The sequence below is a fragment of the Elgaria multicarinata genome, chromosome 5 (assembly GCF_023053635.1).
Source record: "Elgaria multicarinata webbii isolate HBS135686 ecotype San Diego chromosome 5, rElgMul1.1.pri, whole genome shotgun sequence".
NCBI classification, from domain to species: Eukaryota; Metazoa; Chordata; class Lepidosauria; order Squamata; family Anguidae; genus Elgaria; species Elgaria multicarinata.
The window spans coordinates 126044905-126116993 of NC_086175.1; the positions used below are offsets into that span (position 1 = coordinate 126044905).

The window sequence follows — 72089 nt, forward strand, 5'->3', positions numbered from 1 at the left end:
AAAAGCAATATGTTCCTTTGGATAATTTGCAATATGCAAGTGTGCACAGCTTGTAGCCCAACCAGCCAAATACAGGAGACTCCCGCCCCCTCCAAATACACCATGGGCTGTCAGATGTTTGATGGTGTCCCTGTTTTTGCTATCCTGGGCAGACACTGGAATGGGAGACGTCTCAAGTTCCTGATCAGTCACTACTGATCAGGCTGTGTAAGATGACATGGACTTCGAAACATTCTTCAAATCAGACATAGCAGAGCTATGCATCATTGGGTTATTTACTTCACTGTAAGTGTGCACAGCCCTGGTTCGGATAGGAACCATGGCACTCTAAGAGGGGGAGATTTAAGTTCCCCCATTTTTGTCCCAAAATTCTACCGCCACTGCTCAAGTGGAGGGGGGCGTTAAAAAAAGAAAAGAAAAACTTTCCCATTGAAATCAATAGCTTTGCTGTGCGTGATCTGAAGAACTTTCCGTTTGGCCCATAAACAGTATCTTATTTATTCCACATTGTGTAGGCCTGAGATAACCATGCTTTCCTGGAAGTCAACAGCCCTATTCAGGCATTCTGAAGCTGAATAGAGCAAATTGGAGAGGAAATTCTCCAACCCTGCCCCTCCACCATTTTTGCATTTGTGGCCCTCAACTCATGGAAGAGGAATATCTGAAGAGGAAAGACTCCTGTATCCAGGGAGACTTGCTACACAAGCCGCAACACTGGAAAACCAGGTTTCTGACCCGCCTAGAGAGACACAACGGATACAGGAGGTTCTCCCCTTTAGACCGTTGCCCTCCGCAAGTAGAGGGAGATGAACCTGGAGAGGAAGAGGGGTGGGGCTGCAGGGCTCCCTCCCCACACGTGTTTGCTGTATTCAGGTTCAGAACACCTGATTAGGGCTACAGACGTTGCTAAAAAGTTGAGCTGAAAGGGTGTTTTGATACTGGTCATTGTTGTCGTTGCTATTGTCGTTTTTACATATGGAAGAGAGGATTTGAGAAAGCTGTCCAGTGACTTCAGATCTTTTTGTTTTATTCCGGCGCTTTGTGTTGATGGCCACTGCATCTCTCTCAATCTTTGTCAACCTGTACATTTGTAAATAAATATGTTTTCACAGAGCACGGGCCTCCAATGTTTCCCTCCTTTTGTGAAATGGAATTGGGATGTTGTCTGGATTCGTCTCGGAAGACAAGAGATGTGAAGACCGCGGGGGGCGGGGGGAGAGACAGGAATATTGGGGGGGGGGGAGTCCGCTGTTTTTCCATTCATTTCCAAGGATGAAAAAGCAGGAAAAACCCAAGGTTTTTTTTCCACATGGCTTCAAAATTTCTGGAAATTGTACATCTCTAGTGAGGACTGGAACATGTTGGAAACGAGTTCCACAATTCTGTACTGAAAGTCTGCAATGTAAATTACTTGTGCATTATGGTAACGCATACACGCACCAAATTTGGCTCCTGTCTGCAGTGCATATTCCCCTAGCTTGTGCATGGGTGAGGACTTTAAGAGGTGCAGGGGACATTTTTGCTCCCCCCTCCTGTGGTGTTCCAAAATAGTGTTTGGAACGTCCAGAGGGTCAAAAAAAAATAGCTTGTTTTTATACTAATTTTAATCCCTTTGATGCTCTATAGAAGCTACAGAGCACTAAAACGAGCAAAATGACTCATTTTGTTTTTATTTTGTTTTTATTTTATTACAATTTGGGGGGGTGGCAGGGGCTGCAAGCAGCTTGCACAACTTTGCGGACGGTGATTTGGAGTAGAGAAACAGCAGCAGGCAGGTCAAGCAGAATCACTGCCACCCCCAGCCACCGCTTCACCTCTCTAAACCCCAGTGCTGAAGCTGCCCTTTCCCTGAAGGACAACAGCCATCAAGCCCTTGTGATATGTTTCCATGTAACGTAAACTCAGGCCCTGAGCTGTAGGACTCACCTGGCTTTGTCCCACCTAGATAGATAGATAGATAGATAGATAGATAGATAGATATAGATATATATATTATTTTTCAACAACAACAACAAAAAAGAACATAATACATAAACATAAAATTGCCTTAATATCATATATTCAAACTTAAACTATTAAATATATTCATACTCAACATAACAGTGCACCCCCCACCTCGGGATCTCATTCCTGTTTCCAAAAACTCATAGTTTCTTCTGTTGGTGGTTTCCCGCTTCCCTTAGAAAACACAAACGCTAGGAACTTTTTTCAGATTCCCTCAAAATCATTCGTTTTTACTATACCTCTTTTCATTTTAATATTGCATGTCAATTTATCATTTATAGCAATGTCCCACACTTCTTTATACCATCCTTCAATACAATAATCTCCTTGAGTCTTCCAGTTCCTAGCTGCGATTAACCTCGCAGCCGTCAGCAGATTCGTTATCAGTTCTTTAGCTTCTTTACTACATTTAAGATCTTCTGGCAGTGAGAGTAATGCAATCCTTGGTGTATCCTCTATTTTAATTCCCACAATCTGCTCAATCTCGAAGAGCACCATCTTCCACAACTTTTGCACATATTTACAATCCCACCACATATGTAAATACGTTCCTTTTTCACCACAACCCCTCCAACAATCTGCTGAATGCTGATTATTAATCTTATTTAATCTAACCGGAGTGAAATACCACCTCCATACAATTTTATAATAATTCTCCTTTATTCTTACTGACATATTTCTCAACACTCTCTGTCTCCATACTCCTTCCCAACTCTGCTGTCCTATCTGTATCTTTAAATCAGTCTCCCAAACCACTTTTCCTACACTATCCAACAATCCTTTCTCAGCTAATATATTGTCCCACCTTCAAGCGTGTAGTTGGCAGGGTGAGAAGGCACCACTGTGCAGGCGTGGATTGAGAGACCAGGAGGGAATCTACATGTCGTGCTGAAGGCGCTTGCATGCGCCCCCAGTACATCCCCAAAATGATGGTGTAGATTCCTGCCTACCTGCAGCCCAGAAGAGACGGAGGAGGAGGCGGCTGGGGAATCCGGCCGCGTCCTTGCCGCCGCCGCCTCCCCGCTGGCCTCCTGCTGCTCTCCGACCCGGGTCGCTCTTACCCCGGCAGCAGGAGGCCGGCGGCGGCGGCAAGGACGTGGCCGGATTCCAGAGCCACCTCCTCCTCCGTCTCTTCTGGGCTGCAGGTAGGCGAGAATCTACACCAGTGTTTTGAGGGCGGACTGGAGGCGCATGCAAGCGCCTTCAGTACGACGTGTAGATTCCCTCTTAGCTGTGGTGCCAATAAAAGTGATTAAAATCTTTAATAATTCTCGTCTGTGTCCAGAATGCTCGACGTTTCGGATTAAAAATAATCCTTCCTCAGGAGCTGACGCTGGAAACCTTATTCTTATATGTTAAATATTTTCTGGAGCCTTTTTCCTTTTTGAGCGTTCGGCTGAACTGCCTCTAATCAAAGAGTTCTGGCTCGTAGCTGCAAGGCTCCAGAAAATATTTAACATATAAGAATAAGGTTTCCAGCGTCAGCTCCTGAGGAAGGATTATTTTTAATCCAAAACGTCAAGCATTTTGGACACAGACGAGAATTATTAAAGATTTTAATCACTTTTATCGGCACCAGAGCTAGTCTCTCAATCCGCGCCTTTGTCCCACCTTTGCAGCTGAAGTGATAGACATATCAACAAATTGAATGCTGACCCAGCTATCAGACTCGGTAGGGTATGGTAGTGGCTAAATGACTAAGCTATGAATCTAGGAAGCCCTTGGTTCGAATTTTACTTCGTGGCATGAAGTCATTCGATGACTTTAGGCAAGCCACTCATTCCCTAGTACAAGAACCTTAAACCTGGCCTATTTGCTACTGGGCCAAGTTTAAGGTTCTTGACTAGTGTACAAAACCCTAAACAACTTGGGACCACGATACCTGAGAGAGAGCCTTCTCCCCTCCTGTACCAACCTGCCCAGTCACGGAGGTCATCTGAGGGCATAGACCTATTGGCCAATTGGAGTCCACCAGGAGAAGAGCCTTCAGTGTGGTGGCCCCCATCCTATGGAATTCCCTGCCCCTGGAGCTCAGGTAGGGGCCAACTTTGCATTCCTTTCCTTTGTATCCCATAACCCTGAAAACACTGTTGTTCCAGAAAGTCTTCCCTTAATGGCCAGCTGTGGTTTTATTTGCACTTTGTTTCTTTTAAAACTGTACTTTAAATGTGTTTTTATTCTGTTTTTTATTCTTTTATTCTATTTGTTCACCACCACCCCGAAAATCTTGAATGGGGAGTGGTATATAAATATAATAAATGAATAAATCTCAGCATTGGTACCCTCTCACCCCAATCTGAAATATGCAAGATATTTCATATTGGCTCGTGGCTAATAACTGGAGATGGGTTCGGTTTTGATAAAAATTTACCAAAATTTCCTAAGAGCTCCATGTTCAGGACAAAAGCAACTTGATATTTTTTTTTTTTTTTTTTTTAAAAGAATAACTATGAGAGAAACTGAAACACAGATTCATTCATCCAGGCCCAGTGCTTAGCTCATAAAATTATGGCTTTGAATCCCTGTTTATATTCAACTATGTTAGTGGTGAATTCGGTTTGCCACTTCCTCTTATTCTAACTGTCCCCTCTTCTCAGAGGCCTTAGCTAGACCAAAGGTTTAACCCGGGATCATCCTGGGGTCATCCCTGCCTGCTCCCGGGATATCCTGTGTGTCATTTACATGAACAGGGATGACCCCGGGATGATCCCAGGATACACCTTAGGTCTATCTAAGGCCTAAATGTTATATGACAGCCAGATATATTTATTTATTTATTAAATTTATATACCGCCCCATAGCCGAAGCTCTCTGGGTGGTTTACAAAAGTTAAAAACAGTGGAAATTTAAAAAAAAAAAGTATACAAAATTTAAAACCATCAAAAATATATAAAAACAACAGCCTAAAACAGTATCCATCATGGTATTCTCCATGCTGGGAACAGCTGCACCCATTGAATTTGACAGGAGTAGATGGGTGCAAATTTCATTTCAATCAATCTGCTGGAGAAAGCAAAACTGACCAGTTTGCCCATTCCTAATGCTGGGTAACTGTAAGGATTATAATTTAGATAATGCAGGTGAAGCACTTTGAGTGTTTGAAAACACTATGCCAAGTACTGTATTTTATTATTGCCCTACACCAGTGGTTCCCAAACTTTTTCAGGTCACTGCCCCCTTGGTTCCACAAACTCATGCCCAGTGCCCCCTACCCTACACTATAAAAATCATTATTCAGAATAGCGGTGTTCAACAACCCACTAAGGAAGATAATAACAATAAAATTCAAAACAGTAACAATTAATTGACTATTTATTCAAAATCCTAAGTACCCACTACAGGATTGCTGAGAGAGGGAGGGAAAAGAGAGTGAACGCCTCTGTTTTGCAGCCGGCGTGGCGGGGCACACCAAGCAGGGTATGTCTCTTCATTAGTGTTTTGGTGCTTTTGAAACTTTTCAATTCACCGTTAAAAGGACTTTTCTTAAACGGTATTAATACATGTGTGGACTCTTCCCCTATATGGCTTGGGACCAAACCACCTTCTCCCATAAAAATGTCCCTGGGTTTTAAGACCTTCTGGAGAGGCGCTTCTCGGAAAAGGCCACCTCGAACGCCCCCCTGCCGCCCCTTTGCCTCTTAGCGCCCCCTTGCCTCTTAGCACCTCCCTGTGCAATCCCACCGCCCCCAAGGGGGCAATACCGCCCACTTTGGGAACCACTGCCCTACGCTTTTAGGTGCACTGGCACCCGTTTAATTTCTAAAAATGCTGCTGCAGAAGCATGTCTGCATTCATTCATCCATACTTTATTAATTTTAAAAGGGGAAGCCTTTTGAGTAAGTGCAAAATTGCTCTGCAGATTGTGTGTTTCGGGTGGTGGAAGGTTTCACAGGTGATATCAAAGTAGCTAGTCACTGAATGCCATGAACAGCTTCCAGAATTCTCTCCCCCGCCCCCTGCAAATCAAGAGGAAAAATATATCTAGGTTAACTACAGTGGGGAAGATATAGAATAGGATGGAATGCAAAAAGATCACACGTTCTCAAAGGTGCCAATGGAAAATGTATGATGATTGAACCCAGTTTCTTATTGTTGTATACAGGTGTGTTGTACTAAAACTCCCATCATCCCCATTGGACGAGCTGGCTGAGGATGATGGAAATTCTGCTCCAACACATCTGGAAGGCACCAACTTGAGGAAGAGTGTTGTGCTCCGTTCTAGGGGTAGGCAACCTGGTGCCCTCCAGATGTTTTGGACTACAATTCCCATAAAACCTAACCAGCATGGCTGGTGGTCAAGGATGATCAGAGTTGTAGTTCAAAAATTCTGGAGGGCACCAACATGGGGGAGGCTGTTCTTGCCTTGCATACTGCTCTAAGTAGGTTACATTGCATAGGAACATAGGAAGCTGCTTTATGCTGAATCAGATCATTGGTCCGTCTAGCCGAGTATCGTTGATTCTGATTGGTAGTTGCTCTCCAGGGTTTCGGGCAGGATTCTTTCCAAGCTGTAGCTGGAGATGCCAGGGATCAAACCTGGGACCTCCTGCATGCAAACCAGTTGCTCTACCACTGAGCTAAAATCTTTCTGCCGCACCCACCGACACCCCCCCCCTTTGAAACCGAGTTAAAAACCTCAGTTATATGAAAATTATGCTCCCACACACAAAAACAGTAATTGTAGATCAGTGCCAGCACTTATTCCTTTCTCGGCAATTTTAAAGTGCACCATTCAAATTTCGCCACTGCAATTCTCGCCTTGGAATTAATTGCATGAAAGGATCCATTTGTCTCGAAAGAGGTCTGCAGCTGTCAGTCACAGTGTGCCTGGCTTGGGTCCCAGTCGTTCATTATTTTCATCGCCAGGTTAGGTTCCATCTCTGCCTTTAACGTAAACATATTTTGCAAATGGCCCCTGTGAATTTCTCTGTTATCGGAGAGCCCTCCTGTTTTTAACAGCGAGTTTGCGTTGCTGCATCGTCCATGTATTTGTCGGTGGTTTAGAGCGCAACCCTTTGCAAGGAAGGAAAAAGCCCCGTTGAGTTCAGTGGGGCTTTCTCCCAGATCAGGATGGATTATTTATTTATTTATTCCTATACCGTCCAATGGGCAGTTTACAAAAATCCATAGAACAATAAAATGCAACATAAAAATACATCATTAAAAATGACATATATAAAACAATTCAGACAGCTAAAACTAGTTTCAATAAAACACTAGACCTGCTTAGATGACCGGCATAAATGCCCCCGAGGGGATCCGCACGTCGCTCCCAAAGCGCTTCTATGCGACTCCAGTGCACCCCGAAAACGATAGTCTGACTTCCCTGTAAAAGAAACGACGAAGAGCCGCTGCTGCCGCCGGCGAGGAGAGCTCTCCGTCGGCGAGGAGAGCTCGGCAAAAGAAGGCGGGGTGAAGAGCGGAAGAAGCTCTCTACCCCGCCTTCTTTTGCCGAGCTCTCCTCGCCCGACGGAGAGCTCTCCTCGCCGGCAGCAGCAGCGGCGGCATGGACGGCTCTTCGTCGTTTCTTTTACAGGGAAGTCAGACTATCGTTTTCGGGGTGCACTGGAGTTGCATAGAAGCGCTCTGGGAGCGACGTGCAGATCCATCATATGCCACAAAATGGCACTAAATGCCTGGGAGCAGAGGGTAGCTTTAACCTGGCACCAAAAAGATGACAATGGCCTTAGCTAGACCTAAGGTTTATCCCGGGATCGTCCCGGGGTCATCCCTGCCTGCTCCTGGAATATCCTGTGTGTCATTTACATGAACAAGGATGATCCCGGGATAAACCTTAGGTCTAGCTAAGGCCAATGTTGGCAGCAGACGGGCCTGAGTGGAGAACTCATTCCACAGTTGGGGGTCCACCACTGAGGCAGCCCTTGTCACCTTGGCAAGGACTGTGGAAAGGACCACAGCCTTGGAATAAATGCGCTCCTATTAAAGTTAACCTTAAAATCAAAGTGATATTATTCAAAAACCAGAGCAATAAAACAACAACAGCAACAATATGAAGGAAAAGGGAAAGGAACCTCTCGTGCAAGCACTGAGTCATTACTGACTCTTGGAGGGACGCCAGCTTTCGCTGACGTTTTCTTGGCAGGCCTTATAGCGGGGTGGTTTGCCGTTGCCTTCCCCGGCCATGATTACCTTTCCCCCAGCTAGCTGGGTACTCATTTTACCGACCTCGGGAGGATGGAGGGCTTCCGCTGGGATCGAACTCAGGCCGTGGGGAGAGTTTCGGCTGCAGAAATTGCTGCTTTACTGCTCTGCGCCACACGAGGCTCATAACAATATGAAACCTGTGATGAAAACAGCAAAAGCCAAGAACTAAGAGACATTTGGCAATAGCAAGGTCTTAAAGCTAAAATTCTGTACACCGGGGATTGGGAACTGGAATTGGGGGAGGGACTAGAGGACCTCTACACCTCCCCACGAGCCCACCACAGCCTGGGTGACATCAAGAGCAGGGCGAAATGCCCTCACATTGCCCAGGGCCTGGCTGAAGTGCTGTGCTGCCCACAAGGAAAAGATTGCCTCCACCAAGGCCACCCCAGCCAAGGCAATGTCTGGAAGAGCATTCTTCAAGCTGCCACCTCAGTCCAGAAGTCTTCACCCAGTGGAGGCTGGTGGCTCCGAGGTCAGTGGGGCTGTGAAACTGCTCCGGGTTTCAGTCAGAACATGTTGAAACTCTAAAGGAGTTATCCAAGGTAGGGAAGCTTGCCCTTCACCCAGTCCTCTGGTTTGACGGCATGATCTTGAAATTAATTTGCTTCATTTCCCCTTTTCTGTACAATGGGTTGCTGCTGTGGATAACCGTGACCCCTTAGCTCCACCTATTTTATTTATATTTATTTATTTATTAAAACATTTATATTCTGCCCTATAACACAAGGATCTCAGGGTGGCATACAGATAAAATTATACATATAAAACAGAACAATAAATATACAATTCTAAAACAAATTAAACCATTAATATATTAAAACCAATATTTATTTATTTATTTATTTAAGGACTTTTATGCCGCCATTCAACCAAAAAAGGCTCTCACTGCGGCTTACAAAAGTATTTCTTGACAGTCCCTGCCCACAGGCTTACAATCTAAAAGACATGACACAAAAGGAAAGGGGATTGGGAGGGAGGAGGAGGAGGAGGAGGGGGAAAAGGAAAGCAAATTCAGGCACTACAATCTTAGTTGCAAAGTTCAGCAGTTACAGTTGACAGCAGGAGGGAGGGGGCTCTCAGCTGGAGCTGGACCCAGGCACGGTGGAGAGGTGCCTGGCTGCTGCTTCCTCCCTCACTGGTGGCCTCTCCAGAGACAGTAGGTAGCAGGAGGGAGGGGGCTCTCAGCTGGAGCTGGACCCAGGCATGGTGGAGAGGTGCCTGGCTGCTGCTTCCTCCCTCACTGGTGGCCTCTGCATGAAATATGAAATTTTAAAGCAGTAAAATCCAATTAAAACTACTGTGACCCCTTGGCTCTTCCTACCATTAGTTGCCCTGTGCTCTGCCCTACAAGTCCCAAAGGGCACCAGCTGCCCCTGATTGAGGGGGGGGGGTTAGACTCGATGGCCTTATAGGCCCCTTCCAACTCTACTATTCTATGATTCTATGATCATATCCACCCTCAGTTTTCTCTTATGCTGGCTAAGCGTGCTTAGTTCCTTTCACCTTTCCTGCCAGGACTTCTTTGCCTTCCCCGACCATCTTCCTTGTGGACTGGCATTGTCAATCCAAGCTGACATATCACCCCATTCATGGTGGACCTCAGTGGAAGCTGGTGGCTCTTATTTCAATGGGGCAGTGAATCCACTCTGGGTTTCAATCTAGGGTGATCCTATGGAAAGGAGGACAGGGCTCCTGTATCTTTAACATTTGTATAGAAAAGGGAATTTCAGCAGGTGTCCTTTGTATACATGCAGCACCTGGTGAAATTCCCTCTTCATTGCAACAGTTAAAGCTGCAGGACCCCTGCCCTCTTTTGTATCTGGTCATTCTACTATAGCTCCTGCAGCTTTAACTGTTGTGATGAAGAGGGAATTTCACCATGCATACAAACGACACTTGATGAAATTCCCTTTTCTATTCAACTGTTAAAGATACAGGAGCCCTGTCCTCCTTTCCATATGGTCACCCTATTTTCAATCAGAAGCAGTCACAACTCCAAAGGAGCTAGCAAAGGTTCTGAACCCGTTTTGGGGAGAGGGATCCTTCACAGTTCTGCCTGGTTCTGAGTTAAACCCATGCAGATTCACCGCCCCACGGACATCGAAGCCACCAGCCTCCACTGGCTTCACCTGCTCCGCACCTTTCCCCATTGGAAAGGTGTGGAGTGCATGACTATTGGAAGTTTCTTATTCTGCATCAGGCCGTTGGTCCATTTAGACCAGTATTGTCAACACTGACCAACGGTAGCTGTCCGGGGTTTGAGGCAGGAGTTTTTCCTGCCCTACCTGGAGATGCCTGGATCAAACCTGGGACTTCCATCATGCAAAGCACCCTCGCAAGTGGTTCAGCAAGGGGCGTGCTAAAGGGACTGTCTTATCTTGCGCTGATTCCCCTTAGCGCACTCAGGGCCGGTGCTACCATAGAGGCCACTCCGGCGGCCGCCTAGAGCGCCAAGCTAAGAGGGGCACCGCGCAGCACAGCACTCACACGCGTTGTTGGCTGTGAGCCGGCCCGGCCCAGCTGGAGGATTCAGCTGGGCCTGGGCGGGCGAGATGGTGCCCCACGACCGCCCAGCCGAAGTGAAGCCAGGGACGCTGGGATGGGGGGGCAGCTCCACATTCGGACTTCCACCCAGAAACCGCCCTCCCAGAGCCTGGAGGCCGCCACCGCCAGAAGAAGAAAAAGCACATGGCGAACTCGACCCTGGCTCAAGCCAGCCTCTGCCTTACTCCCGAGGAAAGGGCTGGACATCACGGCCTCTCTCCTCAAATAGGCCATGATGTCCAGGCAAGCAGGCCTCCCTCTACCTTCCCCCAGGAAAGCTAGGGACTTGTGGACTCCTCGCAAGGCAAACTCTCCTGCTTCCCGATCCTGCGCGCGTGGATCAACGGGACTTGCATCCGAGAAAGCGTTGCACCGGAAGGCACCAGTGCGGCCTGATCCGCCTATGCCTCCTTACTCAGAAGCCTTATTCCCCCGAGTAAACGTGCAGAGGGGATTGGGACGCCAGCCTGCATAGCGGGTTGCGTTCGCACGGAAGTGAATTCCAGACGGCTCGGTCCCAAATCGAAGTGAGACAGTCCCAGCTCTCCTCTCAGCGCACTCGTTCGGACTTCTGTACAATTTGGGGTGGTGGTGAGGGTAGCTCGCCATGCCTAGGGCGCAAAATAATCTGGCACCGGCCCTGAGCGCACTGCTTGTACTTCCATTCCAGAGAAGGAGCAGTGAAATCCCCTTTGTTATCAACAATCAATGTTCAGTGATAAAACTAAGGATTCTTCTTCCAGCTACCCTACAGGGGACCATCCCTGCTGGACACACAAATTTGGGACTTGCTTTAGAGTAGACATACAAAGGACTATGTTATGTGAATCATCATGTGGCAAGTGTACAGGGGTTGCCTATCAGATTTCTTCCAGGAAGCTGTTCCATAGAAGAAGTCCTAAAACAGTGATGGAGACGCTCCATTCAATGACGGGTTTTGCCTTACAAATAAAAGGTACATAGACATAATTCTCCCCAGATCTGGGGGAGGGCTGCTCCTACACCCACTTACCTCAGAGTAAGTTCTATGGAACTCAATGGGACTTAATTCTGAGTAGTAGGGATGTGCTCCGCTTCTCCTCAAACCGGAGAAGCAGGAGCAGAGCGGGGGGCTTCGCCTGCCCTTAAGGCGGAGGCGAAGAGGATTGGGGGGCCAGCAGAGCATGGCGAAGAGGATCGAGGTGAAGGCGGATCCTTCGCCTTGATCCGGAGCTCTGCCAGAAAGGTAAGTGGGGTTTACCAGGACCTGCCGCTGTCGCCCATGTGGCGACAGCGGCAGGGCCCAGTAACCCCCCCCCTCTCCCTTACCTGCGTCCGTCCGCGGTCCCTCGGCTTCTTCAATTGAGCCCGCGGTTCAACCAGGAAGTCTAGGCCACACTTGCGGCCCAGACTTCCTGGTTGAACAGCGGGCTCAATTGAAGAAGCCGAGGGACCGCGGACAGAGGCAGGTAAGGCCCCCCTCCCCCTTGGTCCCTTACTGGGCTCTGCCGCTGTTGCCGCACGGGCGGCGGCGACGGCAGAGCCCGGTAAACCCCCCCACCCTCCTCTCCCGGCCTTACCTGGCTCCACTCCCCTCCACTGCGGAGCTCCGATTTGGAGCCGGAGCTCCGCGGCGAAGAGGAGCAGAGTATGGGCAGAGCAGCCCGGAGCGGGCCAATCCAAAATTTTTGGATCGGCCTGCGGGGCAGAGCGGGGGGTCCGTGCACACCCCTACTGAGTAGGCATGTATGGGATTGCACTGCTGGAAGACCACTACTTAGCTTGCAATCCATTGGGCTGGGTCTTGTCCATTTATTCTTGCACATTGTTGGTTTTTTTAGAAATAAAAATTAATAATTTAATTATACATATAAAATATAAGGCTCTCCTGGACGCTCCTTTAGCAAGAAAGTTCACCGAGCTCCACAAAAATCAAGTTAAAATGGCCACTAGAGGGAGTCCTAGAAATGTAACAAAAACGTCCTGGTTCTTGGAGAAATTTACCGGTTCTCTATAGGAAAATCATTTGCATACCAGGACATACACTGTTGGTCTCAATGTATGCAATGTCCTTCAAATATCTGAAGGTGGCTTATAATGCCTCTTCTCCAAGATGCATGTCCAGGTGCTTCCATCTTTCTACATAGGACTTGGTCTCCAGACCCCCCGATCATCCTGTAAGCCTTCCTCCAGACAACTTCCAGCAACCTAGGAATATGGTATTTGTTCCCAGCATCGGGTACTCAAGTTATACGGCCTCTGAACATGGACCTATTTTAGGGTGACCATATGAAAAGGAGGACAGGGCTCCTGTATCTTTAACAGTTGCATAGAAAAGGGAATTTCAGCAGGTGTCGTTTGTATATATGGAGAATCTGGTGAAATTCCCTGTTCATCACCACAGTTAAAGCTGCAGGAGCTATACTAGTGTGACCAGATTTAAAAGAGGGCAGGGCTCCTGCAGCTTTAGCCATTGTGATGAAGAGGAAATTTCACCAGGTGTCCCATATATACAAACAACACCTGCTGAAATTTCCTTTTCTATGCAACTGTTAAAGATACAGGAGCCCTGTCCTCCTTTTCATATGGTCACCCTAACCTATTTATTCTTAATAGCCATTGATAGAGCAATCCTTGTCAATAGCCATACTATTGGGGTTCCTGGTATCGTGGATACATCATGTACCCATGTTCCCTGACACGAGCCCCATTCCCCCATTCCCCCCCCCCCCCATGGTGCTTGTGCTGCCTTTCCCTGTTCTAAAAGCCAGAAATGCCTCTCCCAAGACTTAGGGCTCATCTACACCAAGCAGGATATTCCACTACGAAAGTGGTATGAAAGCGGTATATAAGAGGTAGGAGCCACACGACTGCTTTATAGCAGTATTGAGGTGCACTGCAGCATCTTCACTACTGCTTTATAGCGGTACTAAAGTGCACTGACAACTGTTGGGGCCCATTGACACATCTACACCAAGCTGGATATTGCACTATGAAAGCGGTATATGGGCTGTGTCTATGGGCCCCAACAGTTATCAGAGCACTTCAATACCACTATAAAGCAGTAGTGTGACCACTGCCTTTTATATACCACTTCCATACCGCTTTCATAGTGGAATATCCTGCTTGGTGTAGATGAATCCTCGTTTACTGGCAGAAAGCGCTTTAAGCTCAAATATGCTGATGTTTTGCCTTAAGCTCTGCCCACCTCTGGAATGCACTCCCCCCCCCCCGCCGCTGAACACCTCCCCAAAATGAAATCCAGTCATCAGATTGAAAAAAGTTCTGCACCACTGCATCAAGGGAAGGTTGTTTTTGAACCCCAGAATAGAGCTAGTATTACTCCCCTATTACAGACAGGCAACTGAGGCTGAGATCGAAGGGATTGCTCATGATCACTCACTCTGTGCTACCTCCAGTATCAGAGGGAGGAAGCCTATATACACCAGTTGCTGGGGAACATAGGCAGGAGTATACTAATGCACCCGTGTCCTGCTTGTGGGTTCCTAGTTGACAGCTGCTTGGACACTGTGTGAACAGAGTGCCTGACCCAGAGTAGTTGTTTTTAAATGAATATTGTCTGTTTTTATGCTTTTAAATTATGTACATTTGTTTTTAATGTTCACTGTTTTTAATCTTTGTAAACCGCCCAGAGAGGTTCTGCTATGGAGGCGGTATATAAATGTAGATAATAATAATAATAATAATAATAATAATAATAATAATAATAATAATAATAATAATAATAATAGGACCCTTGGTCTGATCCAGCAGGGCTCTTTTGATGTTCTTATGAATTCAAGGCTAAAGGCTCACCTACACCAAGCAGGATATTCCACTATGAAAGCAGTATATAAAAGGCAGGATGTACACTACTGCTTTATAGTGGTACTGAAGTGCAATTACAACTGTTGGGGCCCATGACAAATCTATACCAAGCAGGATATAACACTATGAAAGTGGTATGAAAGCGTTATATGGGATGTGTCAATGGACCCCAACAGTTGGCAGTGCACTTCAATACCGCTATAAGGCAATAGTGTGGCTCCTGCCTTTTATATACCTCTTTCATAGTGGAATATCCTGTTTGGTGTAGATGAGTCTCCCAAAGTCAAAATCAGGTAGGATCCACACTACTGTGTTATAACAATATCAAAGTGCGCTGAGAACTGTTGGGGCCCATGACACATTCCATATTCCGTTTTCAAACCACTTTCATAACGTTATATCCTGCTTGGTGTAGGATCCTGGCCACTGATTCTCTTTTCTCTGGACCACATTGGAATGGTCATTTAAATATGGAATAAACATTTCTAGAATTACGAAGTGGGGAAAGCAAATACTCGGTTACTACTGGTATCTATTGTGTAAGACCATCTCTACTCACCTGTGTAGTGAAGACATTGATGGCCCATGCCTAGGTGAATTGACTGTAGGTACGTCACCTTTTCCTGTGGAAATCCAACAGGGAAAACATTTCCCTTTTTCCAGGAGAAAACTTCCTCTGTTGGGTTTTATCTGCCATGAAGCTGCAAAAAGCATAGCAACCCTGCTAGGAGAAAAAGATCATTTGCCCTTTTCAGTTGTTTCAAAAGTGGATGGCTTAATGCTGAAAAGATACTTTTTAATAGATCCCAGAAAGAAAGAGTCATAATTGCAGACAAACAAGGCAGCCATCAGGAAGTGGAGATTGAGAGAAAACTAATTACCATTTAAGGTGATTAAGGTTAACTGGGATATAAATACACTCAAAGACGGAGCTCTTTATCAAGAGGCGCCATTAAATGCTGAAGTGCCGGTAGAACAAGAGGACTTAAAAAGAGGGGATGGAGAGCGTGCGATAAGGGTAATGAGGGAAGCTTGTTAGAGCCAAGTGCTTTTTTCCTCCATTTTGTTCTTTTTAAAGCATTCCAGATCCCTTTATCTAACCAACAGAAGAACCCTGCTAAGAAGCCTTGGGCAGTGGGGCACAATGTGCCTGAACTAGAAAAAAAGTGAGTGAATGGTCCAAGCTGGAGCAGAAAAATCATCCCGGCCAATCTAAGAAATGTTGGACAACGTTTGTTACTGGATAGAAATCCCAACTTTAATTCCATCAGCACATGCATCAGGCTGCTACAGGTGCTTCCAGATGAGGATTTTATTGTGCAATCCTTCTGCCTTGTCCACTGAATATTATGGGGCTTCCAGATGATGGCATCTTGTAACCCTCTTGTGACTCTCCCATGTTTTCCCATCAGTTCTTCTATCTTTTTTTCATACAGCAGACAATAAAAGAAGGAGGAGGAGAAGGAGAAGGAGAACTCAGCCTTCTCCAACCTGATGTACTCTAAATGTGTTGGACTTCAACTCCTATCAGCCCCAGGCAGCATGGTCAATGGGCAGGAATGGTGGGAATTCTAGTCTAAGTAACCTGGAGGGCACTAAGTTGAGGAAGGTTAGGGTAGCTGCAAATGCCTTCCGTCCATTAGCATCAGAGAGCCCTTCTGTCTGGAGGTTCCCGAAGCTGTGATCCAAAGATGTTGTTATTTCCTTTTCAAAATGGCATGGCTGGCATGCAACTCCTTTGCTGATGGAGCTGCACTGGCTGCCTATTTGCTACTGGGCCAGGTTTATGGTTTTAGTACTAGTGTACAAAGCTCTAAACTACTTGGGACCAGAATCCCTGAGAGAGCGCCTTCTTCCTTACTAACCTGTCCAGTCACTGAGGTCATCTGAGGGCATGCTCCTGGTAGCTCCACATGGACCTATGGTCCAATTGGAATCCACCAGGTGAATAGCCTTCAGTGTGGTGCCCCCCTTCCTATGGAGGGGGGCACCACGTTGTGTTGCTTCCATTGCCTCCTGAAAATGTCATTGTTTCAAGAAGCTATTACCTCATCTGTATCTGGTCAAGAGGGCAGGGCTCCTGCAGCTTTAACTGATGTGATGAAGAGGGGATTTCACCAGGTTCTGCATGCATACAAATAACACCTGCTGAAATTCCTTTTTCTATGCAACTGTTAAAGTTACAGGACCCCTGTCCTCCTTTCCATATGGTCACCCTAGATTGAAACCCAGAGTAAATTCACTGCCCCATTGAAATAAAAGCCACCAGCCTCCACTGTGGTCCACCATGAATGGGGGGTTTTCAAGAACAAAATATATGTGGAGTCCGTGGGCTGCTAAGAATTTTCACTATAATTCTTCTCTATATCAAACTTATATTTAGTCTCTTTTCCATAATCTGAGGAAAGGCTTTGACAGCTACTGCTGTGCTTGTCCCTGATCAGTATATAAAATAAAATCCTGCCATGTTTTATCAAAGTCAAATGTTTTGACTTTGCTTTAGCTAATTTCAGTTGGTATGTCAATTTTTCTGCCATGGCTATTTGCCATAATTCCATATACTGTGATTTCGATCTTAATTCAATTTCCCAACTTTTGGCTATGAGTCTTTGGACAATGAAATCCTTCGATGTCACCTTTGTACAACGCTGGTGTCACAAGTATGGTCTGATGCATAATATTTGCCGTTTCTAAAAATGAAATGTTCCAAATTTTGACACAATAGGACATGTCTATCACATATGAATATATAACCCTTAATGGTTGCAGTTTCTCCAACGTTAGCGGGAGAGATGTGGGACTCTGGGCTTCCTGTGGGTCAGTCCTTCATGTAAAGAACCTTTTAAAGAGTTACTTTATGAATCAGAACTCTTGACACTTGTAACCCATCGAACGGCTGTGCTGATCCCCACTAATCCAAGTGGCAGACTGAGGATTATCAAGGCAAGCACCGAATGTAGGGGGGAAGGGAGAACGGGACGGCATTGTTTGCCATTTCAGATTTCAGCAGGAGAAAGTCCGAGATCTTTCAGTCAAAAGGTACAAGATTCTCTCTCCAATGGAAACCTGTGAGTTGCCTCAACAATGAGGACAATTTATGCTGACAAGATGTATTGTAAAACTGCAGGGGGTATTTGGTATAATTTTGGTTTTATGCTCAATCAATGTATAACCTAGGCCTCTTCCACACATAGCCTTCGGGACGCCCTGAAGGCGCCTTGGGGTTGTCCCGAAATCGATAATGTGTACCCTACCTTAATCGTTCCAAGAAGAGGTGGAGGAGGAGGAGGTGGCCGCGCATCGCCCCTCGCGGGGACGGGATGAAGAGTTGCCTTCCCCAGCGCCTTCGCTGGGGAATCAGCTGCCGCCCACCTACCTGCCGGCCTCCCGGTGGGCCCGGGTGGCTCTTTCGCCGGGAAAAGGAGGCCGGCGGGTAGGTGGGCGGCAGCTGATTCCCCGGCGAAGGCGCCGGGGAAGGCAACTCTTCATCCCGTCCCCGCGAGGGGCGATGCGCGGCCACCTCCTCCTCCTCCGCCTCTTCTTGGAACGATTAAGGTAGGGTTTACATTATCGATTTCGGGACTCCCCAAGGCGCCTTCAGGGCATCCCGAAGGCTATGTGTGGAAGAGGCCCTGACTTCCCCCCCCTAATACCTTTCCATACACAATATTTTAATGATTATCATTCTTGGTGTCTACTCACTGTGCTTTTGTTAGCCCAGAGAAAGCCATCAGTTTGCCTATAATTTGGCTTTCCTTGCTCACTGGAAGACAAAGACCAAAATCTCAAAAAAGAGGAGGGTTTTCTTTTATTTAAATTAAGCACTCTTCGCGGTTTCTCCTGAGCAGACTGTTTGTGAGGGCCAAAAACACGTCTTTCACATGCAACCAAGGTTAGGGTGACCACCTGAAAAGGAGGACAGGGCTCCTGCCCCTTTAACAGTTGTATAGAAAAGGGAATTTCAGCAGATGTCAGTTGTATGCATGCAGCACCTGGTGAAATTCCCTCTTCATCACAATAGTTAAAGCTGCAGGAGCTATACTAGAGTGACCAGATTTAAAAGAGGGCAGGGCACCTGCAGCTTTAACTGCTGTGATGAAGAGGAAATTTCACCAGGTTCCCCATATATACAAATGACACCTGCTGAAATTCCCTTTTCTATGCAACTGTTAAAGATACAGGAGCCCTGTCCTCCTTTCCATAGGGTCAGCCTAAACAAGTGGCCCTTCCACACGCCGTAGTGAAGGCGCATGCATGCGCCCCAACTACGGCCCCAAAACGATAGTGTGTACCAGCCTGAAGAGACGGAGGCGGAGGCGGCTGGGGAATCCGAGCGCGTCCTTGCCGCCGCTGCCGCCGCCCTCCTGCTGCCGGGGTAAGAGCGACCCGGGTCGGAGGGGGGAAAGCCCGCGAGGGAAGCGGCGCGCCTCCTCCTGCCGCCACGGCTGCCTCCTCCCCTTTCCTCGCCTCCCCCTGGCGGCTACCCAGAGTGCCGCCGTACCGACCAGGCAGGCGCGAGCCTCCTCCTCCTCCACCACCGTCACAGCCAGCCTTTGGGTCCCAGTCCGTGAGGAGAATGAGAACCGCGGCGGTTGAGAGCGACGGCCTAGCAGCTCTTCCGGAGCCCTGGCTGAGGCAGGGAGGAGGCGTCGGCAAGGACGCGCCTGGATTCCCCAGCCGCCTCCGCCTCCCCACCGGCCTCCTGCTGCCTGGGTAAGAGCGACCCGGGTCGGAGAGCTCGGCGGAAGCCGAGCTCTCCGACCCAGGTCGCTCTTACCCAGGCAGCAGGAGGCCGGCGGGGAGGCAGAGGCGGCAGACGCGCCCAGATTCCCCAGCCGCCGCCGCCTCCGTCTCTTCAGGCTGGTACACACTATCGTTTGGGGGCTGTAGTTGGGGCACATGCACGCGCTTTCACTACGGCATGTTGAAGGGCCCAAGGTCTACATTTTTTCTATTCCTAGCTAACAGGGCTGTCTTTGCATGGATTGGACTAGCCCTTACCGGACATCAACTGCTAGTGCATTATTTGAATGTCTGCTGATCTCCACTCCCTCATCCCATCTTAAGAATGACAGCGTGCAGGACTGCACCATGACGTCAGCAGTGAGTCAGCCTCCCCCTCCCATGCCACTTTGCCCTAATCTGTGTTTTTGTAACATCTTTCCTGATGAAGATATCTGGAGATCTCAAAAGTGTGCATAATTCTGGTGACCTTTTGGTTGGCCTAATAAAGGTACTACATTAATATGGATTCTGGTTTGTTTGTTTTCCTTGTGGCCAACATATTTACATTTGCTACTTTGGAGAGTGAAACACACACACACACTCTGTGTGTGTGTGTGTGTGTGTGTGTGTGTGTGTGTGTGTAAAACTCTCTCTCTCTCTCTTAACAAACTTTCAGTAAACGCTCAATTAAAGTTGGCTTTAGCTGTGTCTACAAACTCTCTCTCTCTCTCTCTCTCTCACACACACACACACACACACAGAGAGAGAGAGAGAGAATCTTTTCTTTAAATTCTCAATTGCAGTTAGTTTTAGTTGTCTCTGACATTCATGGCTTTTAATTAATTATCTGATTACCTTTTACATTTCATATCCTGCTTATTTAGGCTAGGACAACATGCCCATGCTTTACTGCTGATGCTATTTTAGAGCCTTTTTAAGCTGCCTTCGTCCTAGCCTAAAGAAGCAGGATATGAAATGTAAAAGGTAATCAGATAATAATTAATCCAATTGACACAAGTGGAGTCTTAAAGAATTAGATGGGCCTGGGACAAAGGCCTTCTGTCCCCTGTCCTGAATGGTTAACAATTGGGTTTCCTTCGACAAAAAACACTTCTTCCTTTGGCATCTTTTGCCAAGTGCAAGATTCCAGATGATTAGCAATGTTTTGTTCTTGTTCCCTGGTAAAGAAAATGAACAGGCTCCATTATTTGGTGGGCAGTGGAGGTGAGCGGCACAGCTTGAATGATTCGCTGACAAGAATCGGCACACTGTGTTCTTTCGCACTTGCAACAGGACCCCCCCCCCTCCCACTTCCCAAAGGTCCAATCCCTAGAAAGAAGGCAGCCCTTGGCTTTTGGAGACGGAACAAGATGCTTCTAGAAGGATCGTGAAGGAGCTCTGTGCTGAGTGATTCCTGAAGGCAGCCCTCCCCAACTTGGTGCCCTCCAGATGTGTTGGACTACAACTCCCAGCAGTCCCAACCTGCACTGCCAATAATTGGGGATTACAGGCATTGTAGTCCAAAACAACTGGAGAATGCCAGGTTTGGCCAAGCTCGTTTAGGAAATACTGCCATATCTTTCTGCATCTGTATCATCCTCGCAGTCATTGTAAGTATAGCGCCAAAAGGTTTTCAAATCCACATGTGTGCACCCAGTATGTTTCAAAAATGTGCTTAAGTGCAGGGGCATGTACTGAGAATGCATAAAGATGGGCCTACCTACAGGAGTTAGTGTGCGTTATTCTGCTGATTTGCCTAAGCCTTAATATGTGGGGGGGCACCTCTGTCCCTTGGTATTGACTTCTGGCATTCTTCTTGTTTGTGAGTCCCATTTCTCCCTCAATTCTGATGTTTTCTACATTTAAAAACAACAACAATGATGTCTTACCAGGGCTTTCTGCTTTCGTTTTCATTCTGGGATTGCAATTGGCTCAATTACACAGGCGGCCACAGGAAGCCATATGGTTTGAAATGAACACATCCTATCTCTGCATCCTCCATTCAACTCAATTAAACAGAGCCACCTAATGGTGGAATTATAGTGCTGCGCCAACTTTGCACAGGGCTGATTTTGTGGGGGAGGGGGAATTTAAAAAGCCGATTATCTCTGTGTAAGGGGGAAACGTAGGAGACATCCTGGATGTTGACGACAACATGTAATGGACCTGCAAACTTCCGTGAGTAGCCAATCATGAGTGTGCAATGAATCACTCATTTAGAGAAGCTGTCTGACTCTCAGTTTGGTCCTTGACTTTGTTCTCTGGGCTCTGTCTTATCTTGGGTACCTGAATAAGGCTCAGCCTTGCCATGATCTCAAGCAGTGTCTCCTCCATCATGAGCTCTCCCTGCCAAGGCTTGCCCAAGATATGTTCCTGCCTGAGACCAAGGCCAAAGTCATCCCCAGCCAGCCTAATTCTTTGTACAGAACCCAACTAGACTGGCAGTTGAATCTTACATCAACAGTGGCGATGGGACAATGTTCTCCATTACAACTGAGGATAACAGGGTTGTTTAGGGGGACACGTGGCACACAACTTGGCACTGCCTTCCACCCCTCTATTACCTGCCTCTTGAGGCAGCTGCCTCACTCAGCCCAATGGTAGAGCCAGCCATGCTCCCAGCAATTGAGATCTGCAATTGAAGGCCCTGCTTCACTTTCCCTCTCTCATGGATGTCAGATGAGCTATCGCAAGAAGCAGGGCCTTCTCTTGTGTGGCTTCAGTGCTTTCGAGTGCTCTCCCCTCCCCCAAGAGGTTCGTATGGCCCACTCTCCCAGCTACTTTTGGGGGGGGATAGAATATTGCTTTTTCAAATAACACTTTTTCCTAATCAAGGTTTTTGGGAAAGTATTTAATCTGGTACTTCTGGCATTTCTACTGAGCCTAATTCGTTCTTTTTTCAAATCCCCACATTCTTTGTCAAACCAAGGCCCTTTCTACACTTTAGGTGGTAGAGAGACGTGGGGGAGACGATCCCGGGATTTCCAGCTTCCGGGATGGTTGCCCTGCATCCAAACGGCCACACAACATCCCAGAAGTAAAGGGGGACATTGCACATGTCGCGCCTGCCATTTTTATTATTTTTTTAAAAAAATAGGACCTGGGAACAAAGCCCCAACCCCACTCCCCCCCGATGTCTGTGGGCTCCACCCATCCCAGTTCCTTCCCTCTGCTGACCCCCCACTACTCACAGGGAGGAGGGAAGAAGCCAAGACAGGTGCCCACACCACTTGCGGTCCTTGGGATCATCCCAGGATCACGGGAAACACCGGAATAACCGAGGTCTTGGTTATCCCAGGAAAATGGAGGTCTCATCCCTGCCTGCTCCCAGGATCCCCTGTATGTCATTTGGATGCACAGGGATGATCCTGGCGGGAAAGGCAGGTGCAGAAACGGCCCAACTCACATTTCAAGGTTTGGAAGCAACGAAAGTGTCAGACCTTACTTAGTGAGGTTTCCGGTCATGTATGATTGGTTCATAACCCTCCATAACTCACAAGTTTCCTTCCACAATTTTGTTTCAGCAAATGTGGGCCTTGCAACAAGTCTGCAACCTGGAGCTCGAGGATGAATATGAGCCAACAGTGCGATATGGCTGCAAGAAAGGCAAATGCTATTTTGGGCTGCATTAATAGAAGTATAGCTTCCAAATCGCGTGAGGTACTGGTTCCTCTCTATTCAGCCCTGGTTAGGCCTCATCTAGAGTATTGCGTCGAGTTCTGGGCTCCACAATTCAAGAAGGACGCAGACAAGCTGGAGCGTGTTCAGAGGAGGGCAACCAGGATGATCAGGGGTCTGGAAACAAAGCCCTATGAAGAGAGACTGAAAGAACTGGGCATGTTTAGCCTGGAGAAGAGAGGATTGAGGGGAGACATGATAGCACTCTTCAAATACTTAAAAGGTTGTCACACAGAGGAGGGCCAGGATCTCTTCTCGATCCTCCCAGAGTGCAGGACACAGAATAACGGCCTCAAGTTAAAGGAAGCCAGATTCCAGCTGGACATCAGGAAAAACTTCCTGACCGTTAGAGCAGTATGACAATAGAATCAGTTGCCTAGGGAGGTTGTGGGCTCTCCCACACTAGAGGCCTTCAAGAGGCAGCTGGACAACCATCTGTCAGGGATGCTTTAGGGTGGATTCCTGCATTGAGCAGGGGGTTGGACTCGATGGCCTTGTACGCCCCTTCCAACTCTGCTATTCTATGATTCAGACCATTTAATTTGTCTCTTGCCAGAAGAGACCAACCCAACAAGGTAAGTCCAGTTGCATGCCTACTTTAAAGGGATAGGTTTGTTGTTGAATTACATACCAATGATTTTTTAAAAGTGTTTTAAGTGGGCTTATTTTTGTACCCTGCTTTCTGAGATGGGTGGATTTTAAAAAATAAATAAATTAAAAGCAGTACAAACACTTGAAAAGTAAATAAATAACTGCTGTATGGGTCCAAAAGAACGACAGAAGTGGGAGGGGAATGAGTGCATGTTTGCCCAAATGCAAACCAGCAAAATAGCCAACCCATCTTTTCTCCATGGTTGGTTAGGAGCTCTACATACAGCACATCCTTCCTCCTTGATGCCAGGAATGGCCGGAGAATTTGCCTGACTCTCCCTTAAGGCTCAGCTGCATAATAGCCTCCCGTGGTGGGGCCTTCCCAGCTGCCTTGACTTGCTTTTTCCATTCCTTGAAAGCTTCCCTTCTCAAGAACAGTGTGTGTGTGTGTGTATGTGCATGAAGCTGGCTCTCCACCAAGCAGGGCTAACAAGTGGCGATACAGAGAAGAATTCTAAGTATGCATTGTATTTTCTCACAAGAAGCGTCCAAGCTGGAACATTTCAAGGCTGCCTCCAGAGTCTGTGAATTCATCATGGCAATGTAATAATGAGGCTGGGGTGGGTGAGGTGGGTGGAATCTCTGGTTCTTACAATTGGTGGTGTGTAGTTCTTCGCTGTGAGTTCCTCGGGAAAGCCTAGAGAAAGGGCCGGCATCAAGAGTAGGCATGGTAGGGCAACTGCCAAGGGCCCACAGCCCAGTAGAAGTCCCCAGTGCTTCACCACTGCCGCCTCTTTGTTAACCTGCCTCTCGTGCTGGCTCAGACAATGGTGGTACTGCCATAGCAGCTGGTGGCCATGGCTGTACGCAAAGAGTATTGCGTCCAGTTCTGGGCTCCACAATTCAAGAAGGACGCAGACAAGCTGGAGCGTGTTCAGAGGAGGGCAACCATGATGATCAGGGGTCTGGAAACAAAGCCCTATGAAGAGAGACTGAAAGAACTGGGCATGTTTAGCCTGGAGAAGAGAAGATTGAGGGGAGACATAATAGCACTCTTCAAAGACTTAAAAGGTTGTCACACAGAGGAGGGCCAGGATCTCTTCTCGATCCTCCCAGAGTGCAGGACACGGAATAACAGGCTCAAGTTAAAGGAAGCCAGATTCTGGCTGGACACCAGGAAAAACTTCCTGACTGTTAGAGCAGTGCGACAATGGAATCAGTTACCTAGGGAGGTTGTGGGCTCTCCCACACTAGAGGCCTTCAAGAGGCAGCTGGACAACCATCTGTCAGGGATGCTTTAAGGTGGATTCCTGCATTGAGCAGGGGGTTGGACTCAATGGCCTTGTAGGCCCCTTCCAACTCTGCTATTCTATGATTCTATGATTCTGTACACTCACCAAGGGAGGAAGCCCATCGAGAGTGTCTTGCCCAAGTGCCCTCAAAAACATGGAAGTGGCACTGACTAGAGAGCATGGCCTACTTTGTTCTTACTGGGGGTGGGGGGTGGGGGTCAACCTAAGTCTAGGCTGTATCATTTCAGATCAAAGAATGCAAGCAAATGTGATGAAATGCTCCACAATACCAAAAAATAAAATACTGCACATAGAACATCAGCATGTCAGGAAGTATCTAGATTTCTATATGCAGGGTTGTTGTTTTTTTTAAAAAAAATCTATAAAAAGGCCTTCCATTATGTGAATGCCTGCCTGCAGTCTGAAATGGTACAGCCCAAGCACAGGTTTGGTGAGAATTAGGCTTGTTTCTCTGGGTGCTTCCAGATGAGACTTTTCATCATGTAATCGTCCTGCCTCAACTGTAGAATTTTATGGAGCATGAAAATGCACATTTGGGAGGGGTTTGCGCGTTTTTGGAAGTGTGCATTTGCGCAAGTGACACAGGCACAAGTTCAGGTAATTGAGAAAATTCTGATTCCATCAACAAGCTGACAACAGAAGGAAAGATCCCTGATGATCCGTGAAACTCAGACAAAGCTTTTATATTGTACTAGCTGTACCCTGCCACGCGTTGCTGTGGCTCAGTCTGGTTAAATTGAAAAGAAAGAAAAGACAAAGCGGATGTTTCTAATATGTTTAATTTCACAATGCTTGTGGATATACAATATTTTTAGTTGTTCCATTGTCTGTGTAGATATAGAGATTGTCTGGTTTGCCCACTCTAGAACACGCAACATATAATTGTCCATGTGAGAAGCAATCTGTGTCTAGATCTAAACCGCACAATTCTAAAGATTGGCCCTGAGCTTTGTTGATGGTGATTGCAAACGCCAATCGAATTGGAAATTGCAGTCTCTTAAATTGAAATGGCATATCTGTTGGAATCATAGGAATGCGAGGAATGAGGACATCTTCACCTTTGAAAGGTCCTGTCAAGATTGTTCCTTCTATGACGTTGCTCAGTAATTTTTTTACTGCAAGCCGCGTGCCGTTGCAAAGTTTTGTGAGAGAACATGCAAATAGGAGAGGAGGCAGAGGCAGTGGATTGGCCTGCTGTTTGGTTTTTTAAAAAGGATGTTTTTACGGTGAGGAGGTTAGTGGAAACTCTTGGCAGTTACCTTTCTTCAGAACGTGTAACTGTCACAGATGTGACATCTATATTCACTCAGCCAATTGTGAGAGAACATGCAAATAGGAGAGGAGGCAGAGGCAGTGGATTGGCCTGCTGTTTGGTTTTTTAAAAATGATGTTTTTACAGTGAGGAGGTTAGTGGAAACTCCTGGCAGTTACCTTTCTTCAGAACGTGTAACTGTCACAGGTGTGACATCTATATTCACTCAGCCAATTGTGAGAGAACATGCAAATAGGAGAGGAGGCAGAGGCAGTGGATTGGCCTACTGGTTGGCGATGCCACAATGACCTATAAGAGCAAATAGGAGAGAACATGCAAATAGGAGAGAAGGCAGAGGCAGTGGTTGGCGATGTCACAATGACCTATAAGAGCAAATAGGAGAGAACATGCAAATAGGAGAGGAGGCAGAGGCAGTAGATTGGCCTACTGGTTGGCGATGTCACAATGATCAGCAGGACTGGTTTTTAGGAGGCCTATTTCTTCGATTTTAAGACAAACTTTTGACCCCATATAGAACATAGTTACATAACAACGCTCGCGTATTCGAATGCAACGTTGTGTCAAAATTTCAAAGCAATCGGTGAAGAACTTTCGGAGATATAACGTCTGTTTCGAACGAACATTTACATTTTTATTTATATAGATTTTATATTATGGTTTTATACTGTTATTTTATACTTTGAATTGTCTTAATTTTGTAAACCGCCCAGAGAGCTTCAGCTATTGGGCGGTATAGAAATGCAATAAATAAATAGGATGTAAGAAAAACCATACATTCCTATATCCAGAAGTAAGTCCCACTCAGTTCTGGATCTTACTGTACAAAATTATGGTGTGGAGGATGTGGATAGGGAGACATACTTCTCCCTCTCCCATAATACTAGAACCCAATGGGGTCATCCCATGAAGCTGATTGGTGGGAGATTCAGGACAGATAAAAGGAAGGACTTCTTCACACAGCATATAGTTAAACTATGGAATTCGCTACCACAAGGTGTAGTGACGGCCACCAATTTGGATGGCTTTAAACCAGGGATGGACAAATTCGTGGAGGAGAAGGCTATCAATGACTACTAGGCCTGATTGGCTATGTGCTACTACCATTATCAGAGGCAGTAAGCTGGGGAACATGGGTGGGAGGGTGCTGTTGCCCGATGTCCTGCTTTGTTGGTTCCTGGTCGACAGATAGTTGGCCACTGTGTGAACAGAGTGCTGGATTAAATGAGCCCTTGGTCTGATCCAGCAGGGCTCTTATTTATTTATTTATTTATTTATTTATTGCATTTATATCCCGCCTTTTTTCTTCCAGGGTGCCCAAGGCAACGTACATAAACCTCCTCCTCTCCATTTTATCCTCACAACAACAACCTTGTGAGGTAGGTTGGGCTGAGAGTGTGTGACTGGCCCAAAGTCACCCAGTGGGTTTCCATGGCCGAGGTGGGACTAGAACCCGGATCTCCCAACTCCCAGTCCAGCACTTTTAGCCGCTACACCACACTGGCTCTCTGTACACCACACTGGCTCTTCTTATGTTCTTATGTGACGCAGAGACAGTTTGGGGGACTTCACTGATGCTGTTTAGTGACTTGAGCTTGTTTGCTTGCCATCTGCTCAACCTCTACATTTTACAAAATAATGTCTTTTATACATGTCAGAGTACATGTGATGCTCTGGTTGTGTCACTCTTTCCCCTAACGGAGGAGCGGACGTGACCACTTTTCCCTCCCTCCTTCCGGATGAGCCCACTTGGCCCAATCCTTCATTCTGAGCCACACCAAAAAGCATTAAGAACAGCCCTGCTGGATCAGACTGAAGGCCGTTCTAGTCCATCCCTGTTACCACAGTGAGCAACCAGATGCCTCTAAGAAACTCATTAGCAGGACATGAGGACAATAGGACCCTCCCACTTCTCCAACAAGTGGTATAAAAAAAGCACACTGCATCTGATACTGGAGGTAATACATAGCCATCGGGAGCAGGAGCCTTTCATAGCCTTCTCCTCCATGATAGAAGATGTGCGAGCCGATAGCAACTTCTGGAGGGAGAAGGCAAGTGACTACCTAAAAGCACTGGCAACCATCACTTGCCCAATTCTTGATGCAGAGAGAGAGACAGAGAGAGAGAGGTTGCTTCCTGGTCAACAGCTGGTTGGCCACTGTGTCAACAAAGTGCTGGACTAGATGGACCCTTGATCTGATCCAGCATGGCTCTTCTTATGTTCTTATTTAAGGAAGGCTTCTTGAAATATAGGTGTTTTCAGAAGGCGCCCAAAACAACATCACGCTGGTGCCTGGCTGACCTGCAAAGGCAGAGAGTTCAACAGGAAGGAAGCCACCACACTAAAGGATCTTCTCCAGGTAGATTTCAATCAGGCTATAGGTCCATGAGGAACCACCACTATTATGGTGGTGTAGCCAGTGTGGTGTAGTGGCTAAGGTGTTGGACTGGGAGTTGGGAGATCCGAGTTCTAGTCCCCACTCAGCCATGGAAACCCACTGGGTGACTTTGGGCCAGTCACAGACTCTCAGCCCAACCTACCTCACAGGGTTGTTGTTGTGAGGATAATATGGAGAGGAGGAGGATTATGTACGCCGCCTTGGGTTCCTTGGAGGGGAAAAGGTGGGATATAAATGTAATAAATAAATAAATAGTAAACATCTCTGATATTCTCTCAGAGGGGGGAGTTGTACGTGTGCTTAGGTGTAGGAATTACCCAACACACAATCTTCAGCTTTCTACAAGAAGAAAAGGAAAAAGGAAAGGAAAGCAAACAAAGAAGCATCACAGCCGAGGTTGATAAAACTGTGCTGTATTTGAACGTCCTTACAAAATAAGTAGAATTACAATGACTGTTTCTATTTCTGGCAAACGCGTCTAAATATGTACAAGATCCTCTGCGTCAAAGTTCCATTAACGTTTTCGATTTGCGGCGATACATTCAAAAAACGGCGTGCTCCAGCAGACAGCCACCTGAGCCAGATGTCTGTAGCTAAGGGAGGCGGGTGTCGTGGGCCTTTCGTCAAATAGTGTTGTTGTTTTTGTCAAATATGCAAAGAGGGTTCTCCCCCCACCTATATTTCCTTTGAAAGCATCAGCGATTGCATGTGCCAGAGCGCAACAGAAAGAAACGGCCCTGGCAGAGTGGGGGGGGGGGGTGGAGTTTGCTCCATTATGTGTGTGAAAGCTACCCCTGGAATTTGAACGTATCAGGAAGCGGTGGTGGTGGTGGTGTTCCAACCGCAATCACTGCAAATATATAAAGCACCATTCAAGAGGGCATAATAACACCCTGGGGACATCAGCAGGCTGGAGAGATTTTTTTTAATGTATTTAAAGCACAAGGGGGGGAGGTGGAAACACACACAACATCAGAAGCATTCCAATTTAGCCGATTCGGCTTTTGTCCAAACTGGCAAAGAAACATAGCTCAATTTGACATCAGTTGCACATGCATGAGCAGCTGGCCTGCTTGCTCTGGTCCGTGCTGCAGCCCAAGACCAAATTCTCAGATGCCCTCTGCATTTCTCGGGCTACGACAATTCTGCAACAACAAACGCTGAATTCTGCAACCTGTATAGCATATGCAAATTTGCATCCCTCTTATTTTGCATATGTTTAGTATTGCGGGAAATGGAACTTGCTAGACATGAGGAGAGGTGAGGTGCAGTGTACAGAGTCCTGAGGCCTCACCTAGCGAACCAGGCAGTCAGGAGCCGGTATGAGATCTTTCACATTGCCTCGGACTTTCCCAGAGGCTCTGTGAAAAGAATAAGCCGCCTCCTCTCCCCTGTGCCCTCTGGCACAAACAGAGAATTCAGGGACGTGGTGGAATCTTGTTTCTCACACCCTGCCAAGCTTTGGAAACTACAGGAGAACAGGCAAGGTTCTCAGACTGCTTCCAACTTCCTGCGATACCTGGAATGAAACTGAGCTTGAATGGGAAACGGTGTCATTAGAAACGAAGTTGTGCGTTCAGTGACTTCAGTTCAATTGAAACGCTAGGCCTTCGAACCAGGGTTAAGGAAGCGTAATGGCAAACCGGGGTTTGCGATTGTTTGGCCAGGCATAGTCAGAAAACCGTGGACTGACGCGTGTTTGTAAAGCAAGGTTTATGCTAGTTGTCACTGCCCTCTCTGCATGACGGAGGTCACCGCCTCATAGAATTCGGAGTACTGAGCAGGTAGGAAATAAAACGGGAAACGCTCCTCTAAACCATGATTTGGCACAATGCCTGCAGGATACGTCTGAGAAAGTCTCTATTTATAAAGAGCTGGTGGGGCGGGGCGGGGCGAGGCTCAACCAACCAGCTGAACCTGTGACAGTTGTACAATGATAAGTTTGTGTCATGGACAATGGACAACTTCAGAGATTTCCCCTTTGGGTTGTCTTTCTGGTGCAGATATATGCGTGACCATTCCAATGATAAACATAGAATCATAGAATAGCAGAGTTGGAAGGGGCCTACAAGGCCATCGAGTCCAACCCCCTGCTCAATGCAGGAATCCACCCTAAAGCATCCCTGACAGATGCTTGTCCAGCTGCCTCTTGAAGGCCTCTAGTGTGGGAGATTGACCCTGTTCAGAGGACATTGACCCTGTTCAGAGGACACGCTGAGCCACAGTGGCTAAACATTTTGAGGTAAACATTATGGCTTAGTGTATCATTTGAACCATGACTTAGCGTGTCAGGTGAGCCATTGCTAACCATGGTGGCTACATAACCACGGTTTAAACACGCCCACTAATCATTTGCTGCAAAGGGTTAGCAGCCTAACCATGGCTTAGCATGTGGTCTGAACATGCCCATTGCAAGACACAAGCCCAGTTTCCACAAGCGTAACATGTCCTGAAAAAGACAAGGTGAAGGTTGCTGGAATCTGGACAGATGGGGCTTTGCCACCTCTGTCTCAAGCACACTTCTCAGCTTCTATCCTCAATGCAGAAGGGATGGGTTTGTAACATTCTTGCCTGCACTCCAGGTGTTGGGAAACCTTGGAGAAATTAGAAAAGACAAGAGGGAAGGGAAGGCTTTAGGGTGACCATATGGAAAGGAGGACAGGGCTCCTGTCTCTTTAACAGTTGTTTAGAAAAATGGAGTGACCATGTGAAAAGGAGGACAGGGCTCCTGTAACTTTAACAGTTGTATTGAAAAAGGAATTTCAGCAGGTGTTCTTTGTATGCATGCAGCACCTGGTGAAATTCCCTCTTCTCCACAACAGTTAAAGCTGCAGGAGCCCTGCCCTCCTTTGTATCTGGTCATGGATGGCAGGGGCCAGCCAATCAGCACTATGCACAGCCTGGTTACAAGAAGGGTGGAGGTGGTTTGTTATTAACACAAGGACAAGCCAATCAGGGCTCTGCACAGCCCAGCTACAAGAAAGGTGGAGGTGGTTTTGTTATTAACACAAGGACTAGCCAGTCAGCACTATACACAGCCTGGTTTCAAGAAAGGCAGAGGTGGTTTTGCTATTAACACAAGGACCAGCCAATCAGCCCTCTGCACAGCCTCTCTCCAATCAGTGGGGAGATGGTTTTGTGGTTGACACAAAAGCTATCCAATCAGCGCTGCACAAACCATATTTCACTGCGGACCAGAAGAACAGGTTTTAGGGGAAGAAGGCTGTATATATGACCAAAATATGGTTCATGTGTGTTTCTGTGATTGATCCATTGCCTAAATTACCCTGAGATTCTTAGGAAATTAAATTCCTGCAGCTAATACCACATTTTGCACTTCGTCTGCACTCCTATTGAATCATGACACACACTGAGCTCTGAATATAATAGCTTCTTGAAACAGAAGCCAAATATATTTCAAGTGAAAAGCCTTCTTCAGGTTGAACGCAACTTATTCAAAGCATTCACAAAGCCCTCAACACAGGAGCATCAGTTGAGGGCTTTCCTTTTCTTGCGTTCCCACCACTAAAAGCAGCCACAGCAGGGCAAAAACAAGCCCAGACATCTCCTGACTCAACTTTTAATTGTTCCAAGTGGGATTGCAAGAACGTATACACCAATCAAGAGTAGTGATGTAGCATGGAAGAATCTCACACCACTATCCCTGCCATGCGCTACCAACACTGTACTTCATGACTGACGTGAAGGCTAGCCAATCAGCGCTGAGCACCGATGCGTATTGATTCACCCCAGGGCAAGTTACAAAAGTCAGATGCAGACCCTTCTGTGCTCCATGACTGACATGAAGGCTAGGCAATCAGCACTGAATGAATGCTGATCCACCTCAGGGCAGGTTGCACAGATCAGGCGCAGACCCTACCAACACTGTGCTTCATGACTGACATGAGGACCAGCCAATCAGCACTGAGCACCAATGGGTGCTGATGCATCCCAGAGCAGGTTGCAAAGATCAGGCGCAGACCCTACCAACGCTGTGCTTCATGACTGACATGAGGACCAGCCAATCAGCACTGAGCACCAATGGGTGCTGATGCATCCCAGGGCAGGTTCCAAAGATCAGGCGCAGACCCTACCAATGCTATGCTTCATGACTGACATGAGGGCCAACCAATCAGCACTTGAGCACCAATGGGTGCTGATCCAACCCAGGGCAGGTTGCAAAGATCAGGCGCAGACCCTACCAACGCTATGCTTCATGACTGACATGAGGGCCAACCAATCAGCACTTGAGCACCAATGGGTGCTGATCCAACCCAGGGCAGGTTGTAAAGATCAGGCGCAGACCCTATCAATGCTATGCTTCATGACTGACATGAGGGCCAACCAATCAATACTTGAGCACCAATGGGTGCTGATCCAACCCAGGGCAGGTTGCAAAGATCAGGCGCAGACCCTACCAACGTTATGCTTCATGACTGACATGAGGGCCAGCCAATCAGCACTGAGGACCAACCTCAGGCCAGGTTGCAACAGTCAGATGCAGGCATTCAGTGCAGCTCAATCACCCCAAATCTGTGCTAGTGCAGAGAGGCTCTAGGATGGTTGATAGGGAAAAGGAGGACAGCTATGCCACGAAATGGGTACAGGAAAAAAGGTGAAGTGGAGTGGTGGGCGAAGGGCAGAGCTCGATGTGCGTTCCAGCACTCCCCAACATCTAGGGCCAGCCTGGCTATCTTCGCCAAATGCAAATCTTCTAGCTGTGCTTATTGTCTAACACAAATTACCTTCGCAAAGTAGGCAGACCTCCCTGTTAATTCCCGCATCCAGGTATGTATAAAACAGAATTGTGCCCCTTGGCAATATAGAGGAGTTTGGGCTTCTTTTCCCCCCACCCCGCCCTGCCCCAGATAAGCAAGCGAGACCTTCCTGGGACATTCATCATCTTTACCCGTCCCTACAGTGCTGATAGTCGCCCGTGATCCAGTAACAAATCTGTGCATATTTGAGGGGTGTGATGCGAACGGCCACATTGAAATCCTGGGGGGAGCCGTTGGTGTCTACCCACTGGTGGCCGGAAAATATCCCGATAATTTTACGCTCCCATTTATGAGTCTGTCTCTTCCACATCCGTACATAGACGCCAGAACCGCTGGCCCCCGGCTGCGCATCGCACTGCTGATACAAGAGATCGTAGGTTTCATCCTTGACATCGCAAAAACGGTAGACCAGGTTTCCCGGCCGATCGTTGTCGTAGCCCGAGAAATGAATCCTCCCTCCGGGCAACTGGCGTGCTGCCGGGCTCACGCCTATTTTCATGAACTTTCGCTTGTGGGGCTTCTTGAGCTCCAACAGGGCATAGTCATAATCCATGCCGATGTCATTCGCATTCCCTTTGATCCATCCTTTGGGAACATGTGTCCGCTTCACTCGGATCCACTGGAATTTCATCTTCTCCGGCTCCGGGGAGCTACTGACGTTGGCCCCCTTGCTGCCATCTTTCAGCTTGGGCCTCAGGAAGCCCACCCGTAGCTTCTTGGCTCCCTTGACGTAACTTTTGCCATCATGAATACAGTGAGCCGCCGTTAGGACGTGCTTTTCAGCCACCAGCGTTCCGGTGCAGCCCGTGGACAACTTCACAGAAGTGGAAAAGGGGTAGTTGAGCAAAAAGTCCTTCCCAAAAATACTAAACCTCGTGTCATATCCGTAGATTTGCCTCTTTGTCCGAGATCGGCTCTGTGCCCCAGTACTGCCGCCGGTAATGATGTAGATGCCAACTTCCGTCTCGGTACGAGAACCGTTGGAATACAGAGTCTCATAGGACAAGTAATCTTTCACCTCTTCGTAAGTCGGTAGTGGGATACTTTTGTGGCAAGATGGGCCACAAGGGGACGCCACTTCCAGTTTGGCTTTGGCTTCAAACTCTGGTTTGTCCAAATTAATAGTTAATTGTGGTACAACGACTGGGACCTTGTAGGCCGGCCAGGTTGGCTTCCAGTGAGAATGTGAGGGTATCACTCCTTTTACAGTCCACAGGAGTAAGAGAAAAGCTGGTACGCATGACATGGTGAACACCGGTCTAAGAAAAGGAAGGAAAAAAGTATTACTAATGGGCAAAAGATCAATGCAGAGTTAAACTAGCACCTTGCAAAAGAAGTAACATTCTCTGGGCATGTCTACACAACACATTTACACTTTAATTGTCAGCATCTTGGGAAAAGTCATTTAGTGAAGTGTGAAGAATTTACATTCTGGATCTCTAGGGAAATAAAATGATTATTATTCCAGTTTAAATCTGTAGTGTAGTTATGTCTTTAGTGTTTTTTTCTAACCCTGGGTTAGCTTTTAACCTGATCCTGACACGTTCCAATAGTTAAGATCATTGGAGATGAATCTGCAAGACTGTGAATCAAATCCGGTTCAGAAACGAAGAGTCTCTGAATGCCATCCTGTGAATCTTTTTCTTTCTTTCTTTCTTTCTTTCTCATCCTTGGTTACTTATCTGTAAAAATGAGGAAACAGCTGCCAAAGCTGTTGTAAAAACGTTGGGGAGAGTGAAAAAGGTGATTGATCATACTACGATTGTCCAGTTCTGAATGCAGCATTTTAAGAAGAACGTTGACAAAGAACAGCGGAGGGTGTTCAGAGGTTGGTGATGGGTTGAACAATGGTAGAAAGAAATGGGTACACAACAGGTGACTTCAATACCTGAAGGACTGTCATGCAGAAGATGGAATGGACTTGCTCTCTGTTGCTCCAGCCAACGGATGGAAATAGCCAGGAACCAGATTTTGGCAAAACTTTAGGAGAAATTTCCCAACAGTAAGAGCTGTTCAACTGTGGCAGAGACTGCCTCAAGAGGTGGTGGGCTTGCCTTCGCTGGAGGTATTTAAGCAGAGGCTGTATGGCCAACCATCAAGGAAGCTGTAGTTGCATCTGTTGAACAGGAAGTTGGACTAGTTGACCTCTTAGGTCCTTTCCAACTTGGCAATTCTATAATTTGACAAGAAAGCCAACTGGGTTCAACGTATTATTTGTCTGACCCAGTATAATTCAACTGTATGTCCCAAAATGTTATTTATTTCATCTGACCCTCCATATTTAATGGGGATAAATGCCAAGTTCTACACCTAAAAAAAGAAACCAAATTCACAGTACCAAGGTGGGGGATTGTTGGCTCATTATTATTATTATTATTATTTATTTATATAGCACCATCAATGTACATGGTGCTGTACAGAGTAAAACAGTAAATAGCAAGACTCTGCCGCATAGGCTTACAATCTAATAAAATCATAGTAAAACAATAAGGAGGGGAAGAGAATGCAAACAGGCACAGGGTAGGGTAAGCAGGCACAGGGTAGGGTAAAACTAACAGTATAAAGTCTGCACAACATCAAGTAATACTACAAGCAATACTACAAGCAATACTACAAGCAATACTCAGCAATACTACAAGCGAGAAGGATCTTGAAATTGTTGTAGATCACAAGCTGAATATAAGCCAACAGTGTGATGTGGCTGCAAAAAACGCAAATGCTATTTTGAGCTGCATTAATAGAAATATAGCTTCTACATCACGTCAGGTGATTCAGCACTGGTTAGTTCTCATCTTGAGTATTTCATCCAGTTCTGGGCACCACACTTCAAGAAAGATGCAGACAAGCTAGAGCATGTGCAGAGGAAGTCAAGGAGGATGAACAGGGTTCTAGAAACAAAGCCCTATGAGGAGAGACTGAAAGAACTGGGCATGTTTCGCCTGGAGAAGAGAAGATTGAGGGGAGACATGATAGCACTCTTCAAATACTTGAAAGGTTATCACACAGAGGAGGGCCAGGATCTCTTCTCAATCCTCCCAGAGTGCAGGACACGGAATAACGGGCTCAAGTTACAGGAAGCCAGATTCCAGCTGGACATCAGGGAAAACTTCCTGACTATTAGAGTTGCCCAACAATGGAACCCATGACCTAGGGAGGTTGTGGGCTCTCCCACACTAGAGGCATTCAAGATGCAGCTGGACAGCTATCTGTCAGGTATGCTTTAGGGTGGATTCCTGCAATGAGCAGGGGGTTAGACTCAATGACCTTGTAGGACCCTTCCAACTCTACTATTCTATGATTCTATAAACCTTCCAACAGTCCTGTTGAGTTAGGTTGGGACGGGACAACATAGAGACAAGGCAAAGGTTGTGCAATGGCCGAGGGTGGATTTGAACCTGGACTTCCTAGTCCAACACTCTATCCACTAACCCCACTGGCTCTGAAGGGTTGTCACAATGAGTTTCCTTCAGTAAGTTGTTAACAAGATGCATCCTGTGGCTGAAACAAACCAAATGAGATGAGAGAAGATAAGAGATACGCTATCTTGTTTATTCTGCTCTTGAGGTCCAGGAGGTTATTTCCTTCACAGCAGTCAAGCGACAGGCTTCTATTTAGATAGCATACACGCTCTCTTCAGAGCTGCCTTGGGAAGCCAACATGTTTCCAACAGGACAGCTAAATGAAGAGGTGGGGGCACTTGCAGAATTTTCAGCTAAGATGGCCTCTGTTTTCCACAGTAAAAACCCTTTGAAATCTAGACCTGTGTCCTTCCATTCCTGATCATAATTTCAAATTATGAAAGCAATATTGTAAAATGTATTTACAAATGATGGAGAGAGCGGGAGAGAGAGAGAGCAAGAGATCGCTTTCTTCAGCAGCACAGTATAGCAGTCACCGCAGCAGTGTCAAGAAAAATGTGGACCTTGGGTTTATTTGAAAATTAGCCAGGCAGTGAGGCACCACGGGGGCCAAAATTGTTCCTTGCAAGAAAGAGGGAGGGGAAGGTTCACCCACTCCTGAGCAGGATTATTCAAACAAATCGTGGCTAATAGAGGCATCTTATGCATATTTAAACCCGTCTGGGGTTAAACCAATAATGGCCGGAGCGGCTTAGCATCATTCTTGAAATGCCTCAAATGGAACCTGAAGGCAACTGGGCCCTTATAGGAGAGCTGTCCAAGGTGAGAATCATCCTTGGGTCTTTTCACAAACGACTCCTCTAGGTCCAAATCCACATGATGCTTTTATCCCTGCTGGGGGAGGTTCTGCTCCAGTCGCCAGCTATAACTGCCCAGAGCAGACTTCTCCAATCCTGCTGCTCCAGATGCTTTGGTGTGCAACTCCCATCATCCATGCTGGCTGGGGATGATGGAGGTTGCAGTCCGGGCAGGCTGCCCCTCTGTATGCTGGCTCATTGCATTCAACTCATGATGCAGTATTTATTCAGGGCGTATTGGTAGGCGGCAAGGCATATATTACAATTGCATAGCTAACTTTTCTTTATTTGTGCCTTCCTCAAGCAAAACTAAGGGCTCATCTACACCAAGCAAGATATTCCACCATGGAAGCAGTATATGAAAGGCAGGAGCCACACTACTGCTTTATAGCATTACTGAAGTGCACTGACAACTGTTGGGGCCCATTGACACGTACCATATACCGTTTTCATACTGCTTTCATAGTGTTATATCCTGCTTGGTGTAGATGTGTCACTGGGCCCCAACAGTTGTCAGTGCACTTCAGTACCACTATAAAGCAGTAGTGTGGCTCCTGCCTTTTATATACCGCTTTCATATCACTTTCGTAGTGCAATATCCTGCTTGGATATCTTTTTCCTAAAGCTTTTAAAACTTGATGTTGTGCAGACTTCTACTGTTACTTTCTACTGTTAGTTTTTCCCTACCCTGTGCCTGCTTACCCTTCCCTGTACCTGTTTGCATTCTCTTCCCTTCCTTATTGTTTTACTATGATTTTATTAGATTGTAAGCCTATGCGGCAGGGTCTTGCTATTTACTGTTTTACTCTGTACAGCACCATGTACATTGATGGTGCTATATAAATAAATAAATAAATAAATAATAATAATAATAATAATAATAATAATAATAATAATGGTATAGATGAGCCTTAAGTCTGCAGCACCTGTACTAGTTATACTTCAAGAGCTGTGCCTATCAATCAAAGTGTGTGTGTGTGTGTGTGTGGTGCTCTGTTGTGGGCTTTTTTTTTTCTTGCTTGTTAAGTTTTCCCTTGTGGATTAGCTGGCTGGCTTTAATAGGAAAAAAAGGGAATCAAAGTCCTTTCCCCTTTTGCCCTTTTATCTTTTGGACCTTTTTGTCCAGCAGATGGCATCAAAGAGAACAAGTCGGCTTGCTATCACGGAAAACATCCTTCCTCAAAAGTATGGATGGGAGTCTCTGCAGCACTAACTGCACTTTAGGGGGTTTAGAAAATGACAAGAGCGAGAAAATAATAGAGGAACCAGAAAGACTTCCTCTATATTACATTGGGGAAACCCCATTCTCAAAGGAGATGGCATCGTCTCCTTCTCTTTTTTTGCTTTAGAGGGGCAGCTAATTTGGTGTTCTGTTTTTATCTTGTGCTTCAGTTTTAATGGTAAGGCCAAAATGATTTTTAAAGTTCTTCCCCAATGTTGGTCTCTCCAGATTTTGGGCTGGTTGAACATTGGCCATCCTGGCTGTGGAAGATGGAAGTTGTAGGCCAAAACATCTGGATGGACCCAGATTGGTACAAGACACTCCACCTTCAGGAGCATCATTGAAGTTCTGGGTGTGTTTGAGGAAAGATAGCTCAAAGCAGGGACTCATGCAGAGACAAAAACATACCCCTCTTTTAAGGGCAAATTGTCTCATTACACTCAAAGCAGAGACCCGACTGAGTTCTCATACACACAAACACTCACCACTAGTGGGAGTAAGGCCAGAGCAATGAATCACACAAAGACCTGGTTCACACAACATGACAAGCCAGGGTACGGGGTTGAGTATGGGTTGTCATTGAATCATGGGTTGTTGGTGAATCGTGGGTTGTTAACCACAAACAATCTACAAAGAGAGCCCATGGTTTGTTGTTGGGTTGTAATTGTAGGTTGTTTGTGGTTAACAAACCATGATTTCTAAGTGTGCCTGAGTTCACACAATACAACAATCCATGTTTCAACAAACCATGATTCAACAATAATCCATACTCAAAGTTGTCATGCTGTGTGAACCAAGTCAGTGATTGAGGGTGCAGCTTTCTGTTGGATACCTACTTTTTTGAGCTCAAGCGAGCCTTCAATTTTCATGCCCTTTATTTCCAGTGTTCAGGTGAGTTTGCATAAAGAAGCCCAATTAAGACTGGGCATGGACAGTGGGCATGGAATGCAGGTGAGGGCGAGTGGAATGGAGTATTGTGGATGAGGTCATGGCCATCTAGAACAGAGAACTAAGGTGACCTATATCTTTAACATTTGTAGAGAAAATGGAATTTCAGCAGGTGTCATTTGTATGCATGCAGCACCTGGTGAAATTCCCTCTTCATCACAACAGTTAAAGCTTCAGGAGCCCTGCCCTCTTCACCAGATACAAAAGAGGGTAGGGCTCCTGTAGTTTTAACTGTTGTGATGAAGAGGGAATTTCACCAGGTGCTGCATGCATAAATAGGATAGCTGCTGAAATACCCCTTTTCTATGCAACGGTTAAAGATATAGAAGCCCTGTCCTCCTCTTCATATGGTCACCCTAAGAGAACACACACACCCATACTAAAACATTTTGTTGCAGGTCCCACCTGCAGAATTAATTTCTTATGACACATGTTTTAGATATTACAGAACTAAGGTGTTCTTGACCACATGGAATATTTGACTGTATTTGACTGCAGTAAAATACTAGGTGGTCAATTGACTGGTGACTCCATGGTGGTGTTTGGTTCATACGTCCAGATGAAATACAGACAGCCCTTTTCAGGGCTCAGGAATATGACATGGAAAGAGCACGCATTCATTTTCCATATATGTGTGCCATGAATTGGCTTTCAAAAAGGACATCCATTTTATACTTCGCAGGGGGAGCGGTGTTAAAGCTATTTAGGAGGTGTTTCTTCAGACCCACTAATTAGAATTCTTTCCTTCACATACAGTAAAGAAGGAGAGAGAGAAAACAGTGTGTGAAAAGAATAGTCTCTGTTACATTTTGCAGTGAAGGCGGTTTTTCCATGGGGCATTGAGCCAGAATGATTAACAGGAGAGGGGAGTAAGGGGCGGTCAGAAAATGGGCTCCTTAAAACAAATTACAGAATGAGACTCCAACTCCAGTTTCCCCCCATGCCAAAATATCCAACCAGCTTTCTTTGGCCTTGGGACTTGTTAAAATCACAATCATGGGAGCTAAAGGGCGCTTTAAGGATTACCGACGCTCTGGGCTGTATATAAGACTCAGCCCAGGACAGCAAACGTGGGGCTCCGTAGATTAGCCTCTCGAATTTGTTGCTTCCCAAATCCCCGCTAATTTGAAGGATACAAGAGGGGACGGGCTGGAAAGGCTAAAGCGGATTGCGAGAGTGTCCAAGCCGGGGAATCTGCCAACACATACAGTAGACACAGCAGGTACGTTGGCACATCTGCTAGAATGCACCCACACGCAAAACTAATAGGATCATTGTGTTATTCTGTTACCAGCTGGCAAAGTCACTTTAAGAATGACTGATTCTTGTTGGCCTTCATTCCCTCTTTCCCCCACAACTGCCCTCGTTAAAAAGAAGAAGAAATAATTTGGATTTTTGCTAGGAAGGAACGTGTTCTGAAAACCAGGGAGCTGTTTCCCTCCGCCCAGCCTCAGTTTGCTCCATTGCACAGTGCGTTGTGTGTGTTTTTAGAACTTCAGTTCGACTTTCGCCCTTTATGACTACCGATGGGCAGAACAGTGGCAAACTGAGAGCGTTGGGCTGGGAAGGGGGGGAAAGGTAGAGCACACTAGGATGACCATATGGAAAGGAGGACAGGGCTTCTGTATCTTTAACAGTACCGTATTTCTTCGATTGTAAGACACCATCAATTGTAAGATGCACACTAATTTCAGTACCACCAACAGAAAAAAAAACCCTAAGACACACCCGTGATTCTAAGACGCACCCCATTTTTAGAGATGTTTATATGGAGAAAAAGTGTGTCTTAGAATCAAAGAAATATGGTAGTTTAGAAAAGGAAATTTCAGCAGGTGTCATTTATATGCATGCAGCATCTGGTGCAATTCCCTCTTCATCACAACCATTAAGCTGCAGAAGCCCTGTCCTCTTTTGTATCTGGTTGCTCTAATATAGCTCCTGCAACTTTAACTGTTGTGATGAAGAGGGAATTTCACCAGGTGCTGCAAATGACACCTGCTGAAATTCCTTTTTCTAGGCAACTGTTAAAGATACAGGAGCCCTGTCTTCCTTTTCATATGGTCATCTTAATTAACAAACATTAGTAATCCTCAAAAAAATGTACTAGACCCATGAGTCCTTAGATACCTATGGTAATAATCTCTGGACAGAAAAGCAGGGGTGACATTTGAAAAAGTTGACCAGCTATTAAGCTTCCTTTCAGGAAAAGCAGATAGTGTCGTATAGATGTCGACAAATAAAACCCAACTCTCTAGTTCCAGATTCAGGAGCCCTGCCCTCCAGTGACCAGACACAAAAGAGGGCAGGGCTCCTGCAGCTTTAACTGATGTGACAAAGAGGGAATTTCACCAGGTGCTGCGTGCATACAAATGACACCTGATGAAATTCCCTTTTCAATACAACTGTTAAAAATACAGGAGCCCTGTCCTCTTTTCCACATAGTCCCCCTATCAGAGAATGGCCTCCTCCTAAATTGTACAGAGGAGCCCTATGCAAACACAGGCTGTTCTCTGTTCAGACCTTTGCCAAACACGCAGAGGTCAGAGGGATGCGGCTGGTCGGGTGTGCATAATATTTGAAGCAGGGCCAGCAACACAGCCCTGTTCTCCTTTATTCACTCATTAGCCCTTCACATGGGCAGTGTGTGAATAGGACTCATGTCGTTGCTTCATTCAGACACACGTCCCAATGGCCCAGCATCACACCATGGGACAACAATTCCCACACCCCTCGGAGTGCCTGTGAAGTGGACCTTTAACCACCTTTGCGCGCTCACAGTCGGGAGGGGTTAAAAGTTGCGTTTTTGGGAAAGCTCTTTCCATTCCCATCTGCGCAGCTGGGGTTGTAATCTCGTAATTCTAGCAAGTTGAGCAGAAGCGGCTCCCAGTGGTTTCAGTTTATGTACAAAAGGGGCCAGGCGAGAACACGTCCACGGTAAGCAGCGTTGCAGATGTATGCGTGCAAGAGATTGTACAGGAATGATTTGGAAGCTAGCAGATCTCGCTCTCCTGATATCGACTCCGAGAGACTTCCGAAAACGCTCCAGCCCAGCTATGTTGCAACAAAGGAAACCCTTTTACAGCTGGTGGAAATAGCAAATATCTCCTGGGTGTCACCCAATAAAGCAAGCATGATGTTAATCAGCTGTCTTCACATGCGCTGTATGCACGGCCGCTCCACGCTGGCATTTCCAAAAACATGCATTGCACAAAAACGTCCCACCGGCCACCCAGCCACGAGCATGACTTGCATCACCTCATTAAAGAATGAATTATAATAGCAGGCCATTTGTTTTTAATCAGCGTTGCTTCTGTCGTCATCAATCTTGCATCTAAGAACAAAGAAACGGCCGTCTATTTTGGGCCAGACTGAATCGAGGCAGGGGAGCATAGGCTGGGTGCGCTCACCAGCATGCAGATAAGAAGTTAAACATTAATGTCTTTGCAAAGAAACCGTTTTATATAATACCCTTTGAAAGCTTCTAAATAAAAGCGAGAGCAAGCAAAATTCAGCCTTGCGAGTAGTTACACTCTTGAATTCTTAAACTGCAAACAAGTTTCCTTCTGATAACAATGTGCCAGAGAATTTCAGTGTTTATAATGAATCTGCACACTGACTCTTAACTAACTCTCTCCCTTCCCCGCACCCGATCTAGCAGTTTGGGAACTTGGGCCTCATTTTGACAAACAGCATAAGAGGTGATAGATCTGTTGCTGGATTGTACCACCTCAAATTGCAAGTGGAGGAATCGCATGATTGAATTTCCTGCATACCCCCCCCCCCGCCCCCAACACACACACACACACACCAAAACAAATTAAAGTCCCTGCGCAGAGAAAGTTAGCATGTCAGTGAGAAAGATAGGCTCAAAGCCTTCTCTCTGACAACTAGTTGTCTCTGTGCAGGGAAAGAAGCCTGCAATTGTGTGAGCCTCCTCCGCCATCTGAACTCTGCTGTAGCTAAGAAACAGGGTTGTCTCCTTGTCAGCCGCTAGTGAGGACCAGGCCTAAACACTCCTTCAGATATGACAATGATGCAGAAGGAGAGGAAGCTCAAGCGCCTCCGTGCTTCCTCTTCCTCCATGCCTCTGTCTTGCCCAAAATAGAACACTTGGGACATTCTGTAGCCGAGCAGAGAGACAGCCTGTGCATATCCGAGGTGGAAACATTTCCTGATACTCCTGGTGTCTGGCTTGCAGCTTCAGGAATATGCCGCACACAGGTTTGGGGTGCGGGTGGGGGTGGGGGTGGGGTCAGGGGAGAGAGAAAGAGCTCCTTCAACAGCAATCAATATAAGCAGGCAACTTAGGAAGGTGTGGGGGAGGAGCAGGAGTGAAGGTTTGAGGCAGGGAGGGAATCTACACGTCGTAATGAAGGCGCATGCATGCGCCCCCAGTACGCCCCCAAAACGATGGTGTAGATTCTGCCTACCTGCAGCCCAGAAGAGACAGAGGAGGAGGCAGCTGGGGAATCCGGCCGCGTCCTTGCCGCCGCTGCCTCCCCGCCGGCCTCCTGCTGCCGTGGTAAGAGCAATCCGGGTCGGAGAGCTCGGCTTCCGCCGAGCTCTCCGACCCGGGTCGCTCTTACCCCGGCAGCAGGAGGCCGGCGGCGAGGTGGCGGCTGGGGAACCCACTGGGGAAAGGGACAGAGATAAAGACTGGACTGCACTGTGTTCCAGTGACAACACTGTGGAGGGTGATGGGGTACAATTGGACTTGAAACAATCCAAGCTATTTATTTATTTATTTTAGTTTAGGGGTTAAATGGTTTGGTTTTCAGAGCCTAGGTACAAGCTGAACTGGAGAAGGAGGTGGGGCTTTGGGCCCATTGTTATTTTTACACACTTTGCAACATCTAGAGTGAATTAGGAGAGGTAAGAAAGATCTAGGGTCAAATATCCGTGGAACAGGGCTGTGAAACCTCAGGCCCGAGGGCCAAATTAAGTCCCCCTGGGTTCCAAATCTTCCACACACACACAAAGTTTCCCAGATGGCCACACCTCCTTTCCCAGGTCCCACCCCTTCCTACTACCATTTGTTCAGGGAATTTCCCCGATTTTGTGCAGGTGGGAATCTACACTGGTGTTATTCTAACGTTTTGAATGGGTTACTGTGACGCACAGCGTCACGTGACCCTGGGTCTCCAACGTTGTAAATGAGTTCTACTTACCGGGTCTATTTCTTAGTTCCAGCGTGGCTACAGATTCATGTGCCTCGTCCTACCGGTAATTTTCCTCTCCCTTTCTCAGAGCTGCTGGGTTTGCTCCGCCCACTTCCTGTTCTCCTTCCTTCGCCCCGTTTGCTATCTTATCTGCTACAGCAGATAAATCACACCAGCATTATACTGTGCAATCACTGACAATTTCATACAAATGACTCAGAAGTTTTCCACCTTAGAATCTGCTTTTATTGTGAAGTACTCCCATGCATCCTGCCTTAAAATTTGAATCAAATTGGGTCATCGGTTGATTTTTTATGATTTTTTTTTTAACATTTCCCCCCTCTTTGCAAAGGAGCTGAGGAGCGCTCAAAGGATCACTGTAGCTCTGTGCAGGAAAATTAACAAGAGTCCAAAGTCCAAAACTCATGACCAGCGGGGCTTAAATGGGGCTGCTGCTAAAACTTTTCAATTTGGTCTCCCATCCCAACCCTGACCAGACCCAACCCTGCTTAGCTTCAGCAAAGTGGCTGGCTTCTATGCATTCAGGCAATTCCCTGGGACTTGTGTTAAGGTGTTTTGGGAGTGAGTGAGTTTGTGTGTGCTTATGACTATTGCCCTGCACTTCTGGCTAGGAATGAGGCAGGCAGTGGGCGTGGCAAACCCATCAGCTCTCAGAGAAGAGGGAGGGAGAACAACGAAAGGATTTAACAATGTGCCCTGCAGTAACATTCCAGCTACAGAGAACCGATACAGAGAACCACGTTAGAAAGGGACACTAGCAACGGTATAAGACTAGTGTAGATCCGGCCCAGCTTTCCCCCCCAATTCTAAAAGGCTGGAGTGCCTCTCCTAATGTTTAGTTACTGACAGTAAGTTCTCAAATACGCCGGTATTTTGGGGATTTGTCTTTTGCCTTTGGCTCCACCCATCACTGAAATGTCCACCCCACCCCACCCCCGAGAGCTGCTCTGAAGTGGAATTTGGCTGTTGGGCTGAAAGAGGCTCCCCACCCCTGGCCTAAAGGGATGTGTGATCTCAACCCAAGAGTACCACAGGAAAGGCATAAAATGTGAAAGACGAACTCCCAGGGAGGAGAGTTGTCCTGGGATGCCACAACTGGCAACAGTTCCTTGTCTCATAGAATCATAGAATAGCAGAGTTGGAAGGGGCCTACAAGGCCATCGAGTCCAACCCCCTGCTCAATGCAGGAAACCACCCTAAAGCATCCCTGACAGATGCTTGTCCAGCTGCCTCTTGAATGACTCTAGTGTGGGAGAGCCCACAACCTCCCTAGGTAACTGATTCCATTGTCGTACTGCTCTAACAGGAAGTTTTTCCTGGTGTCCAGCTGGAATCTGGCTTCCTTTAACTTGAGCCTGTTATTCCATGTCCTTCACTCTGGGAGGATCGAGAAGAGATCCTGGCCCTCCTCTGTGTGACAACCTTTTAAGTATTTGAAAAGTGCTATCAATTCTCCCCTCAATCTTCTCTTCTCCAGGCTAAACATGCCCAGTTCTTTCAGTCTTTCTTCATAGGGCTTTGTTTCCAGATCCCTGATCATCCTGGTTGCCCTCCTCTGAACACACTCCAGCTTGTCTGCATCCTTCTTGAATTGTGGAGCCCAGAACTGAACGCAATACTCTAGATGAGGCCTAACCAGGGCCGAATAGAGAGGAACCAGTACTTCACGCAATTTGGAAGCTATACTTGTATTAATGCAGCCCAAAATAGCATTTGCCTTTCTTGCAGCCATATCGCACTGTTGGCTCATAGATGATCTACAACAATTCCAAGATCCTTCTCGTTTGTGGTATTGCTGAGCCACGTATCCTCCATCTTGTAACTGTGCCTTTGGTTTCTATTTCCTAAATGTAGAACTTGGCATTTATCCCTATTCAATTTCATTCTGTTGTTTTCAGCCCAGCACTCCAGCCTATTACTGCAGCATACACCTGGTCTCCTCCTCCAGGAATTTCTGTACAAAGTCTCTGTGCTACTTAGCACTATAAAGAGCCAGTGGGGTGCAATGATTAGAGTGCTGGACTCAGACTCGGGAGATCTGGGTTCTAGTCCCCACTTGGCCATGAAGTTCACTGGGTGACTATGGGCCAGACTATGGGCTAACCTGAGAGTCAATGTACATTGATGGTGCTATATAAATAAATAATAATAATAATACTGCACAGAGTTGTTGTGAGGATAAAATGGAGAGGTGGAGGATCATGTACACTGCCTTGGGTTCTTTGCAAGTTGAAAAAAGCCAGGATACAAATGTAATAAAATATTAATAATAATAACAACAACAACAACAACAACAACAACAACAACAACGTGTCCTACCACTGAGCTATGGCACTCCCCAAACTTGATAATGCATTCTTGAAGTATCTTCTCCTACATGTCTTTTTTGAGAATGACAGCAATAAACCAACCATGGAAAGATCTGTTGTTTGGAGAGGTCTTGAGGCTGCAATCTGTGCATTTGCACGGAAGCAAATTATGTTTACGTAAAGGGGATTTAAAGAGTTGGTTCTTACATGACATTTCCCCTCTGGATGGAAACAATGGAAACATACGCAGCTTTGAACACCAGCCTGCATGGAATTTGCATGGGTGTCTCTTTGGCTAAAATCACACGTGTTCAGAAGCCATGGCTGGAAGCAATTGGGCCAAAACAGCCCTCCATGGAAATAAGTAACTCCTATGTAGAAAAATCTGTGCTAAAAAAAATAAAAATAAATGTGAAACTTGCATAAGTGCCTTTTCCCACCCCAACAGTTATGTGTGTTTTTGTTAGCCATCTGTGTAATAATGTCAAAATAGAGACTTGCAAAACTTTTAAACATGTTTTTCGGTAAATGGTCCTTATTTCTATATTGGGAACTACAGAGACCTTGGCCATGTCTAGACCATGCCTATATCCCGGGATCATCCCTGTGCATCCAAATGACACACAGGGGATCCCGGGAGCAGGCAGAGACAACCCCTCCATTTGCCTGAGATAATCCTTAGGTGTAGAAAGGGCCCTTATCTCTATATTGGGAGAAAGCATGCCATTTGTGAAACAACCCTAACTTCTTCTTTTAACCCCGCCCCCCCCAAAAAAGTGCCAACGCATTCTGAATCAAATAATCTGGGTTAAAAACCAGAGAATCCCAACCCAGATCAAAGAAGACCTTGCAGCATGCAGGCTGAATGCATGGTTTAATTTGATCCTCGCTTAGGGGCTAAGTTAGCTGGAAAGGCCCTGGTTCAAATCTCATTGCAACCATAGGAAAAACTCACCAGGTGGCTTTAGGCAAGCCTGAATTTTCTCATGCCCCTATTCTGGCCTACTTTACAGGACTGTGGTAGAATAACGTATGACTGCTGTAGCAAGTAGGACTGCAGGGGCACGGAACAGCAGGCAGTGGTGAGATGAAAGGACAGAAGGACAGGCAGGAGATGGTGCAGCTCGCTGCCAAATTTAAAACTGCAGGGAGTATGTCGAGGTTGCGACTTTGCAACCGTACATAAGAAGCACGTTGAACATTTGTACATAAGAACATAAGAAGAACCCTGCCGCATCAGACCAAGGGTCCATCTAGTCCAGCACTCTGTTCACAGAGCGGCCAAGCAGCCGTCAACCAAGAACCCACAAAAAGGACACGGTGCATTGGTGCAAGAGCACCCTCCCACCCATGTTCCCCAGCAACTGGTGCACACAGGCTTACTGCCTTTGATACTGGAGGTAGCACATAGCTATCAGGACTGGTAACCATTGATAGCCTTCTCCTCCAAGAATTTATCCATCCCTTTTTGAAGCCTTTCAACATGCACGCTATGTGACCACACCTTGTGGAAATGAATTCCATAGTTAAATTGGGGGATTCAATGGCTACCAATCCTGATGGCTCTGTGCTACCTACCAAGAGGCAGTATGGCTATGCACACAAAAGCATGAGCAGGAGGGTCCTGTGGCACTCATGCCCTGCTTGTGAGCAGCTGTTCGGTCACTGTGTGAACAGAACGCTGGACTAGATGGACGCTTGGTCAGATCCACCAGCGTGGCTCTTCTGATGTTCTTCTGCTCATTTCCACAAGATGTAGTGATGGCACTACACTTTTAAATTTCTATGAAAGTCCTAGGTATTGTTAGGAGAGTCACTGAGCATAACATGGGCTCACCACAGGGAAGGACCCTAACTCAGTGGTAGCTATTATTATTATTATTATTATTATTTATTTATATAGCACCATCAATGTACATGGTGCTGTACAGAGTAAAACAGTAAATAGCAAGACCCTGCCGCATAGGCTTACATTCTAATAAAATCATAATAAAACAATAAGGAAGGGAAGAGAATGCAAACAGGCACAGGGTAGGGTAAACAGGCACTGGGTAGGGTAAAACTAACAGTATAAAGTCAGAACAAAATCAAGTTCCAGCCTGAAATATCAGCTTTGCATGCAAAAGATCTCGGGATCTATCCCTGGCAACTCCAGCCGGGTGAGGCTGGCAAGGACTCCTGCCTGAAAGCCTGGAGAGGCACTCCCAATCAGCGTCAACCAGCCTTTCCCAATCTGGTGCCTTCCAGATGCACTCACTACAACTCCCATCATTCCCACTCAGCCTTGGCCATGCTGGGTTGGAAATCTAATAAATCTGGAAGACACTGGTTGGAAAATGGGCCAATGGTCTGACACAACATCAGGCATCTTACTAAATCCCTATACACCCACCCGGAGACGGGTCCCAGAGTGTACCTTGATGGGTCCACTTTGCAAAACAAGCTGTCAGAAAGCAATTCAAGTAAACTGATCGAAGGGATTTGGGCGAGTCTAGAGAGACCGGACAAGGCTGGGAGGTGAGGGAGGGGAAATGTGTCCAAGTGGCCATGAAGAGATGTCACTGAACCAGCTGCCTTTAATCTGTGTCCAATCACATTTTGGACACTTAAGGAGATGCAGGTAATCCCATTCAGGTGGGCAAGAAAAAGGTGAAGGGGACCGTCCCAAAGAGAGGAACCTCAGTCAGCCATTGATTTAAATTCGAACATGGGAGCGGGGCACTGCTTTTGACTCACCCAGGGTTAAATCCCAGGAGTCAAGATGCTAGATCCTGTGGATCCCAATCCCTAGAAAAATCACAGTGGGGAAAAGGAGGAGAGAATCTTTTATTATTATTATTATTATTATTATTATTATTATTATTATTATTATTATTATTATTATTATTATTATTATTATTATATACATCAGCACCCCCAAACTTAGCCAGGGGAACCTACTTCTCTCCCATTTGGTACCCAAACACCGGGTATCTTTAGACTTTACGCATCCATCAGACAACTTGGCATCTAGTTGCTCCCCCCACACCCAGAGAAAGGGGTTTACTCCGGGGTAAGCGTGCCCAGGATCGCAGCTTTGTTTTGGGGGATGTCTCTCGCCGGGACTTTTTCCTCTGGCTTCGATCTCTTCATGAACTTACCTCTTCCTCGCCGCGGCGGAGCCCTTCTTCGGAGTTGTTCAGGACAGCAAAGTTGAAAAACAAATGCGTAAATCAAGCAGGTGAAGGCTGAAGTCCCATCACTTCCAGCCCTCCGTGCTGCTGCGACCCTTGAGCCGGGATCTTGCCCACTAACTCGGATCTTGCCTTCTTCCTCGCCCCACAGGCGAGCAGCAGCACACAGCCTGCGTGGGGCTTGCGGGTTTCTCTTCACACCTCTCCAACGCGCAGCTATTTTGCTTGGAAAGCTTCAGCCCCCAGGCGATGCCTATAGAGTCATTGTTGTCGTTGGTGGGGTTTTTGGGAGGTGGGCGGGGGGGGGAGGAAGGACGGCAGCCGAAATTTCTCCGCAGGTGGCACCTCGGCGGCCCTCCCCTCTTTTCCTTCTCTCTTTCTCTCTCTCCTTCTGCAAGCTTTGGATCACCCCTCAAAGGGGAGGTGGTGGCGGGGAGTCAGAGAAAAAGTTCTGGGCAAGTAGGCAGCCGGTACTGAAGCGCAGGCGCCATGTGACTCAACCCACCCCTTCTTTCTGCTGATCTATTATTGCCCCTCCCTCCTCCCCTCCCTCTTTCCCTCCCCTCCCTACACAACACCCCCCACGCCCCGCCGCCGCATCATGCATTCCCCCTTGTGTACAACACACGCCAGTGGAGGCTGGCGTCTCCTCTATCAGTGGGGCGGCGAATCCGCTCTGGGTTTCAGTCAGAACCTGTCAGTACCCTAAAGGAGCTCTCCCCAGTGCTGAACTCCATCCCCAACATGAGCTCAGCACCTTGGGTAGCTCCTTTAGAATTTGGCCTGGTTCGGACTGAGATCCACCGCCCCACTAACATCGGAGTCACCAGCCTCCACGGCTACACGCCCCCTGCCCGGATTACCCGATCTCAGGCGTGGAAGGGGGATTTGCAGCAGAGTTAAAAAGTTTGTATTGAAATTGCACCCCCCACACACACACACACTTAAAAACCACGCATGAGGGAGGGGTGAAGGAAAAAGCCCCCCCTCCAGTTTTTCTCAATCTCCAAGGCTTGCTTTTATACTGTTTTTATGTTTTTTAAAATTTGTATACTTTTAATGTTTACTATTTTTAATTGTTGTAAACCGCCCAGAGAGCTTCGGCTGTGGGGCGGTATATAAATGTAATAAAATTAAATAAATAAATAAATAAATAAATAAAAGGCTTGAGGTTTGTTCCTGTCTGCTTTTCCCCTTTTGGGTTCATTGAGCGAGAGACGGCTTTAAAAAAAAAAATCCCAAGAGAGCACAAAGTTTGAAAAAGTTCCTGAACTCTGACAAAGGGGGTGTGTGTGTGTTAAAAAACACAACTCCCAAGAGCAGCAGCTTGCTCCGAAGTTAAGGACACAAGGATTAGACACATTCCAAAAAGGGGAAAGGGGGGTGAGAATGAATGGACGGCCATTGGAATGTCTTGCTTCTTAGCTGAGGTCCCAGGCGTGCCTAAAGGCACCATCCTATGCACGTTTAGGCAGGAAAAAGTCCTACTACTCTATGCATGCCTCCTCCTCAAGGTGCATAGGATGGCGGATCTAGGCATGCTTACTAGGAAGTAAACCTCTTGAATTCCAGCAGGCTGACTTCTGAGTAAAACAGGCAGGTGGGGGGTTGCACTGCCATCTCCCGAATGGCCATGTAAACACACTGGATTTGGAGCTATTGATTTGGTTGGTCAATTTGTAAGATGCTCTTTGGTAGGGGTGTGCACGGACCCCCCCGCTCTGCCCGGCAGCCGATCCGAATATTTCAGGTCGGCCCGCTCCGCTCCGTGCCGCTCCGCCCATACTCCGCTCCTCTTCGCCGCGGAGCTCCGGCTCCGAATCGGAGCTCCGCAGTGGAGGGGAGTGGCGCCAGGTAAGGCCGGGAGAGGAGGGCGGGAGGTTTACCGGGCCCTGCCACCGTCGCCGCCCGTGCGGCGACGGTGGCAGAGCCCGGTAAGGGACCAAGGGGGAGGGGGGGCCTTACCTGCGGCAGAGCTCCGGATCGAGGCAAAGGATCCGCCTTCACCTCGATCCTCTTCGCCACGCTCCGCCGGCCCCCCAATCCTCTTCGCCTCCGCCTTAAGGGCAGGTAAAGCCTCCCGCTCCGCTTCTAATTCGCCGGTCCGATTAGAAGCAGAGCACATCCCTACTCTTTGGGATCAAAGATCCTCAGGGCTGTGTGCAATTATATACACGTAGGGTCGTTTGCATGCAGACAGTCCCAGGTTCATAAGGACATAAGAAGAGGCATGCTGGATCAGGCCAAGGGCCCATCTAGTGCAGCATTCTGTTCAGTGCCCAATCTCCAGGGTTTCAGACAGGATTTTTTCACGGTCTACCTGGAGATGCCAGGGATCAAACATGGGACGTTCTGCATTGAAAGCATTGGGCTCTGCCATTGAGTTGCAGCCCTCCACCCCCTCTCCAATGTGGATCTGGCCTAAAATCACCCAAGCCGAATCATAATTTGAACTCAGATCTCCCCCAGTCTAATGCCAACACTCTAGCGACTAGCCACTACCACATATTGTCTCTTTTTCAAGTCATCACTGATAATAGGTGTGTATAGGTGTGTATAAGTCACATTTGGTAACAAGCCGAAGGTATATTGCACATGGACATAGCAGCCCTGTGCGCAGGAAACTGACCACCAATATTTATTTTTTAAAAGTCGATTAATCATTAATCAGTTAACTGGTGAATGAAATGCTCACATTAACCTACATCAACATCAGTGCCTGTTTGAGGACATTAAAGGGAGGGCAAAATAATGTACACTTTTAAACAAAGCCAACTTTAATGTTTTCCTTTTCATTCTCTAATTATAGCTCACTAAAGTCACAATAGCTTCAAAACTAAACAAGCGTGCCCTTGAACCTCAAACCTGTTGATTAAAAATGTGTACCCACTTCCCACCAATTCAAATTTGCCCTGCTAATCAATCAATCAATCAATCAATCAATCAAAGCTTTAGATGACTGATCTACTGAGAACAAGTCCCAATGGAGCTTACTTATGAATGGATACTCTGAGGAGTGTACTGTACGTTGATTAAAACCTGCATCAGTATCACAAATGAAATGTTTGTTTCATATGTATAAAGGCATGGAGTTGCTAGATCAAAATGTCAAAAACCAAGAGATACCAAATGAGAGAAGTAATATCTTTTATTGAGCAAGCTCCTTTTGCTGATAAGTGTATGCAAGTATTCTGTGTTTTGCAGAACTCTTCATCAATCACAAGGGAAAGCCCATTTTTCTTGTATGCCAAGTGATTAATTTCTAATGCACATGTTTTTGATATGTGAGACAGATGGCAGTTTAATCATAAAACCAAATGTTTTTTTCAAACACATCATGTTTAGACTACAGTCATAAACCAAGAATCCAAGGGCGTCTTCCCACATTCTGACTTTGGTTGAGTTGCATGCCATTGCAAGTCACGTCCACACAGAAGAATAAAGTAGGAACCATGTTTATCCATGTCCACTAGTGAACCAGTCAGAGGTACGCCTGAGTTTTCAGTAGCCACTCAGCAGAGCCATGTCGGGCTATTTCTTTTAATTCTTGCTGATTTTATTGTTCCTGTTGTATTTGGCAGGGGGTTGTTTGTTTGCTGCATTTAGCTGTATTTCAATATGCTGTTCTATGCACTATGCAAATAAGTACATTCCTTTGTCTGTCCTGAATCATAGGGTGACCATATGGAAAGGAGGACCGGGCTCCTGTATCTTTAACAGTTGCATAGAAAAGGGAATTTCAGCAGGTGTCATTTGTGTGCATGCAGCACCGGGTGAAATTCCCTCCTCATCACAACAGTTAAAGCTGCAGGAACCCTGCCCCCTTGACCAGATACACCTGTGAAATTCTCCTTTCTATATAACTGTTAAAGATACTGGAGCCCTGTCCTCTTTTCCATATGAGGCTCCATCACACCAGCATGAGTGCAGGGCAATGACGACGTACCGCATTGCAAAACTACAAACCAGGCATGACGAGAGTGTGAGAAACACTCTTGTCATGCCTGGTTTGTGGTTTTGCCACGCAGTACTCATATGACGTTGTCATTGTCCTGCACTCACCTTGTGTCTTCCCCTCCCTTTTCTGACTTATTTTGGAGCAGGAAAAGTCGGGTTTATTTCCTCCATGCGGGATTAAAGTGCCGTTCTTCCCCCGTGTATTGCCGTCCTTCATTGTGTGTTTTTGTTGAGGGCATGTACTTTGCTGAAGAAAGAGGAGGGTGGGGCGGTTCAGCACACCGTGTTCAATGAACCGATCCAGTCGAATGGGCTTTCACTGCTCAAAATCATGAGTGCATATCAAGGGGGAAAGGTAGGTATGATAGGCGGTCACCCTAGTCTGAATCTCCCCCCATCCTGCTTCATTGGATGATCTTGGATTCTAAGAACATATGAACATAAGAAGAGCCATGCTGTTTCAGACCAAAGGCCTATTCAGTTTGCCCTGTTTCCCAAAGTGACTAACCAGATGCCAATGGGAAGTCCACAAGCAGGACATGAGTGCAGTAGCACCCTCTTGCCCATGCTCCACAGCAATTGGAGCACATAGGTAGCATATAACCATCAGGACTAGTAGCCATTGATAGCTTTCTCCTCCGTGAATTTGTCTATTTCCCTTTTAAAGCCATCCAAGTGGGTGGCCATCACTCCTATGCACTGTATGAAGAAGTACTTCTACTATAATGAGAGTATAGTAGAAGTCTCTTTTCTCTATTTTAAAAAAGCCACTATTACAAACACTTGCATGTAACATGTAGTTCAGCCCTTATGCAGTTCTTACTCTTAGCTGCCTACAGCTTCCACCCACTCCCTAGTCACAGGGGAGTTTGAGTTATTCATGCCGAGCTGTCTGGACAAGTAAAAGCTGTCAGCTGCAGGGCCAATGACTTACGTCACTAGTTGAACTGGGAGTGCTGCTGGGTCGCCATTCCGTTGATATTATTTGCACACTGGTTCAGGGAAGAGATCAGGGTTTTTTAGAGGCTCAAGAATCCTTCTGCCAGAGTGAAACAAACCCTCAATCAGGGCTAGCACCAGAAGTAGGCCTTGTAGGGCATCTGCTGAGGCCCACACCTCCAAGAGAGGGCTCACTGCAAGCCCTCAAGACTTCCTGGTTCTCCTGTTCTTCTTCCTTGCTGTCACAGCTTTTCCACCTGCCCTCCTCAATCATGCAAGTAAGGACCAGAGTGAGAAGACAGAGTAGCATCCTTCTTTTGCCTTGAGCTCTCCCTCTTGCCAGTTGTATAAATTGGGTCCAGAGGGAGAGGGCAAATGAACGGGGTTTTAAGGAGATGGTGAACCCGCTCAGGTGCCGAAAGCCCCACAAAACCTAGAGCCAGCACTATTCTCAGCCTCTGATGCTTCATTACAGGGGCATTTATTGCCAATGTTGTCACAGGCACTAGCCAATAGGCAGCTGTGATATCCGTGCAAATACAGTGCATACTGGTCCAAAAAGCAATAGATCTGCTAGCTGGGGAGATGTGGGGGCGGGGGATGGGACTGCATTGTCCCGGTAAAAATAAATGAATAAAAATTATTTCCCCCTGCAACAGATGCATAAAGGGACACTTGGATCTTCTGCAACAATTGAGTGACAACAATAATGTATTTGCACTATAAAATGATGGCCTGGAAAGACCCATAAACTGCACCACAACATTGGAACCTGACAGCTCTGGGTTTATTTGAGTTCACCAAAATGTTTTGGTTTTAAAACAATGTTACTCTTAACACTCAATGGGAGTCATACCTGTCTGACACCCTCAATTCAGGATACAATACACATTTGGCAGCTGACCAATTCAATCAGCAGTTTCTAAAGATCTAAGTCATGCTTGGAACCAAAACAGAAAAGAGCTTAAATGAAAGTTCTGGCAAGCATTAAAAAGTAAGCAGGTAAATGCAGTTGGCACAAGCTCCCGTCTTTGCTAATTTTGAAAGGTTCTGGCAACGCGTGTCGAGGAAGGCTTGCATATCCTGGAGGTATCAGTTCAACAGTCAGCTAATCTCTTCTGATGCAGGTTAACAAGCTGGGCTTTGCCATGGTCCGCAGGAGTGGTACCAATTGCAAATGGATCACTGACTCATCCTAGGCATCAACAAAGTGCCAAGTTTCACCTCCAAGCTGAAAACATCAGAGTCTCAAAATACGTGTCACTAATTAAAAGATGTGGAGTCCCATAGCTAGAAAGCAATTTGCAACACAGCCAATCAAAACAGGAGAGACAGAGAAAAACAAGCATTCTTCTACATAGATGTGCTTCCTATTTAGAATATTTCTTGTTTAGGAAGAAGTGAGTGTTGGACTTTCTTTCACCATCTTGCAGGCCTTTGGTGTCCGACAGCAGCCTTCTACCCAACCTGGTGTCCACCAGATGTGTTGTTCTACAACTTCCATCATCCCCAGCCAGCATGGTTCTGCTACCATTCAATTAGGATCTTTTCATACATTGCGGGCTAGAAAATATTTATTTATTTATTTATTTATTTATTTATTTATTTATTTATTTATTACATTTATATACCGCCCCACAGCCGAAGCTCTCTGGGCGGTTTACAACAATTAAAAATAGTAAACATTAAAAGTATACAAAAATTTAAAAAACATAAAAACAGTATAAAAACAACAGTATCCATTTAAAAACAACAATTCTGGGGTCCATTCAAAACAAACTTAACGTTGTTAAATGCTTGAATTGCTCCGTGTCCTGTGCCTGGTTCCCGGCTCCTCGCATTTACTCACAAGGAGCCGGGACGAAACTGGGATGGCTGCCCACACCTCCCGTGGTCTTGGGACAATCCAGAGACTGTGGGGAAAATTGGGCTAAAAGCTGTCCCGGTAATCCTGGAGAAATGGATGGATCATCGCTCCCTTCCCTGGGATCCCCTGTGCATCGTGTGGATACACAGGGATGATCCCGGGGTGATCCCTGGGATAAAGTATCATCTAGACATGCCCTATGTTAAGTTTCGTGGATGTTATGGCACTGAAAAACAGATACCCTCTTTTATTATTAAAAATTCATAGCCTAACTATCTGTTGAATCACTTGAGGAAGCATTAGCCTAAAACCAATATACCAAGGACAATAGAATTATCAAACGTCATAAAACTCTTATAATTATGGGATTAAAATACCATCAAATACAATGCAAAGGGGACTGGAAAATCCTTAAAAGATGTTCAATTTAAAACCCCGGCTAAGTGAAACTGTTTTACATTTCCTCCTGGCATAGTCTTCAGGGATATGAAATAATAGTTATTTTAGAACAGATTACAGCACTGAGGGAATCCTGACAGTTATTATTTCAGAAAATAATAACAAGACCATTTTTTTTTCAACAAACTGTATTGGTTTGTTTTCTGAAGTAGCTTCTGAAGTATATCAACTTAATCATTAATATAATATTCCAATTTCTAAACCAATTAGAAATTCCATTGTAAGTTGTTTCCAAAACTCAGAGAGAGAGATTTCTGTTGCTGTTAATAAATTAGCTGTTAACTCCAATAGCCTCTCTGAAAGAAGAAAAGTAGTATCTTTTAAGAGTTCTGTGGTATTTGATACTCTGTCATTTCATGAATTAAATTCAAGCCACTTATCCAATCACTCCCTCTAATTTAGGGGTGGACAACCTCTATTACTCAAGTCCTGGCCTAATTTCAAAAGCCCTCTGCAAGCAATCCGTTCAGTTCAGTTCAAACCCTTGGCCCACAAGGCAGGAAGAAGAGAGGAGGGACAGTGCTGAAGAAAGAGAAGGACAGAGACAGAGAGACAGACAGAGGCCTTAGCTAGACCAGCGATTATCCCCGGGATCATCCCTGTGAGTCCACATGATGTACAGGGGATCCCGGGATCAGGAAGGGATCATCCCTCCCTGGCCCCGGGATACAGACCTACACTTTGGGCCCGCTTTTTCCGCGATCTCGGGCTGAGCCTGAGAACACAGAACATGTGGCCCGTTGCTGCGGCTCGAGCCAGCTCAGTGCGATTACTCGCACAGAGCCGGGACCTGAATTGAATTGAATTTTATTTACGGTCACAAGACCAGCAAAACAACACAACAATATGAGCACATATAATATTCCCAAACCGATGGAATAAAATGGGACTATGAATGAAACAACATATGGTAACAATTAATTAGTACATGTCCCGCATATTTTAAGAGATTCAAACATTATCACAATCAGATGATATCATCCCACGCCGACAAGCAATTGCCACAGCACAAAATTTAGCCACTTTGGAGGTTATCTGAGAGTTCTGATCAGCCAAAAGATAGTCTGTATAGAACACATCAGATCTCCCAGGTATTCCTTGTAAAATAGGAGTGATGAAAGTATGCCGAAAATCACAATAAAAGGAGCAGTACAACAATACATAGAATCATAGAATCATAGAATAGCAGAGCTGGAAGGGGCCTACAAGGCCATCGAGTCCAACCCCCTGCTCATTGCAGGAATCCACCCTAAAGCATCCCCGACAGATGCTTGTCCAGCTGCCTCTTGAAGGCCTCTAGTGTGGGACAGCCCACAACCTCCCTAGGTAACTGATTCCATTGTCGCACTGCTCTAACAGTCAGGAAGTTTTTCCTGATGTCCAGCTGGAATCTGGCTTCCTTTAACTTGAGCCCATTATTCCGTGTCCTGCACTCTGGGAGGATCGAGAAGAGATCCTGGCCCTCCTTTGTGTGAGGATCTACAGTTCACAGTTTCTATCATGTCAGCTTTACAGGGGCATAGGCGCTTAGAATATGGAATATTATTATATTTACCCTCCAAAAATGCGGAGGGAAGCACATTAAATTTAGCCTGTGTGAACGCTTTCCTGTATTTTGGAATAGTTAAAAAAGTTAAATATGTTGCAGGAAGGAGAGCCTGCCCCCTATTTCTAAATTCAGGATATGGGGTTGCTGCTCTTATATGATCTTGTAACTGTCACTAATACGCTGCTATATATCCTTCTGGGCAGGATCTACACTATTCATTACACCATTGTTTAAGTGCATTGTTGCGTCCTCCCTTGCTACGTTACAAAATGCAACTTGAGCCCAGTCAATCGAAATACCTTTTCTTCTATCGTTTTACCCGGGCACACTCTTCTTTAGAACGTTCTTCATTATGCTCATACCAGCTCTGAAGTAAACCTCCTTCTTCCGGTGACTCTGAGCTAGACCTGCCGGGATAAGCCGGCAGGGAGGCGGGGCGACGCGTAGGGACGAGGGAAGCCCTGCAGCGTCTTAAAGGGGCCACGTGCGCCCCGAAAGATAAGCGTTTTTTTAAAAAAATTAAGCCTCTGTCCCCTCTTTCACTGCCCTCCCTCCCCCTCCCCCTCGTCGCGTTGTGCCAGCTCTCCCTCCCCTAGAAAAGACCTCACGTCCTAATCAGGAAGCAAAGACCATGGTCAAGAGACATGACTTTGAAAGACGGCATTGAATACAACGAAAGGTTGGGGCACATTGTTAGTTTTAAAACGATTTTAACAGAAAGTGGAACGGTTTTAAAAGTCAGAAGAAACGTAACAACAACAGCATCATGTGACTGCTGACGTCATCTCTGCCAACTTGTTACGTTTCATCTAGACAAGTGTAGATGGGCTCCTTGGCTTTTGAAAGGCCTAATGTCAAAATGTCATTTCACGAGAAACCCAAAGTACACAATTTTTCGTTCATAGCCCTTTTCCATTTGGACTGAAATGCATCAGTCAGAGTCAAAGGGGCCCAGCCTTGAGGAGAGAATGTCATTTTTAGCCAGAAGTTTAACTTGTACCTCCAGGCACGGGATTCAACCGAGATTTGACCTGTCTCTAGATGCAGAAGTACGTTGGGTACACAGCTTGGAAGACAAAGAATATTTCTCAGAAATTTTGTTTGGGTGGATTCCATAGCAATAAAATTGCTGTAAGTACAGAATTATGCACCATAAAGCAATGGTGTTAACACCTTGGCGGAAAACACTTGTTAGGCTGATGGTATGTACTCTCCTCCTTTGGCATAAAAAAAAGAAATTAGTGATTTGGCACTCCTCTGTGCATTTACAATGGCTTTAGAGATTTGACTCCTCCATGAGCCAGACGATTGAAAGATGACTCCCAAATATTTATAAGTTTTAACCTGTTCAATTAAATGCCCATTTATCTGCCAATGATGTTTAATCCACTTTCTGGTAAAAACCAAGACTTGAGATTTAGTGTAATTAATTACCAACTTTTCAGTTTTACAATAGATGCCTAAAGCTCTTAATAACCGCCTCAAGCCAATGCATGTCAAAGAGAGAAGTACCGCGTCATCTGCATATAGTAAAATAGACAACGATCTATGTGCCAACTTGGGAGGGTGAGAGTTTATCTCAGAGAGCCCCTTGACCAAAGAGTTGATATAAATGTTAAACAAGGTGGGGGCAAGAACACAGCCCTGTCTAACACCAATGTGAGTTGGAATCGCTCTGGTCAGATGGCCTACACGGTCGCATCTCACCTGCACCACGTTTTATCATAGAGGCTACGAATAAGAAACAACAATCGCCTATCAATGTTGGTATCCTCAAGCCTTTGCCACAACCTGTCTCTCGGGATTAGATCGAAAGCAGACTTAAAGTTGATGAAGGCTGTGTAAAGTGCCCCTCTGGAAGCAGAGGAGTATTTCTCAGCCAGATGTTGTAGTATAAGCCCTTGATTCGCTGTGGAATGCCCAGGTCTGAAGTCTGCCTGCTCATCTTCCAGAAGATTTTCCTCTTCCATCCAGCTTAAAAGTTTCTCAAGGAGGTGACTAGCACACAACTTACTCACAATGCTCAGCAGACTAATTGGCCTATAATTAGCGGGGTCCCCTCTTTTCCCTTTTTTATATATTAGAACAATTGTAGCAAGGCCCCAGTCCTCTGGTATACATGCTGTCCTATTGATACAAGTAAATAAGACTGCTAGAACAGGGGCCCACCACTCCATATTGGCGTTCGTGCGCTCCATCTTCTTTAAAAATAAAAAAGTGGCGGGTGCGACGCCTCTCTTCCGGAGGTCACCGCGCCTTACGTGTAAATGAGGGTGAGATCTCGCATTAATCTCAACGCGAGATCACCCCTCCTCCATCCAGGAGACAGAGAGAGAGAGATCCATCACACCAGCGATTTATCGCACACTTGCCATTCCTGGTATGTGGTTTTGCAGCGTGGTACTCACATGACGTCATCCCTGTCCTGCACTCATCTCGCCCCTTTCTCCCCTGTTGTGTTTTATTTTGGTGCCGGGAAAGTCTGGATTATTTTTCCCTCTCGCTTTTTCCTTTGTGTGCTAATGGAGTCTTGCTGACGAAAGGGGAGGGTGGGGCGGTTCTCTTCCTCCAGCACATCATCATAGGGACTTGTTAGTTGGTTGAAGGGACTTTTTGGTGCTCCAATCCACCACCCTCTCATCGCCCGCAAAAACGGAAGCCAGATGAAACCTTAAAAGTAATCGCTAGATAACAAAGCCAGAGTGAGGGGGGAAAAGAGCCTACGCCCGTCAGAGTACCACAACCAATGAACTGGAGGAGGAAGGAGAAGGGGTGTGGTGGAGTGGAAGAGCAAACAAGAGAAAACCCACATGTAAGGGACTGTGTGTGATGGAGCCCTTGATGCGCTTATGAAACGGAGGTAAAAAATGTGGAGACAAACCAGAGGAAAAAAATAGGTGTGATGGCGCCCAGAGAGAGAGGGGAAGGAAGAGAAGGGATGGCCCTGCAGTTTTTTTGCTCTGGGCTCACCCACCACTGGCTTCAGCCTCGCCTACTGGCAGCATGGATCTCCCTGACAAGATTTCCCCCAAGGGAATGCGGCTAGGGAGGTCATGTGTCCTCTCCGACAGAGGGCAGCCATCTATCACTCCCTCAATACTTGAGGGAGCATCTCTCCCTATGTATGCCTGCCCGAGATTTGAGATCTGTCAGATGATTCCTTCTCTGCATCCTATCAGTGTGAGACATACATTATGGTGGGACATGGGAGAGGGCCTTCTCTGTTATGGCACCCCGGTTGTAGAATGCCCTCCCCTTGGAGGCCCAACTGGCACACACGCAGGCTTCATTTCAGCGCCAAGTTAAAACATGGCTTTTTATCAAAGCCTTTCAGGACTAAATTTGCCTAAATTTGCATATAATTTTAATTGTTTTTGCTGTTTTAATTGTTTTTTTACAGGTATTAGCTTGTTAATGGTTTAATACAGTTTTAGCTGTGCAAATTATTTATTGTTTTATATTGCTTGAATTGATTTTATATGTACGTCGCCCTGAGATCCCAATGTTATTGGGCAGAATACAAATGTTTTAAATAAATAAATAAATAAATAAATAAATAATTGGAAAGTTGCCAGAGGACTGACCTCTATTTTGTGAGGATCCCAAATGTGGAACTCCCTCCCTACTCATATATGTGGAACTCACTCCCTATTCATACATGGGTGATGAACCTGTGAGCATCCCAAATGTGGAACTCCCTCCCTATTCATACATGGGTGATGAACCTGTGAGCATCCCAAATGTGGAACTCCCTCCCTATTCATAAATGGGTGATGAACCTGTGAGCATCCCAAATGTGGAACTCCCTCCCTACTCATATATGTGGAACTCCCTCCCTATTCATACATGGGTGATGAACCTGTGAGCATCCCAAATGTGGAACTCCCTCCCTATTCATAAATGGGTGATGAACCTGTGAGCATCCCAAATGTGGAACTCCCTCCCTACTCATATATGTGGAACTTACTCCCTATTCATACATGGGTGATGAACCTGTGAGCATCCCAAATGTGGAACTCCCTCCCTACTCATATATGTGGAACTCATTCCCTTTTCATACAAGGGTGAAGAACTTGTGAGCATCCCAAATGTGGAACTCCCTCCCTATTCATAAATGGGTGATGAACCTGTGAGCATACCAGATGTGGAACTCCCTCCCTATTCATATATGTGGAACTTACTCCCTATTCATATATGGGTGAAGAACTTGTGAGCATCCCAAATCTGGAACTCCCTCCCTACTCACATATGTGGAACTCACTCCCTATTCATACAAGGGTGAAGAACTTGTGAGCATCGCAAATGTGGAACTCCCTCCCTACTCATATACGGGTGAAGAACCTGTGAGCATCCCAAATCTGGAACTCCCTCCCTACTTTCATATGTGGAACTCCCTCCCTATTCATAAATGGGTGAAGAACCTGTGAGCATCCCAAATGTGGAACTCCCTCCCTACTCATATATGGGTGAAGAACCTGTGAGCATCCCAAATGTGGAACTCCCTCCCTACTAAATCCTACAATCTTTCAGCACCAACTAAAGGCCTGTTTGTTTACTCAGGTTTTTGATTAAGTTTCTTTTGCTGCATTGTGTAGACTATTAATTATCTTCTCCCCTGTTTTACTGTTTTAGCAGTGTTGTATTATCTTACTGTGTTTGATTCGTTTTGCAGCCTGCTTTGGGATTATTTTATTCTGAAAGGAAGGCAATACATTTCATACATACAAACCTATCAGGCAGGAGTTCAGAGGGTTAATCTGGGATGATAGGGGTTCCAGCAGCAGGTGGAAAGTTGCAGGTGTGTGGGTTGCCAGCAGTAAAACAGAAAGGAAGATATAGAGGTGAAAAGGTTTTGTAAAATCTCTTCTGTCCGCGTTTCACAGATTGACAGGGCCCTTTCATTCTATTGTTTGTTCACTGATGGAAATGGATTTTTTCCAATTTCCCAAATTTGCACAAATCTGTATTTCTGCAAATTCACACTTGCACAAATGTACCCTCCCACTGCCAAATATGCATTTTCATGCTTTAGCCTATGGTGGAAATGCACATTTTGGCCAGTTTTTTTAAAAAAAGAAATACATATTGTTCTACAACTAAACTTGCATAAAATTCTGGAAAGTAAAAACAAAAACCCGTCCGCAAGTCTGTGGAATCCATATGAGTCAGAAAAAGCCAGTCTGTTGCAGAATCTACAGATCAGATTCATAGAAATCTGAACTCATTTTATTCCATTGCAGATTTCTTCAACGTTCCATTGGAGGTACCAAGATCAGCATCATGTTCAGCAGCACTTAGGACAGCTCCAGAAATAACACAGACATTGCTCTAAGAAAGGCTAATCCCTATATCTCAGTGCTGGCCTGGCGGATTCTTAAATGCCATCCCTCTCTTGATGCTGACAGAGATTTAAAAAGCCAGTGCTTTGCTCAGGAGTCTTGCGTTGTTGTGCTTTTGAAGGCCTTCAAACTGTTGCACCTTTTCTCATCTCAATATGGAGGCAACAAGAGAGTGAGCAATCAATTACTGATGCATTAATCAGAAGGGCGTTCAGGATCTCTGAGAGATGCAGACACCTATCAGAACTGTGTTCCAGGCAGCCATCTATTTGAGAGGCAGAAGCCAAGAGGTCAAGCCAGGAGTCAGAATTAGGCAGTCAAGCTGAGAGTCAAAACAAGCTGAGCCAGAGCCAAGAAAGATTGAACCGGTTCACACAGCATAACAACTTCCAGTTAACAAACCATGGGTTTGTCGTGGAAATTAAACTGGTTCTTTTACCTAATGCCCACAGATATAAGAAAATAGATTTATAACACATACATCATAAAGTTTATATCTTCTTGCTTAATGAAAACCTATTTTTTAATGTTACACTTGCTGCACTAGCTGATGTTGAAACGACATGTCATAAGATAGTTAAACAGTTGTGACATATTTCTTAAGGCAAGCTAACCACAGCTAGGAAACAGATAGAGAAGTAGTTCCTGTAGCTATATTACAATACCAATTATGATAGTTTAGTCAGAGAAGTACTTGAACTCTGTATATGCCTAGATGCTTTGCTATCTCTTTGGTTGTTGTGTTGCTGAGCTATATTATATATGATGATTTGGTGTATTATGATTGGTAGGAAAGTTCTGCCATTGTATCGGAGGGAACCTGACCCTATAAAAATGTTAACCTTTCCTGAAATTGTTGGGCAGTTCCTCAGACTGCCACCCTGCAGCGCTGCTTGTAATAAACCTTCTAAAGAGAGAGCAATTGTGTCTTGAGAGTCTGTGACCACCACTCAGCGAACCACAGGGACCCGTGGTTTCGGGTTCCACCACAGGTTGGTGAGAACATAAGCAGAACCAAGCGTGAGTGCAAGTTTCTGCCCACTCCTGCTGTGTTGAACAACCCAGGGACTCCTTGTTCCTGAGTTTTTTATTGTGATGTCCGAACCTGGAACTCTAGGTTGTTGGGGGATGAACAACCTGCTTTGTCCCTGAGTTGTTTATCGCAGCAGGAGCAGGAGAGCAAGGTGAAAAACAGCACACACGTCTGCTCCCATTCATTTTTTCAACAGCTCACAGTTTGTTGTGGGTTTTTACATCATGCAAGCTGGGACATTATATTGCCCAGTAACGTTTATAGCCTTAACAGAAAGGCTTTTAGTGCTTACTTTTATCAGGACAGATAAAAGGAAATGCCTCTTCACACAACACAAGTACTCCTACACACAGTGAAACTATGGAATTTTCTACCACAAGATGCCATCATGGCCATCAACTTGGAAGGGTTCAAGGACATTAGGCAGATTCATGGAGGCTAAGGATAATGGCAAATAGTCATGATGTACCGGGAAGGGGGATGCACGTATATGTGTTTTGCTGGGAACACAAATAGAAAGGAGCTATTGTGCTCACGTCCTGCTTGTGAGCTTCCCAGCAGCATCTGGTTGCTCACTGCGGGAACAGATTACTGGACTAGTTAGGCCTTTGGCCTGAACCAGCATGGCTCTTAGAATCATAGAATAGCAGAGTAGGAAGGGGCCTACAAGGCCATCGAGTCCAACCCCCTGCTCAATGCAGGAATCCACCCTAAAGCATTCCTGACAGATGGTTGTCCAGCTGCCTCTTGAAGGCCTCTAGTGTGGGAGAGCCCACAACCTCCCTAGGTAACTGATTCCATTGTCGTACTGCTCTAACAGTCAGGAAGTTTTTCCTGATGTCCAGCTGGAATCTGGCTTCCTTTAACTTGAGCCCATTATTCCGTGTCCTGCACTCTGGGAGGATCGAGAAGAGATCCTGGCCCTCCTCTGTGTGACAACCTTTTAAGTATTTGAAGAGTGCTATCATGTCTCCCCTCAATCTTCTCTTCTCCAGGCTAAACGTGCCCAGTTCTTTCAGTCTCTCTTCATAGGGCTTTGTTTCCAGACCCCTGATCATCCTGGTTGCCCTCCTCTGAACACGCTCCAGCTTGTCTGCGTCCTTCTTGAATTGTGGAGCCCAGAACTGAACGCAATACTCTAGATGAGGCCTAACCAGGGCCGAATAGAGAGGAACCAGGACCTCACGTGATTTGGAAGCTATACTTCTATTAATGCAGCCCAAAATAGCATTTGCCTTTCTTGCAGCCATATTGCACTGTTGGCTTATATTCAGCTTGTGATCCACAACAATTCCAAGATCCTTCTCGTTTGTAGTATTGCTGAGCCAAGTATCCCCCATCTTGTAACTGTGCCTTTGGTTTCTATTTCCTAAATGTAGAACTTGGCATTTATCCCTATTAAATTTCATCCTGTTGTTTTCAGCCCAGCACTCCAGCCTATCAAGATCACTTTGAAGTTTGTTTCTGTCTTCCAGGGTATTAGCTATCCCACCCAAATTCATCTGGGTAGGCCTGCCAGAAGAGACTAGTCTTTTCAGCTGTCTTAAACTCAGAGAGAGCTTTAAGCTGACGAATCTCCTCCAGCAGGCCATTCCACAGTCTGGGGGCAGCAGAAGAAAAGGTTCTCTGGGTAACCTAGTTACCCAGCCTAGTTGAGGCTGATTGGAGTAAACCCTTCCCAGAGTGTGCAGGGTGGATTTTATGGAGAAGGCGATCCCTAAGGTAACCTGGACCCAAACCATGTTGGGCTTTAAAGGTAATAACCATTGGTTTATACTTCGCCAGGGAAATTAATTGGCAGCCAGTGAAGTGATTTTAAAGTTGGTGTAATGTGGTCACCCCTAGGTGTACCAGTGACCAACCTGGCTGCCATATTTTGAACTAGTTGAAGTTTCCAGACTAGGCACAAAGGTAGCCCTATGTAGAGCACATTGCAGAAGTCGAGCCTAGAGGTTACCAGCGCATGCACTACCGTCTTTAGGTCTTCCAACTCTAGGAAGGGCGTATCAGCCGAAGCTGATAGTAGGCACTCCTGTCCATCACATCTATCTGGGCTGTCATTTGGAGCGACAGATCCAGAAGCACCCCCAAGCTGCAGACACAGTCTTTATGGGGGAGTGTAACCCCATCCAGAACTGGTTGACACACCTCCAAACCCAGGTTGTGGCCTTTGACAGCGAGCACCTCTGTGAGAATGCTCACTGGACAGGGCACCTATGAGCGGAACCAGAAAGTCTTGGTTATCGCCCAGGCAGCTCCAGACAGTGCCTGCCTTCACAGAGAAGTCTGAAGGGCTATGTTCTAGGTAGGCTTGGAGGCTCTGGAACTTAAGAAGAACCCTGCTGAATCAGGCCAAAGGCCTATCTAGTCCAGCATACTGTTTACATCGTGGCTGGCTAGATGCCTGTGGTAGGACATGAGTGCAACAGCATTCTCCCAGCCAACTTCCCCAGCAACTGGTGTACATAAGTATACTGCCTCTAAAACTGAAGATAATATATAGGCTTCATGATCCTTATCCTGCACTGGGACCTCCAATGCAGGATAGTTCAGAGAGTGGGGGAGAAGGAACACACTTAAAACCTTGGGCATAACCAAGAAAGGGAACTGGCTGCAAAGACTGAATGCTATGTCAAAGATTACCTCAGTGACATATTCCAGAAGGCCTGCTGTGTTGTCTGTAGTAGCAAAAATAAAAATCGGTCTAGCAGCTTCTCAAAGACCTGTAGATCTTGTGACCTGACATGGGCTTCATGCATCTAAGTGGGCTGTAAGTCCCCAAAGGTTAATGCCACAATAAATCTGTTAATCTTTAAGATACCACAAGACATGTTGTTGGTCTGAGTGGCATACATTCCTTAAATACCTCTCTCATGAAACAACCCGGGTCAACTTCACTGCTGTAGTTTCTTCCTTTCCCACATGAAAATGAGGGAGGAATATGTTCCATCAAACTGTTTATTCACTGGGAAATAAAACCAGCCACCCCTTACTCTCAGATAATTTTATGGCCCATAAAATGCTGCAGACAAGCACAGATGACTCCTCTAATCTAAACAACGCATCACTGCAAATAAACACATTTACCTGGCATTCGCCAAGCAAGCCAGAATTCTTTATTTGCTGCCAAGGAGAGGTAAGAGAAGCTAAGAGTTTCCTGCTGACTCACTCATGAATTTCCCTAATCCGGTGCCAAACATGTCCTGCAGAATTCCCCTGCCTATACCCGGCTGTCAAAATGGAACCTAAAAAAACAACATTGAAAAAGATGAGAATAATGTGCCACCCCACTGCAAGCAGCAATCAAAGAAATAGACAAATTGGAATAGGTTCAGAGGAGGGCAATGAAGATGTGGAAAACAAGTCGAGGAACAGACTGTAGCTCAGGGGTAGAGCTGCTGTAATTCCCCACATCTCCATGTAGGGCTGGAAAAAAGTCTTGCCTGAAGCCCTGGAAAACTGTCAATAATACTGCAAGAAGACCAAACCAGTCCATACTCCAGGAAATAAAGCCAGACTGCTCACTTGAGGGAATGGTATTAAAGGCAAAACTGAAGTACTTTGGCCACATCATGAGAAGACAGGACACCCTGGAGAAGAGGCTGATGCTAGGGAAAGTGGAAGGCAAAAGGAAGAGGGGCCGGCCAAGGGCAAGATGGAGGGATGATATTCTGGAGGTGACACGCTTGACCTTGGGGGAGCTGGGGGTGGCAACGGCCGACAGAAAGCTCTGGCGTGGGCTGGTCCATGAAGTCACGAAGAGTCGGAAGCGACTGAACGAATAAACAATAAACAGTTCAACCAATGGTCTGACTCAGTATAAGACACTTTATTTTTCCTATGTTTGTAAATCTTTTGAGGAAGGGGTGAAAGAAATGGGAATGTTTAGTCTGCAGAAGGAAAGACTGAGGGGGGGGGACAATGCCTGACGTCACATTTAAGGCAAAGATTTGCTCTTTGCTACCTTAGAGGGCAGGGCTAGAACTAATGGGCTTGAGTTAACAGGAGGGTAGCTTGGGTTTGAACATCAGGAGAAACCTTTTTTACAGTAAGAGCAGTTCGACAATGGAACTGATTACCTGGGGCAGGGCTCTCCCTCATTGGACATCCTGATGGACAGCCATCTGTTAAGGATGCTCTAGCTTTGGACCTCTTGCATCAAACAGAAGGTTGAACTAGATGACCTATAAGGCCTTCTCCAACTCAGTCACTCTATGTCTTCTTCCATCCATGCTTCTTGTTCATTTAGCTGGAATACTACAGAACAGCCAAGCTTTAAGAACATGGGCAAATTGGCTTGGGCTCACGCTCTGAATTGGGAACTGTACAGCCAGGTCCAGTGCCAAAGGCAGGCATGACTGGGCACTTGTAGAGGTCCCACACCCCAACAGGGGCCCACAGACAATGGTGAAGAGGAGTTGCTTCTCCTCTTCACCATTGCAACCTGTTTATTCACCTGCCTCTTGCTTTGAAGATGGTGTGGAGGAGGAGCAGTAGATGCCACAGCCTTTATGACAATCGCAAAGCCACCTCCACATGCGGCTGTTCAGAGCGCTGATTGGCTGGTTCCTGTGACATTCACGAAGGCACTTCCTCCCGCTTTTCTTGCCCAGATCAATACTGTAAGTTTTAAAAGACCTCAAAATATTGCCTTTTTTTAAAAAAAAATGTGCCGATAAATATTGAAATAGGCGAACGTGTCAGGCATCCATCAAAAGCCTGCACAACTGCAAAAATAAAAACTGTGTTGGAGTTACAATTTAGTGTATGTAGCAATAGAGGAGTGAACATGAAGGGAAGTGGAATTTGTCCTACGGCAGAAAAACTTCAAGGGAGGTGATGTAAAAACTAGAATGCATTTCCCCTGACATGCAAGCACATACCCATGCACCCACACTCCCTCTAAGACACCCCACCAAGAGCCCACCCGAGGACACCTGGAGGGAATCTACACGTCGTACTGAAGGCGCTTCCATGTGCCCCCAGTACGCACCCAAAACGATGGTGTATTCCTGCCTACCTGCAGCCCAGAAGAGACGGAGGAGGAGGTGGCTGGGGAATCCGGCCGCGTCCTTGATGCCGCCGCCTCCCCGCCGGCCTCCTGCTGCCGGGGTAAGAGCGACCCGGGTCGGAGAGCGCAGCGGCGGCAAGGACGCGGCCGGATTCCCCAGCCGCCGCCTCCTCCGTCTCTTCTGGGCTGCAGGTAGACAGGAACACACCATCGTTTTGGGTGCGTACTGGGGGCACATGGAAGCGCCTTCAGTACGACGTGTAGATTCCCTCCTGGAAAAGGTGAATGGGCGCATAAGCCAGGGAGGGGTAAGTGGCCGGATGCCCCTCAGTAAAAACTCCATTTGCCCCCGTGCAAGTGGCACATAGGCGACTTCCAAGCCCATTTCTTGCCAGACGATATTGATTAAGTTAATCCTGATGAATCCACACTGCTGATTGACTGCCAGGACAATACCAAATGAAACTGACCAATCAAACCCAGCCAAGTCCTTAGGACTGCCCCCTAGCCACATCACCAATAGGGGCGGGGCTACAGAAGCAAAACACATGGCAACTTCAGCTGCAATTCCCCTTCTGACCACTGCATGGAGGTATATAAGCTATTGTCCTGCCTCAGCACAGTGTGACCCTGCCTTTGCAGCGTGAGCGCCAGGTCATCACCTATTCTCGAGAATAAACGTTTGGTGCCCAACGCCCTGCCTGTGATCTTTCACAAGTGTTTCAATGTTGGACTTTGGAGCACCCGGATTTGGCATAATTTATGCAACAGAGGTGCACTTCTGTGCAGCCAAGGGAATCTCACCAGCCATTTTCTTGATGAAGAGCCTCTGTTAAGTAGGGCTGGGGAACCTTTGGCCCTCCAGATGTCGCTGGATGTCAACTCAGATCAGCCCAGCCAGAACAACCAATGGCCAGCAGTGATGGAGCTGTAGTCCAACAATGTCTGGAACCCCCCTCCCCCATAAAGCACAGCACACAAGAAGCTCAACAAACCTGTTTTTCCACTTTCCTTGGACTTCAAGAACAAGAATGGGGTTGTTTTCAAGCCCCCGGCAGGTCACAGTAAAAGGCTGGTTGACTGGGACAGAAAATGGAGGGTGAGAGACACAGCAGCCCGGCAGTAATGCCACAGTTGACGCAGAACTGTCACAAGAAACATGGCAACCCAAACACACTAATCGCTCCTGACAAGCCAATCACATCTTGAAGTGTTGCTCAGAAGTCATGGACAGGCACAGCAGCCTGCGAAACAGACGGCCGACTGAAGAGTTCCCACTTACGATTGAACACCCGCTTTGGTTAAACATTAATATGGGCAATGCTACTTTGAAAGCCGAGCCAGGGGCAGGGTTGATCCAAGAGTCAAGCAAACAAAAGAGCCTGAGAGAAGGTGATCTGAAGCTAGGGAGGCAAGACACAGCAGATGATGATATATGATACGAGGAGAAAGAGAAAGGGCAGTGTGGACATTAGATCATAAGAAGAGCCATGCTGGACCAGACCAAGGGTCCATCTAGACCAGCACTCTGGTCACACAGTGGCCAAACAGCTGTCGATCGGAAACCCACAAGTAAGACAGAGTGCAACAGCACCCTACTGCCCATGTTC

At 46.4% G+C, this 72089-nt stretch overlaps 1 protein-coding gene across 1 annotated transcript; it reads right to left on the reverse strand.

Annotated features, from left to right (window-relative positions):
- Nucleotides 1–33342: 33342 nt before the first annotated feature.
- On the reverse strand, nt 33343–50753 carry PRSS23 (serine protease 23). Its single transcript, XM_063127184.1, has 2 exons — nt 50293–50753; nt 33343–34536 (listed from the first exon to the last, which is right to left on the reverse strand). Exon 2 carries the CDS (start codon nt 34521–34523, stop codon nt 33405–33407), a length of 1119 nt encoding a protein of 372 aa, XP_062983254.1. The 5' UTR covers nt 34524–34536; nt 50293–50753; the 3' UTR covers nt 33343–33404.
- Between the last annotated feature and the right edge of the window lie 21336 nt (nt 50754–72089).

What these genes read in the sequence shown, in the direction of transcription:
- PRSS23 (XM_063127184.1), bottom strand. Translation starts at nt 34,523, where the DNA reads ATGTCATGCGTACCAGCTTTTCTCTTACTCCTGTGGACTGTAAAAGGA.